This window comes from Ranitomeya variabilis, chromosome 2 (genome assembly GCF_051348905.1).
Source record: "Ranitomeya variabilis isolate aRanVar5 chromosome 2, aRanVar5.hap1, whole genome shotgun sequence".
NCBI classification, from domain to species: domain Eukaryota; kingdom Metazoa; phylum Chordata; class Amphibia; order Anura; family Dendrobatidae; genus Ranitomeya; species Ranitomeya variabilis.
In genome coordinates this window covers 350,847,421-350,919,509 of record NC_135233.1, presented here as the reverse complement: position 1 = coordinate 350,919,509, position 72,089 = coordinate 350,847,421, and the positions used below count along the sequence as shown (strand labels likewise).

General features: G+C 44.5%; 2 protein-coding genes across 3 annotated transcripts in view; one reads left to right on the top strand and one right to left on the bottom strand.

Annotated features, from left to right (window-relative positions):
• SHKBP1 (SH3KBP1 binding protein 1) overlaps positions 1-10,633 on the top strand; it is a 22,278-nt gene extending 11,645 nt beyond the window's left edge. The window contains exons 13-19 of the mRNA XM_077285570.1: positions 127-297; positions 490-645; positions 917-1,013; positions 1,103-1,287; positions 8,162-8,297; positions 8,864-9,547; positions 10,116-10,633. Coding sequence (XP_077141685.1) covers positions 127-297; positions 490-645; positions 917-1,013; positions 1,103-1,287; positions 8,162-8,297; positions 8,864-9,413 — 1,295 coding nt within the window. The 3' untranslated portion in view covers positions 9,414-9,547; positions 10,116-10,633. The remainder of the gene's footprint in view (positions 1-126; positions 298-489; positions 646-916; positions 1,014-1,102; positions 1,288-8,161; positions 8,298-8,863; positions 9,548-10,115) is intronic.
• Positions 10,634-34,491: 23,858 nt separating this feature from the next.
• On the bottom strand, positions 34,492-64,451 carry LOC143805848 (estrogen-related receptor gamma-like). Of its 2 annotated transcripts, XM_077285566.1 has the most exons (7): positions 64,294-64,451; positions 56,705-57,078; positions 45,847-45,963; positions 44,526-44,645; positions 44,283-44,444; positions 41,793-42,062; positions 34,492-35,737 (listed from the first exon to the last, which is right to left on the bottom strand). In XM_077285566.1, the coding sequence occupies exons 1-7, from the start codon at positions 64,359-64,361 to the stop codon at positions 35,493-35,495; spliced, it is 1,356 nt and encodes a 451-aa protein (XP_077141681.1). In that variant the 5' UTR covers positions 64,362-64,451; the 3' UTR covers positions 34,492-35,492. The 2 variants fall into 2 exon arrangements, with proteins under 2 accessions (XP_077141681.1, XP_077141680.1); XM_077285565.1 differs by having other exon boundaries at positions 44,283-44,645.
• Positions 64,452-72,089: the final 7,638 nt, after the last annotated feature.

Sequence of the window (72,089 nt, the reverse complement as noted above, 5' to 3'; positions counted from 1 at the left end):
ATATATATATATATCTATATATATATATATATATATATATATATATATATATATATATACTTTTTTTTTTTTAAATGCCACCGCATGTCTCTTCTGACAGAATACGCACATTACTTTCTTACACAGGTGACAGTGGTAATTGGATTGAGATTGCATATGGCACAAGTTCTGGAGTTGTCAGAGTTATAGTTCAGCACCCAGAGACGGTCGGCTCTGGACCTCAACTCTTTCAGACTTTTACAGTCCACCGTAGCCCAGTTACTAAAATCATGCTATCAGAACGACACCTCATATCAGGTAATTAGTTTAAATTTTTGTGCGTGTATAAATTTGATTAATTTACTCAGAAAATGCATAGCCAGACCGGTTCACGTAATCTGAATCTGGCCATATAGCTCTCTCATTCCTGTCTTTACCTGTGCTGAGTACTTCAGATGTTGACTGTCGTCCTGTTTTGGCTGTAACCTCTGTACTTTTGTCCCCACTCAGTTTGTGCTGATAATAATCACGTGCGCACGTGGACGGTCACTCGCTTCCGTGGTATGATTTCTACCCAGCCTGGATCCACACCATTGGCATCTTTCAAAATCCTTTCTCTAGAAGACATTGATGGACACGCGGGCTGCAGCGCAGGGAATGATATTGGTAATAATTGGAAGAATTGCACTGTGCATAGTCAGAAAGATACTGTAACATTGCTACTATTAACTGTGTTCTTATGGAAAATATTTGATATGTTCGTCAGCATTTATATCCTCTTTTCAAATCTAAGAAATCTATGTTTATGAATTATGGCAATGTTGCTAATCTTAGAAAAATCCAAAGAGTTTTCTGCTTTATCATGACCCAGTGAATGAATTAATTTTTTTTAGCTTTTTTTTTTTTAGTTATTTTATATCACGTTTTGATCTTTCAGGTCCTTTTGGAGAACGAGACGACCAACAGGTTTTCATTCAGCGTGTCGTTCCCGATTCTAACATTGTGTACGTCCGTTTGTCTTCCACTGGAAAGAGGTAATTAATTTCTATAATTCATTGTCCCATTCATTGTCATGTCTATTTTTTCCTTTCTCCCGGGGTTAATCGCACCTTGTCTTCTGTAGGATATGTGAGGTTCGTTCTGTGGATGGTTCCTCTATTACTTCTTTCACAGTTCATGAGTGCGAAGGATCTAGCCGGATAGGCTCCCGCCCCAGGCGCTACCTGTTCACGGGACATGCCAGTGGTTGCCTCCAGATGTGGGATCTTACCACTGCCATGGAGGTGGCGAATAAGGGTGAAAATAGAGGTAGGAGCTTTCTTAAGCATCACACTATCCAGCTTTTTCCGGTCCATTTATTCCATGGTGCTTTACATGTGAAAAGGGGTATACATAAATACAGCAATCAGAAAAAAACGAGTGTCCGAATGGTTCAGGAGGAGAGAGGACCCTGCCCGTGAGGGCTCACAATCTACAAGAAGATCTCTTGAAAGGGAACCTGTCATGCAACTTGTGCTGTCCAAACCATGTGCAGCGTAAACCAGGGCATTGGTTTTACGTATGCAGCCAGGATTGTATTTTTTTTTTTTCTGAAACACTCCGGTAATTCAGATAATTTATAGATCTTTTCCCAGCACCGCTCTATGGGAAAGACCTGTCAGATACGTGGAGTGGTGTTGGCATAATCTGGCCTAGGATGGGCCATCTCTGACTATATTCCCTGGATGGACCCTCTAACTATATTTCTCCTTCGCCTCATTGGGGGACACAGACCGTGGGTGTATGCTGCTGCCACTAGGAGGACACTAAGTGATACAAAGAAAGTGATCTCCTCCCCTGCAGTATACACCCTCCTGCTGGCTCTCAGCTAACTAGTTCTTGCTTAGTGTCTGTAGGAGGCACTTGGGTCTGTTTTCAGACCCCAACATTTTTTATTTTTATTTTCTGTAAATTTTTATTTTTTAATTAACGGAGTGAAGGGGGCGACGGATTCCTTTCTAGGGTCCGCTCTCCCCCGAACCATCAACAGGCAAGCACGGCGAGTATACCTCCCCGTACCTTTCCTGCGACGACTGGGGCACGCCTAATCTACGCTAGGGCGACGGTTCCTATACGTTCCCGATCTCCCCCCTGTAAGATGGCGAGCACATAGAGTATACCTCTTATGTGCATCTCCCGGGTTCCTCCGCAATTAAGCCCTCACCTGTTGGCGTCATGTAGTTCCCACAGTAGCCGTAAGCCCCCTGCGGCAGGCACAGCCGTAAGTCCCCTGCGGCAGGCAGATATGAAGATGGACAGAGACGCTCCATCCCCTGGCCAAGGGAGGATCGATTGAGCTTATTCCCTCGCAATAGAGGCTGCATCTCTGCTCGGTGGTGGTGAGTAGTTTCCTTCCTCACACTGCCTGCGTGGAAGGTGCGGTCCTGGTTCCTGGGAGAGGTGCCGCTGACCGGTACGCCAGCGGCAATCATTCGGCGCTACGTCGCGGCCCTCCGAAGTGCTCCACCGGCAGGCTCCATAAATTTAGTCCCTGGCTTTTTCAGCCGGACTAGGCCGCAGTTGAAATCCCCGCTAACCGCCGGAGCCCCACCCAGCTCACTGCAGGGGCGACGGTGCCTTCACGGTCCCGATCTCCCCACACCAGCAGCAGGCGACCACATGGAGTGTCACCTCCATGTATCCTCTCCTGGAGCCAGGCCTAATGCCGGACAACTGGCCCTGTCCACCCGGGGGCTGAACTCCGTGGATGTACAGAGGCCCCTCTCTATGGCGTCCGAGCAGCCCCCACTGTCCCACCACTGAAAGCGGATTGCACAAGGAGGCGGACGGTTCCTCTCCACCTCCCTAACAAAGGGATGGTGGATTGAGGTTTATCCCTCTATCCCTGCACCGTCCACGCTGCAATACCCGACATCCGCGGCGGCTCCATGCCAGGACGCGCACCGATGGTGAGTGGATCCTTCCAGCAATGGGCTTCTGCAGCGGGATATTCACAGGCAGTCTCAGGCTTCCCTGTGGCCCACCTCCCTGAGGGTAACGCTCCGGCCGGCTACAAAAATTTAGCCCCCGGCTTCGGCCGATGTGTAGGCCGCACCCCGGAAGCGCACTGTGGCGCCCTAAGGCGGCTCTGCCTGTTTTCCTGGCGCTTTTCGCCTGGCACGGAAGCGCTCAATTTTTTCGGCCACTGCAACGCCCCTCACTTCTACGCTGGCGCCAGCTGCAGAAATTTAGGCCCCGGCTTGGGCCTATTCATGGAAGTCTCGAGGCTTCACTCACGTCGTGCCTGTGGCTCCGCCCCCCGAATTGGCGCTTCTCGCTCTCTGCGAGATTTTACCTAAAGGCGCATGACCAGTATTCCCTGGTCTTAAAGGCGCATGACCAGTATTCCCTGGTCTTAAAGGCGCATGACCAGTATTCCCTGGTCTTAAAGGCGCATGACCAGTATTTCCTGGTCTTAAAGGCGCATGACCAGTATTCCCTGGTCTTAAAGGCGCATGACCAGTATTCCCTGGTCTTAAAGGCGCATGACCAGTATTCCCTGGTCTTAAAGGCGCATGACTAGTATTCCCTGGTCTTAAAGGCGCACGACTAGTATTCCCTGGTCTTAAAGGCACACGACTAGTATTCCCTGGTCTTAAAGGCACACGACTAGTATTCCCTGGTTTTAAAGGCACACGACTAGTATTCCCTGGTTTTAAAGGCACACGACTAGTATTCCCTGGTCTTAAAGGCACACGACCAGTATTCCCTGGTCTTAAAGGCACATGACCAATTCGAAGCCGGTCATAAATGAGGAGCCCTCCGCCGCTGAACCCAGTTTATCCCAGTGTAACTAGTTCCCTCAGTGGACTTCATCACTGCCGCAACCCATGGTTTTTCTGACCAAGAAATTGAATCACTCCGTGGCTCGGAGTGCTCGCAGGACCGATATACATGGTCCCTCTCCTACATGGGATCCGTCGGCTAGCAGGGGCCGCGAGTATTCTAGAAACGTACAGGCATCTACAAAACGGAAGTTTTCATTTCATGATCTCTCTCCAAAGGATTTGCTGACAACAAGACTCTGAACACGGATCGGATATTGCCTTGGACCTGGACTTGCCAGAGCTTCAGTAAAGGATGAACTCGCCTATTTATATCATCATCCAATCTCTATACATTGACGAGGACTCCGGTCCTGCTCTAGACTACACAGTGTCCCTCATAAGGAGACTAAACTCCCTCGTAGAGCATTTGCCATCCAGTCCGGATATGCGATTCACTGGACAGAAGCCTCTACGTGGGATGCCATGCCTGGTCTGATTTTTAAGGGCGACAGGCCCTTTAAAGGGCACCGATCTCCCCACACCATCAACAGACGGGCACACGTGTGTCGCCTCCAGTTATCCTCTTCTGCATCCAGGCCTAACGCCAGACAACCTGTCCTGTCCACCCGGAGACCTGAACTCTGTGGATGTACAGAGGCACCCCTTTCGGGCGTCTGAGCACCCCCCTCTGCATCACCACTATTTAAAAGAAGATGCAAGAAGGCAGATGATCCCTCTCCACTTCCCTGTTAAGAGGATGGTGGATCGAGGGTTCCTAATTTTTAACTCTGCACCGTCAAGAGAGCGGCGATGGCAAGAGACTATGACCTGCTGGATGCAGCCGCGCATTCTGCCACTTGGCAGATTAACCGGGTACAATCTCCTGTGGATTACCTACCAGTATCCCTGCCCGATGTGTCATCAATTGAAAATGCCACGGTCTGTCAGATAGCAAATCTGGTTCGTTCCGTTTTGCGGCTTCGGGTCCAGCCCTCTACCCTCCCTAGCCGCTGCATGGATTGCTAGAGCAATGGTCTCCTGGCTGGAGACCTTAACTATATTGATTCACACCAGTAACCCTTTCCTGAAGACAGTACAGCTGGTCAATCAAATCTTTTGAGCGGGAGACTAACAAAGGATCATACGTTCCTATAGCCCTGACCAGCAGTGGAAGGGTTGTCCAGGGCAGTCTAGATCTAAGGCATCTTGGTTCCAAAAAGGGGAACTAGAAGTAGAACCGATCCTGGACCTCAAACTTCTAACAACCTTTCACAAGGTTCTTCTTCTTCGAACGGAGTTCCTCCGCTCAGCCATTACTTCAACAGAAAAAGGTGCAGTTTCTGGCATCCATCGACATTCGGGATGCTTACCCTCTTCAAAAATTCCTTCGCCTTTCCATTGGTGAGCAGCATTTTCAAGTCACGACCTTGTCTTCGGCCTTGCTACCGCACCCAGAGTGTTCGCAAAGCTCATGGTGGCTGTCATGTTCCTCTAGCACCTTAAAGGCGTGGTCGTTCTGCCCTGTTTGGCCGACTGTCTAGCCGCCCTTCCAGGACTACGCTAAGTAGTCTATATCACTTGTGATACCCTCTCACCTAGGCTGGTGGCTAGACTTAGACAACTTCTCATTTCCAGCCCAGCAGATATCCTTTTTGAGGATGATCCGGTACTCTTCCAGAAGGATGGTAATTCTCCCTCCGGACAAGGTCATGGTCCGTCAACACGGAGCTCACGCACTTGATCACTCATCCCCTCATTTCATTCGATTTGCTGGGAGGGTTCTGAGGAAAAATGGTGACGGCAATGGAAGCAATTTCCTTCGCTCCGCTCGTTTTCAGCAAGTCAAACAGACTTTCAGACGATAGTCTCTGAGCTCCTCTTTCATCCAGGGCCTTTCCCCGGTTCAGTGGTTACTAGTAACTATCAATGCTAGTCCTCTTCTGCCGATCATTGCTCTGGAGATCCGAACAGTAGTCCTACAGTAGGTCCACTGCCTTCTGGCTGGTCAACCCATCTGAATTAAATTGGACAATGCCACGCCTGTGCCATACGTTAATCATCTAGCAGGTACCCACGTTCAGGCGCCATGGCCGAGGTACCTCACATTCTCTGATGGGCCGAGATCTATCACTCGGTGATCTCGGCAGTACATATCCCAGGAGTATAACTCTGGGCGGCGAACATATTCAGCCGTCAGGGTTTCGCCTCAAGTGAGTGGGAACTTCACCCGAAATTCTTCCATCAGACCTGCCTTCACTGGAGCTCTCCAGTTGTAGTTCGGATGGCGTCCAGACTGATCGCCTGTGTACTCGAGTTTGTGGCTCGGCCTCGAGATCCAAGACCCATCGTTCTGCATGCTCTGGTTCTTTTGTGGTACCAGTTTCCATAACTCCCCTTCCACTACTTCCGAAAGCTTTTCAGAAGCAGAAAGGGCCCCAGTGATCCTCGGAAATCCGCACTGACCACATCAGTTTTTTTTTTTGCTTGCGGAGCTGGTAGCTTTCTGCCTTTCTGCAAAAAAACAGCAAGTAGAGACTTTCTCGCAGGAAGTTTTCACACATAATTCTTCCCTATCGCATACCGTTAGATCATTGAGACCTTAATGGTCCTAGGAGTATTACAGTAGACTCCTTTTTTGATCCGGACAGACCTTACTATTCGGGAAGGTCGCCCCTTTTTTTTCTGCGATATCCTCATCCTGATGAGTCTTCGGTGCTAACGGGTCCTTTCAGACTTTTTTCCCTTATTTCCTTCAAGGCAAGGTTGTCCTCAGACCATCCCCGTCCCGCCCCTTGTTACCAAGATGGTATTGTATTACCACTGTTATGAGGGCATAGTTCTTCCCTCATCTCTTTTGGCACCAGTCCACAAAATGGAGTGAGTTCCCCATATTCCGGACGAAGCGAGTGCTCTGAGTAGGTACGTCTCGAGGACGGCGTCCTTCCGAAGGTTGGACACTGTATCTTGGGCTTCCTGATGGTAAGAGGAAGGCTTCCTGACGCTTACAGAAAGGGTTTAGCCGTCTTCATCGGCCATTTAGCCTGGTGTATTGCTTTCACCATCCAGGAGTCCTTCCGTGTTACATGTCAGCCTATCTCCCTGTCTATCGTGGGTTCTAGGCACAGGCGTCGACAAGACACGCCTGCAAGCTTGCGGATTCGTCCAGTCCGCATTCATTCTTGAAGCACTATAATTCCCACACTTCCACAGATGGGAGTCTGGGCAGGCGGACTCTGCAGGCCGCGGTGGCGCACTTGTAAGTAGCGGTTACACAGGGCCTGATCTGATGTTTTTCCCCACCCAGGGACTGCTTTGGTACATCCCACGGTCTGTGTCCCCCAATGAGGCGAAGGAGAAAGAGGGATTTTTGTGTACTCACTCACCGTAAAATCCTTTTCTCCGAGCCAATCATTGGGGGACACAGCCCCCACCCTGGTATTAGCTTATGCTTGTTTTTATAATCTGATATGCTATACTCTCATATATAACATGACATGCTGTAAGTTCATATGTTGTTACTGATCTCCTACTGCTTTTACACCGAACTGGTTAGCTGAGAGCCAGCAGGAGGGTGTATACTGCAGGGGAGGAGCTAACTTTCTTTGTATGACTTAGTGTCCTCCTAGTGGCAAGCAGCATAACACCCACGGTCTGTGTCCCCCAATGATTGGGTCGGAGAAAAGGATTTTACGGTGAGTACACAAAAATCCCTCTTTTCTCTCAAGCTCTGGAGCGTGTTTTGGGCAGCATGAATCAAGTGACAGGTTCCCTTTTAATTTTACTATCCTATTGTAGTCTCTGTGGGAACTTTTCAATCACCCCCTATAGCTTTAGAAAATGGTGCCTTTATTATTAGGTCCATGACTTAGCATATTCTACAAATTGATTTGAACCACTAAGGAACCCTGACAAAATGCTGCAGCTATATGAGGTCGCATTGACTTTGGCTATTTCTAGATTATGATCACCTTTTGACTTGGGGAAAAAAATATTTTTACATAAATTCAGATGCAGATCCAAGTGTCATTCTGTTGTGGGAGTGTTTCTCCCAGTTATACAGGCCGGCTGGGATGCTTGTGCTTATTGGGGGAGGCTGCTGTCTTCATCAGCTCAATATCCACACAGCTTCTATCCTGCACCTTTTTCATCTCCATGTGCTTTTTTTTTTTTTTTTTTTTTTTTTAAATTCTGTCCTCACCTAGACTACGGTAGATAACGGACTTGTACACCCTGCCGTAGCAAAGTGGTAGAAATGTTTTAATGACTTCTATAAAGTTGCATTCAGGAAGTAAATTGACTAAAAAAATCTGTGAAGGTCTACGTAGGCTTTAAACTAAGGCGCTCTCTGATCTTTCCCATTTTCTCCTCCCTTACAGCGGATCTGGGGGGTCTTACTCAGGAGGAGCTGCTGGAACAGCTGGAGCAGTGTGACCTGGCTCTGACTCGTACTCCTGAGATGAGCCCAGCGACATCGTTCTCTCACACTGTGAATCCTCGTTCATCCATATCCAGGTACGTACTGTTGGTATAACATAAAAGCTATATGTAAGCTGCACAATGTTATCATCTACACATCCTCTTGTCCTTTGCATTAAATATGTTTAATGTCCCGGGGCCTTGTATGGATCACTGCAAGACATTCTGTAAACCTGCTTAAAAAGTGCAGCTATCGGGAGAAAATTAAATTGTTTCCTCCTGTAAGCCGCCAGCTTTCAGTCATTTTGGTATGCACTGCTTACTGTCTTGTCCGGCGGTTGTAACAATGTCCTGACACTTTGATTGACAGCTGGCTCTGTAGAGCATTTGTGTAGTGCGAGCCGTCAATCAATGTGCGGTGGCGTGCTTGCAGTATAGTGAGCAGTGACTGTAGCCGCTCCCTGTACCACCCTGATAACTGAAAGCTGGAGGTTCCCCAGAGGGAAAAAAGTTACTTTCCCCCGTTAGCCGCACTTTCATTGAGGTGGCCAGGAAGCATTGTAACTTGCAGATTAACCCTTCATCTGCAGGTAAATGACATTTTCCAAGGTGACTGGTTCCCTATAATGTCTTTTTAACCTGTTTATGGTTCTTTCCTGCAGCTTGCAGTCCCAGCTAAGTGACATCCCACGTGATCGTTTCTCAAGGCTCGTGGTGTCCTCCTCACATCGCCCCCAAGCTACAGCTGTTCGCCCCTCTGAAGCTTGGGCTTCTCTGTGCAACTTGCAGCCGCACCTCTCAGGAAGCTTCAATTCATTGCACAAGTCGGACACATTGCCCCGTTCCAACACAAGACCTGGGAAAGTTCAGAACAACCAGCTAAAAGTAGATGTCCAAGGCTCTAATCCACCATCTCCTCATATCAGTGGCAATTTTGTGGAGCGCTGCCAAGAGCTTGCCCGATGCACAGAGTCCCATCAGGCTGACTCCCGTCGATCTAGCATCGACGTGACTGCCAGCAGAGCCAAGCCATCACGGGGCTCCGCATCAGCGAGACGGCCAGCCTCTCCTGCACTCCAGCAGCCGCCACCTCTGTGCATCGCGCCATCGCCATCTCCTCAGTCCTCTGCAGCAGTATTTGATATTCCTACACCGTCACCATCTCCCCCTAAACCCCCACCAAAGCCCAGACTGAATGAGACTTCTTTCTAAGAGTCACAGCGTAAACGTGAAGCCACCATTAACGAGTGAAGATCATGTGCACAACACCATTTGATTTCCTCCTGGACCTATTTAAAGTATTAAGGGGATTGTCCAGTGGCGCTAATTTCTGCACCTGTCACAAGGTATATGCAAAAGGTAATTAGCGTGTGCACTACTGGAATTGGTGCAAAAGGTAGGTTCCCACACCTTATCAAAATAAAGAAAGAACCTTGCACTCAACTATATGCTTGTGTGATTTATTATTAGTAGTACCCAGAAAAACGTTTCGGTCCACCATCAGGACCTTCATCAGTTACGTACTGTTTTGTTAATCAGGCTTGGGAGACAACACTGTCTCAGGGCACACATTAATTGAACCACTTAAATATGCACTGTACCAATAGAATAATACTGTTTGAGACCTGAAGCCGTGTGCCTGTGTCAGACGCGGTGTCCAGCGGTGGACACCGCGTCTGACACAGGCACACGGCTTCAGGTCTCAAACAGTATTATTCTATTGGTACAGTGCATATTTAAGTGGTTCAATTAATGTGTGCCCTGAGACAGTGTTGTCTCCCAAGCCTGATTAACAAAACAGTACGTAACTGATGAAGGTCCTGATGGTGGACCGAAACGTTTTTCTGGGTACTACTAATAATAAATCACACAAGCATATAGTTGAGTGCAAGGTTCTTTCTTTATTTTTACAAGGTATATGCAGACGCGACGTCATCGCCCCTGGACGACCCCTATAAGGGTGTTCATTGCCATTAGTATAGACTGGGAATTCTGTTCCTTTTCCACATTTTCGTTTATTTATTGTGGGACTACCTTTATAAACTTTTATTCTTACGTTATATTCTTTTTTTTTTATTATTATTTTTTTACTAGTAGAAGAAGCAGCAGCAATACGGAATCAAGTCCCAATATTCCACCTTTTGGATTTGTGCCTTATTAGATGAGCCTGAGGGGTATTACTCAATGGTGCCTTTTCCAAGTGCCATTCTGGCTTGTGACTTAGCTGGATCATTGAATTAAGGCGATATTTTACATCCAACCTTTTATACAATCACTGTGAACAACGCGCACAGGGAATCGTCGTACTGTATGTCTGCTGACATCTCGCTATTGGCATAGTTCGGCACATACATAGGGATATTTAATTAGTATTTTTCATTTTCTGGATCAAACCACAGCTTGGTTGCAAGGAATTATAGTTTGGAAATGACTGACTTTTTGTTTGTTTTTTTATGAGGGAGTTTGGATGCAGTTTTTAATGGGGATGTCCAGGATATGTAGTTTTTCTTTTAATTTTTGTTATTTTTTTTTTATACAGAAATGGCACTATTCTTGCTTGTGGGTTTAAGCGAATAATCTAAACTGCAATACCAGATATATCTCACAGATGAGAATAAATAGTGTGTTTTTATAATCCTGGATAACCTATTTTAAGTGTTGGGGGAATGGCTGCTTTACTTTAGAAACCTTTCTTCTAGGTGCCTGGCTTTGCTGCTCAGCCCCATTCACTTTATTTGAGCTGCGCTGTAATATCGGACATAAATTATTTGATAAGTGTGGTGCTGTTTTGGGGAAAAAACACGTTTTTCTAATTCACTGAACTGGAGTTGAGCCAAAATATTCCCAGAACCCTAGCTCAGTGGCCATGTCAGTAGTCTATGGCGGCTGTACCAGAGCACTGCAAACCTTCCTGCAACATGCCCAGTATCTCCTCTGTCTGTCATGCATACATTGTGCCACAATGGTTTACTAATCGGAAAAGGCATTGGGGATCTCTCGTGTAGTAGGAGGTACATGTGGCTCTGGTCCAGCGGCCACAGGTTACCGACATGGCTGCTGAGTCCTCTAAAACTTTTTTTGCTCAACTTTATGAACAACCCTTTACGTTTTACTCTACCTAAAGAGTGTCTCATCCAGTATTTCTATATTTTTGTCCGTTTACCTTGCAACCCTCAAGATAGTGTTTGTCCATCGTCCATGACATAACGTACCCTATGATTTCAAGTAAAAAAGATACACCGTTTATACTCATGTAAGTCGACCAGAGTATAAGCCAAGGAACCTAATTTTGGGAAAACGTATTAACTCGAGTATAAGCCAGTTATTAATTCTCCCCTAATCCCTATTCTGGTATGCATGGTTCCTCATCCCCATCCTTGTATGCATGGGCTCCTTATCTCCATCCTTGTCTGCATGGCTCCTTATTCCCATCCTTGTATGCATGAGAAAATCACAGTGGCTCAGTGGTTAGCTCTGCAGCCTTGCATCGCTGGAGTCCTTTGTTCAAATCCCTCCAAGGACAACATCTGCAAGGAATTTGTATGTTCTCCCCGTGTTTACGTGGGTTTCCTCCCACACTCGAAAGACATACTGATAGGGAATATAGATTGTGAGCCCCATCGGGGACAGCAATGATAATGTGTAGAAAAACTGTAAAGCGCTGCAGAATCTGTTGGCGCCATATAAAGAAATTATTTTATTAAAAGCATAAAAAAAAACAAAAAACATTCTACTTACCTTCCCTGCGCTCCCTCACACCATCTCGTTCCGGCGTCTGCAGCCGGGGATCACATGTCCTCGCTTGTTAAGGTAATGAATATTCGCCTCTCTCCACACCTATGGGAGTGGAGAGGTGAATATTCATTACCTTAATGAGCGGGGACACGTGCTCGCCCGGCCGCAGGTGCTGCTGGCACCGGAATGAGATGCTGCGAGGACGCGCAGGGAAGGTAAGTAAGATGTTTTTGTTTTTTAAAATATATATATATATATATATATATATATATATATATATATATATATATATATATATATACACACACACACACACACACACACACACACACACACACACACACACACACACACACACACACACACACACACACACACACACAGTAACTGCACGCTATAAGAGAAATTAATACTCATTGCCAGTGCAGTGAATATTCATTTATCTTTAGCAGTGGGCACAGGCTTTAGCTGCAGCCATGGGCTCCTGTGACCCGCTGCTCTGCCGCTCCCCCTCCACTGCTGTAAACTGGGGCTATGACTTGTGTATAAGCCGAGGGGGCATTTTCAGCACAAAAAACTTGGCTTATACACGTGCATATACGATAACCAAGTTTAGACTATGAAAAATGTGATTTTTAGACTAATTACACTTCCCTGATGGTCTAGGGCTGTTAGGGGTTCGTATCAGCATTCCTGGTGGTTTAGGTTTGTAAGGGGTTAGTAATATTCCTGATGTTCCTGGGTTGTAAGGGATTGGTATTAGCATTCCTGGTGGTCTAGGGTTGTAAGACGTTAGTATTAGCATCTGTGGTTGTTTAGAATTGTAAGGGGGTTAGGATCTGTGGTGGTCTAGGGTTGTTTGGGTATCAGCATCTCTGGTGGTTTAGAATTGTAAGGGGTTAGTGTTGGCATCCCTGGTGGTCTAGGATTCTATGGGCTTCCTCTTCCATCTCTTTCTCCATTACGTCAGTGACCAGATCTAGTGTTTCATGAATTAGTGAATGTCTTGTACATTACCTGCCCCCTGGTTACTGACACCTCTCCGTCCTCCAGTCTTTCCGGTCTCCCCCGTCTGTCTTCTGTCCTGTACTTCTTCAGTTCTCCTCTTCTAATTGCACTTTTCAGATCTTCTTGCAATATGTACGGTATTTTTTTTTTTCTTTAATGTAAAAGGGACATGAAAGTGTTACAGATGCGTTTGCTACAAGCAATGTGTTTTTAGGTTGTGACCATTTTAAAATGCTGTTACTGATATTTTAGGCATTTGGGTGAGCGACTGAGGAGCTTTAGTCTGGTATTATAAGACGGCTGTATTTTGGAGGATTTTCTGAGTGAATGTGAGGGTGATCCTGTGCAAAAACTGTGAGCGACTTTCTGCAGCGAAAAGAAAAACTTTCCATAACAGGAACACAGATCTCAGACCTAACAAATCTATAAACGGGCAAACTAGACACTTTTAGGGTCTGATGTATCACTTTGCACTTGAACTGTTGCACAATACATATTTGGGCAAAGTTTTGTTTTGTCATTTTTACACCAGCTTTTTGAAAATGGGCTGGAGTTTAGATGCAAAGGTTCGTGGCCAGACAGTCATTGTCTCTCTGGTTGACTGACAGTGACGCTGGAGAAGGCAGCGCTGGGCGCTTATTAGATCTGCGGAGAGCAGAGGCTCGGGAAGAGCTTCCACACCCCAAAAGCACTTCAGCTTCAGTTGCATGTGGTATACAGGTATTCTGCAGAAATGCAAAAATTCACAGCCTGACCTGTATTTTTTCAGAAATTGCTTCTCGAATTTTACATCAATATACTGAACCATTGAAAAAGCAGCAGAAAAAAAGTTGCACATTTGCATGTGTTGGAAAAATTGCATCAGGAGCGACATTTTCTGTCATTTACACAAATGCATTAATAGATCGGCAGGAACCTCTAGACCAAATATCCTGTACATAAAAGAAACAATATCTTTGCCACGCTGAGAAGTGGCATCTGTTCAGGACAATGCATTGCATTAATAAAGCTCAGTGCCATTATTTTTATTACATTTTATATTTTTTTTATTGCTTGATATTTTTGTCACCTGACTTTTTTTTTTTTCTTTCTAAAATATTAATAAAAATAAGCTTCATGTATGTTTTTCTTTGTATAATTTTATTTCTCAATTTTATTTTTAATGACCATGACTTGTTAAATGGGAAGATTGACAAAAAAACACGTCCACAAATGTCCTTCCAGTACTATTGTTGCTGGCCGCTATGGATAGGAACTTGGTGCATATATACATAAAATATATATTAAGTATTTTTTATATACGTATGTTGGTGGATTGTCTGCAGCTCTCTGTGGATACAGCACCTGTTCTATATTGGTGATATTTCCTAGTTTAGAAGGTGCAGGCGCACACAACTCCCAGGACCATGATATTCCCCACGGTGGCAAGAATGGCAATCCACATCCAAACAGTTTCGCAAGTATTTCTACCTCTGTCGGCGGCATCTGCTCTGTGCATTGGTCCAGTGCTGAGCGTGGAAAGCGAAGTCTGGAGAGACAGGTCCCCGTTGTAAGAGGCGTAAAGAAATAACCCACTCATGGCTGAAATCTACAAAGACAGAACGGACAGTCCTTGAGTGGGTTCATAACTGATCGTGTTGTCTATACTAAATGCACCAGTGCCTGATGCCAAGAGTGAAATGTGAGGATTGACCTCGTAGCACAATGGTGGTATTTACCAGGGTAACCTGTGACCTTCCCAAATTGCAGGACCTCATGTTCCCACACACCCCTGACTCCTGGTTATCTCCCAGTGTACCACAGGAATCTGGTATACAAAAGTCATCCATGTGTTGAGTTTGATGACAATTGTAAAGTGTATCTCCCACTAAAAGGGAATCCGGTGATTTCTTGACCTCCCAAACTGTTACCAATACCATACCCTTTCAAGGAGCTGGAGACAGGCTGAGAAATCAAGATGATCATTCCCCAACCCTTCCCAATCTCTTATAATTGTATCCCTAGACAGTCCTTCAATGTGAACTGTAATTTCAATAACTCAATCTTCTCATCACAGGGAGAGCTTGATTTTTTATTTTGTTTTGTTAGTAACTTTTACAACTTCACAATCCTCCCCACAGATTACTAAGGGGTCTCGGCAGTATCCGATTGCCAAAAAGGGATTGGGCAAAACGGGCCACCCATTTCATGTCTCCAGATAGATCAATGACCCAAATTTTGGGGGGTTAAGGTATGAGAATCTCGGCAAAATACGCCACCTAATTGGTTAGGATCTGATTATCCGGACATGGTATATGATGATTTGCTTCCTACCTGCTCATCCACCAGTGAAAAATCCATTGTTATATCGTGTCCTGACGCCAAACAATAAATTCACCTGCTGGTATAAGCAAAGACCAGTCCATCAATCCAGAGAAAGTAATTGTATATCAGCAGTATCGCTCTCCCTGCCCATCCCAGTGTAATCGCAGTCCGTGTGCGCAGGGAACGAGACTTTGATTTGTTAAATCTCTCCAGATGTTCGGGGGCTGATTGTGGTTTGTTTGCCAATAGGATTAGAACGTGTATTTCTGGCCCTCTCCGAATGCCTGATCCTGGCACTGTATCCATGGGCAGAGGATGCTGTGATGAGACACGATGCAAGTCAATTCAATAGATCACTAGGACAAGAACAAATCTAGAAGCTCAGCTATTAAACGCAGGACAGAGGCAGGAAGATACCTGACTATTAAAGGACTTACCTCTTGGGCCCTCAATGGTATATCTGCCCCACAAGGAAAGGGGGCCGCTATCACCTCCAATGCGGCGCACAAAGGGATGGATTATGGACTATAACGTGACAATATACTGGTCCTGCACAGGGGCCCACCTCTGTCTCTGTCCACCCCTCCTTTAGGGGTAAGTTCACACATGACTCCTAAAATTCTGCTGCTGATCCACAACAAATTCTGCATGTGTTACAAGCAGATTTCCTTGCGGATTTCGCTCTGCTTTGCAAAAGGTGAAATCTACGATAAGAATCAAAGTAATGCAAAAGTTGATAAAAATCATAATTCATTAATCTGTCTACTACATCTGGATAAGCAACCATCTCGAGGAAATAATAAAGTGTCGCAAAACGTGTAGAGAATAAAAGGCAAATACTAAAGCCACAAAAAAAGGAGCAAATTACTCCAGGAAAGTGGAGAAATAATGATGAATTGGGACCAATATGAGCATCATCCAAGCTGGTCGCTTGAGAGCATGTAACGTGTTTGTCCACAAGGGGGCACTTTAGAACCATTACTGAGGTCTTATGATATTCTAGGTGGGGTCTAAGGACGCGGACCCCCACTGAGCTGCTTCTAATTATAAGGGTACTGAAATATGTAAAACAAAAATACTCTTTAGGATAAACGTTCACTTTATTATGTGACCTAGTTACGGCCCCGGCCTCAGCTCAGACAGATCTCATTGCTTTATTAAAATATTCCTAATTTTATGGTAAAACTGATTTTACTGTTTGAGTTCTGAACTACTTTTTTCTCTCCTATACAAGAGGTTATAATACTCCATTTCCTATGGTTATCATGTCATTATTTTCTGTGATTTGTCGACTTTTAGGTAACTTTAAAAAAAAAAAGCGCAGTGGGCAGGAGATTTCTATGGAACCGTAAAAATTGGATGGGTGCTATCCACGGTTTTGACAGACAGCACTCGTCCCCATGTTATTCAATGAGGCATGTGTGATTTTTTTTCCTCGCATGTGCATGATTTCCTCTGATTCTCGGATCACACTTGTCCATTTAGGTCTATGGGTCGGTGGAAAATATCGGACTGCACTCTAATGACATCCGAGTGCAGGATGATTTTCATGGACAGACTGAATGGAGAAGGTGGCATAAATATTTTTTTCTCTAATCGGTTTATACTTTGATCACACTCTGATTAGAGATTGATTAGCATGATTAGACCGATTTTCTCAGATGTGGAGAAATCGGCCGTGTGACCTTAGCCCAAGTCCCACTCACTTTGGTGGAACTAGAAGATGCTGTGATTTTGACGCAGAAAATATATGCAGCGTCAAAAACTGACCGAAAACTCATCTTGTGCACACAGCCTTAGTAAATCTTGTTGGCAATGAACTGGGAGTAGCAGGTTAGCAGCAGATCAACAGTATGCAGAGGTGTAATCAACATTCAGATTCATTCATTCTCTCCCGGCCCCAGCGCCACGGCTCCAGCATGGGAACGACTCTTATTATGCACCTCCACTTACACTGCTGTCCACCACTCGCCAGCTCCTGTAACGATTAGCACAAGGTTCTAACGATCTCTACTAATTAACAAACACATCATCTTAATTTGGTGCCTTCGATTCTCTATCAGTTTACGCGTTGATACTTAACTATTTGGTCTCCTCTTTCTAGCTTTGCATTCTTCTGTTCTCATTTTTTTGCATTACCTTGCAATACCTAATGTATTACGTTAGTATCCGGTCTTCCTAAGGCTACTTTCACACATCAGGTTTTCGCCGTCAGGCTCAATATGGCTAATTTTGAAAAAAAATATCCGGCAAAAGATGCAGCCGGATCCGTTTTTTACTCATAGACTTGTATTAGCGCCGGATGACCATACGTTTCTCCCGTTTTTCGCCAGATCCGCCGAAAATATGTTTTCCGGCATTGGGAAAAAAATGTACACAGTAACGTTTTTTGTCTGCGGCAAAAAACTGGACAGCGACAGATCCGGCTCTTCCAGCTTTTTGCTAGAATGGAAGCCTATGGGCGCCGGACCCGGAAAATGACAGATTCCGGCACCAGATTCCGTTTTTTTTAACTGAGCATGTTCCATTTTTTTTAAATCCAATTATCTGGATATGCTAGTCGGATCCGTCTCATCAGTTTTTCACAATCTGCAACGGATCCGTTTTTTCAACATTCGACGAATTGTGCCTGACGGCAAAAACGCGATGTGTGAAAGTAGCCTAAGAGTATAAGGCAGGGATGTCACTATTGGGTGCAGAGGTTGCAATCGCATTCTTATCTCGGATCTGAGTGGTTCCAAAGTGGTTCTGAGTGGTGCCCCAATTGTGCACGATTTCTCCCAGGTATGTTTTACATGGGTTATAAAATGTCGGCTGGGGGGCAGGAGACCAGAGAGATGTGATTGACAGGTCTCTCCTTATGTACAATCGATCACGAGGGGCAGAGAAAAGCTGGCTGTGACAGTTTACCTCTGATGTGTTACCAGTAGTGTTGAGCATTCCGATACCGCAAGTATCGGGTATCGGCCGATATTTGCGGTATCGGAATTCCGATACCGAGTTCCAATACTTTCAGTATATCGGATACCGGAATCGGAAGTTCCCATAATTCACAGAGCCAGAATTCAGCCAATGAGGACTAATTAGAAGTGTGGGCACATCCTGTTCTGCATGGTAGGCATGTAACTACTGGCATGGCTGTGATTGGCTGCTGAAATGATGTCATGATGCACTATAAAAGTTGCCGCCGCCATTTTGGGTTCACTCTGCTGTGTACTCAGTTAGGGACAGGACGCTGTGTTCTGACAGGGCCAGTTTAGAGATAGCGATTTGCTTCATTGTGCTTTACCCAGGCTAATATAGCAACCGCTGTGTGAGAACCTTTTTTTTGCCTTGCAGCGCTGTTCACGGCTGTCTGCAAGGTGTCTGTGAGTGCAGCTCACTCTGTAGTCTGGTTTGCAGCCACCGCTGGTTGTAGTCAGCTCAGGGTGCGTCACTGCCTCATACCGTTCCATTGTCCGTTTTTCTAATAGTGCAGCCTGCTGCACATTTTTTTCAAATTTATCCTATTAGTGGCTTTCCATCCGTATCCTGCTAGATTGTGGAAAAACACTATATAGGATTACATAGAGGAGTTTTTTTTGGCCTTGAAGCGCCGTTTACGGCTGTCTGCATGGTCTCCGTGTGAGTGCAGCTCACTCTGTAGTCTGTTCTGCCGCCACAGCCGGTTGTAGTCAGCTCAGGGTGCGTCACTGCCTCATACTGTTCCATTGTCCGTTTTTCTAATAGTGCAGCCTGCTGCACATTTTTTCAAATTTATCCTATTAGTGGCTTTCCATCTGTATCCTGCTAGATTGTGGAAAAACACTATATAGGATTACATAGAGGAGCTTTTTTGGCCTTGCGGCGCCGTTAACAGCTGTCTGCACGGTCTTTGTGTGAGTGCAGCTCAGTCTGTAGTCTGTTCTGCGGAAAAAACAAACAGTTAATAAAGTTCACCAAACACTCCACCTTAGGCCGGCGTCACACTCAGCGTAAGACAATACGGTCCATTTTTTACGGCCGTAATACGGAGAAATGTTCCCAAAATAGTGGTCCGTATGTCATCCGTAGGCAGGGTGTGTCAGCATATTTTGCGCCTGGCATCCTCCGTATGTAATCCGTATGGCATCCGTACTGCGATATTTTCTCACAGGCTTGCAAAACCGACATCTAATGGATTTATGTGCTCAAATGTTCGGTAAAACATATATATATATATATATATATATATATATATATATATATATATATACTGTATATATGTCGTTGAGACACATATATATATATATATATTCTGTATTTATATTTAATTCAGCGCGATATCTGTGAAAAGCCGGTAATTCAATTGCCGGCTTTTCATTTCTCCTTCACAAAAACCCGACAGGATATGAGACATGGTTTACATACAGTAAACCATGTCATATCCCCCTTTTTTTGCATATTCCACACTACTAATGTTAGTAGTGTGTATGTGCAAAATTTGGGCGCTGTAGCTTGTAAAATAATAAATAATAAAGGGTTAAATCACGGAAAAGATTGGCGTGGGCTCCCGCGCAATTTTCTCCGCCAGAGTGGTAAAGCCAGTGACTGAGGGCAGATATTAATAACCAGGAGAGGGTCCATGGTTATTGGCCCCCCCGTGGCTAAAAACATCTGCCCCCAGCCACCCCAGAAAAGGCACATCTGGAAGATGCGCCTATTCTGGCACTTGGCCTCTCTCTTCCCACTCCTGTGTAGTGGTGGGATATGGGGTAATGAAGGGTTAATGTCACCTTGCTATTGTAAGGTGACATTAAGCCAGATTAATAATGGAGAGGCGTCAATTATGACACCTATCCATTATTAATCCAATTGTTTGAAAGGGTTAAAAAACACACACACACACATTATTAAAAAGTATTTTAATGAAATAAACACACAGGTTGTTTTAGTATTTTATTGTTCTCTCAATCCATCCGGAAGACCCTCGCTTGGCAAAATAATAAACCCACAATATACATACCCTCTGAGGAACTGTCAGGTCCCACGAGGTAATCCATCTGAAGGGGTTAATTATTTTACAGCCAGGAGCAGTGCTAAAGCACTCGCTCGTGTCTGTAATCCCCCGGGTGCTGAAAGGAAAGCTGAGTGATCTTTACTTACATTGAGTTGCGGTGAGGCGCCCTCTGGTGAATGAACTCATATGAACTCGAGCGTGGGAACTTTTCCAAGGCTCCAGTTCATGAGAACATCCACCAGAGGGCGCCTCACCGCAACTCAATGTAAGTAAAGATCACTCAGCTTTCCTTTCAGCACCCGGGGGATTACAGACACGAGCGAGTGCTTTAGCACTGCTCCTGGCTGTAAAATAATTAACCCCTTCAGATGGATTACCTCGTGGGACCTGAGTGTTCCTCAGAGGGTATGTATATTGTGGGTTTATTATTTTGCCAAGCGAGGGTCTTCCGGATGGATTGAGAGAACAATAAAATACTAAAACAACCTGTGTGTTTATTTCATTAAAATACTTTTTAATAATGTGTGTGTTTTTTAACCCTTTCAGACAATTGGATTAATAATGGATAGGTGACATAACTGATGCCTCTCCATTATTAATCTGGCTTAATGTCACCTTACAATAGCAAGGTGGCATTAACCCTTCATTACCCCATATCCCACCGCTACACGGGAGTGGGAAGAGAGTGGCCAAGTGCCAGAATAGGCGCATCTTCCAGATGTGCCTTTTCTGGGGTGGCTGGGGGCAGATGTTTTTAGCCACGGGGGGGCCAATAACCATGGACCCTCTCCTGGCTATTAATATCTGCCCTCAGTCACTGGCTTTACCACTCTGGCGGAGAAAATTGCGCGGGAGCCCACGCCAATTTTTTACGCGATTTAACCCTTTATTTTAGCAGCTACAGCGCCCAAATTTTGCACATACACACTACTAACATTAGTAGTGTGGAATATGCAAAAAAAATGGGGATATGAGATGGTTTACTGTATGTAAACCATGTCTCATATCATGTCGGGTTTGGGCAGGAGAAATGAAAAGCCGGCAATTGAATTACCGGCTTTTCAATAACACCGCTGCGTATTTCTCGCAAGTCACACTGCTGGTCCGTGTGGAATCCGCATTTTTCTCGCCCCCATAGACTTTCATTGGCGTATTATTTGCGCAATACGCTGACAAACGCAGCATGCTGCGATTTTCTATGGCCGTAGAAAGCCGTATAATACTGAACCGTAATATACGGCTGATAGGAGCAGCCCCATTGAGAATAATTGTGCCGTTTGGCGAGTTTTACGGACGTATTTTCTGCGCTCTTACGTCCGTAAAACTCGCTAGTGTGACGCCGGCCTTAGAGTTGTGTAGACCACATTAGCTCATATTAAAGTCTAGTCCACACTTGATAAAATTAGTGTTCCTTATACCTGTTAGCAGCTGTTCAGGACTAAGCACACTAAGCCCTTAGTACTTTTCTGCCTATCTTTATCAGTCTACCAAGATGAAGAAGGCAGGGAGTAAGGCACGTGGGCGTGGAGGTGGAGCAGGGAGAGGACGTGGGGATTCTGTGCCTGCTGCGGGCACCGGTGACTCATCATCATCCCCCAGTTTTAGCAGGGAACAGTCCTTCATGCGCAGCTTTGTTGGAGCTCGCCGTGCCCCGCTGCTGCGGGGCGAATAAATTGAAGCCGTTGTCGGATGGATGGCAGCTAACGCATCGACTTCAAATGGTGCCTCATCCTCTCAGGCACAGAGCACTGAAGAGCACCCATCTGTCTCTTCACCACCTGCCAAATTGCCAAGGCAGTCAGAGAGCCCAGGACAGGAGCCATCTCTACTTCTGTTCTCTGAATCTCTTGGCTTAGAAAGAGGGAGCCAGCCAAGCAGAATTGGAGAAATGGAAGAAGAGGCAGTATGCAGTGACAGCTTTTTCTCTCTGACTCTGAAGAGACGGGTGGGCCAGTGCCTCTGGTCAGCACACCTCAGTACGCATCTGATGATGAGACTCAGGTGCCACTTTCCGGTGCATACTGTGCTGCCGAGACTACCCAGGAGAAGCAGTTGGTGGAAGAGGGTAGTGTAGATGATGAGGTCCTTGACCCATCATGGTGTGAGGTACAGGAAGGTGGTGGGAGCAGCTCTGAGGAAGAGATTCCCCGAACGGCCCAAAGAGGGAGAGGGAGGGGGAAGACTGCGGTGCCTGTAGCCTCTGCTTCGGCACCCGTTAGGAGCATGCCTCTTCCAAAAGCCAAAATGGGCGCTCCCAAGACTTGCAGTGCCTGGTCCTTTTTTGACACAGTTGCAGATGACATTTGCCTTTGTCAAATGCAAGGTGTGTCATCAGAAAGTCAAAAGAGGGAAAAGTGTCAGCAACCTCAATACCACAAATATGTGGAAACAGGTGCGGACCAAGCACGCGGTGGAGTTACAAAAACACACTGAAGACCTAGGCCAAACTACAGCGGCACCTACCACCTCTTCAACTCGTGTTGTTGCCTCTTCCTCCAGCTCACACACAGCTGGTTCGGCTTCCTCACAGGATCGCCATGGAAGAACCTCTGGCACTGTTGTCCAGAGAGCCAGTGTAATTCCACCCACAGCACCACGTTCCCAGTCATCCTCACACTCCCAGCCCAGTCTACAGCCATCGGTAGCACAGGCATGGGAGAAAAGGCAGCCATTCTCGGCAAACCACTCCCGAGCACAGGCTTGAATGCTGGCATTACAAAACTACTGTCCCTTTAAATGCTGTCATTCAGGCTGGTGGAGACTGACACCTTCCGTAACTTGATGGCATTGGCAGTCCCACAATACAACGTGCCCAACCGCTTTTATTTCAGCAGGCAAGCCGTCCCTGCCCTGCAAAAGCATGTGGAGGGAAACATTAAACATGCGCTACTAAACGCCATCAGTAGCAAGGTCCACCTTACCACCGATGCGTGGACCAGTCACCATGGACAGGGACGATACCTTTCCTTCACTGCCCATTGGGTAAATGTTGTGGAGCTGGGTACAGATCGTGAGAGTGGCACTGTACGTGTTCTGCCAACTCCAAGGATTGCAGGAATCCAGTCTGTACACATTGACTCCTCCTCATACTCCAGTTCCTCAGAATCAGCGCTGCAGGAGCCGTCACAGTCCACCTCCACATGGACCCGTGAACGCTTACCTGTTACGACCGATACGAGCACAGCTATGGCCAAACGTCAACAGGCCATATTGAAATTAATTTCTTTGGGGATCGAAGCCACGCAGCGCAGAGCTCTGGAATGCCATCAAGCAGGAGAGCGACGTGTGGTTTGTGCCAGCGAATCTCCAGCCAGGCATGGTAGTGTGTGACAATGGCCGAAATCTGGTGGCAGCTCTGGCCCTGGGCAAACTCACTCACATCCCATGTCTGGCACATGTGCTCAACTTGGTCGTTCAGAGCTTTTTGAGGGACTATCCGGATCTTGATGCACTGCTGCACAAGGTCCGCCTAGAGTGTGCTCACTTGCGTCATTCCAGCATGGCAAGATCGCGCATTGCAGCTCTCCAGCGCCGATTCTGCCTTCCGGAACATCGCATCATATGTGACCTACCCACCAGGTGGAATTCCACGTTACATATGTTGGAGCGGTTGTGTGAGCAGCAGCCAGCAGTAATGGAGTACCAGCTGCATCAGGCGCAAAGAAGTCGCACTCCGCTCCGTTCAGACTTCACAACCACTGAGTGGGCCACTATGAAGGATGTCTGCCAGGTTTTGCGTGCCTTCGATGATTCCACGCGGATGGTGAGTGCAGATGATGCACTAGTCAGCATGACTGTCCCCCTTATCTGCCTGCTTGAGAGAACACTGCAAGCGCTAAAGGATGATGTTGTGGAAGAGGTGGAGGATGAGGAGTCACCAATTCCATCTGCTTCTGAACAGTCAGCTCCACGTGGTTCCTCACAAACGCGTAGGCAGGGGACACTTTGTGAGGAGGAGGATGAGGAGGAGTCAATGGAGGAGGAAGACATCTGTCCAGAGGAGGGAGTAACACAATTCTCCAGTTGTCAGTGTGTAGAGCGAGGGTGGGGTGATGCAGAGCAGGCAGAGATCACGCCTCAAGCATGGGACAGCATTTCTTGGCCAGTTGGCAGTCTGCAGCACATGGTTGATTTCATGCTGCAGTGCCTGAGAAACGACCGCCGCATCGCCCACATTCTCAACACGGCTGATTATAGGGTGTACACCCTCCTAGATCCTCGCTACCGGGACAACTTACAAAGCCACATAACACCGTTGAACCGGGAGCGTAAAATGCGGGAGTACCAAGACACACTGATGAATTCCATCATCTTCTCCAGTCCAACTGAGAGCAGTGCTGCTAGTGCTTTACAAAGCAGCTCAGTGCGTTGAGGCAGTGGAGGAAGCTCTGTACAAAGAGGGAGCAGAAGCAGTGCCTCAGCACAAGGCAAGACCAGTATGGCCCAACTGTGGCACAGTTTTGTGTGCCCGCCACAAATGTCTACACCATCACAGACGGCTCCAGTCAGCAGGAGGCAACGTTTCCGTCAGATGGTGACAGACTACATGTCTTGCCCTCTCAGAGTACTCCCAGACGGCTCTTCCCCCTTCAAGTTTTGGGTCTCTAATAGTGTTGAGCATTCCGATACCGCAAGTATCGGGTATCGGCCGATACTTGCTGGTATCGGAATTCCGATACCGAGATCCGATACTTTTGTTGTATCGGGAATCGGTATCGGGATTAATATCAATGTGTAAAAGAAAGAATTAAAATAAAAAATAGGGATATACTCACCTCTCCGGCGGCCCCTGGACTTTACCACCGTAACCGGGAGCCGTTGTACCTAAGAATGCGCGCTTGAAGGGCCTTAGATGAGGTCACTGCGCTCTGATTGGTCCGTAGCGGTCGCGTGACCGCTACGCGACCAATCACAAAGCAGTGACGTCACCTAAGGTCTTTCAAGCGCTTGAAATACCTTAGAAGACGTCACTGCTTTGTGATTGGTCGCGTCGGAGGGTGAGTATATCCCTATTTTTTATTTTAATTCTTTCTTTTACACATTGATATGGATCCCAGGGCCTGAAGGAGAGTTTCCTCTCCTTCAGACCCTGGGAACCATACAGGATACCGTCCGATACTTGGTGTCCCATTGACTTGTATTGGTATCGGGTATCGGTATCGGATTAGATCCGATACTTTGCCGGTATCGGCCGATACTTTCCGATACCGATACTTTCAAGTATCGGACGGTATCGCTCAACACTAGTCTCTAAGCTGGATACATGGCCAGAGCTTAGCCAGTATGCATTGGAGGTGCTGGCTTGCCCTGCTGCTAGTGTATTATCGGAACGCGTCTTTATTGCCGCAGGTGGTGTACTAACAGACTGTCGCATGCGACTATCCTCCGATAACGTTGACCGGCTTACTTTTCTGAAAATGAACAAGGCCTGGATCTCGCAGGAATTTGCCAGTCCTCTTCCAGATTAAATAATTAGTTGGCTACAGTATCCAGGTCTCCTGTTGTGTTCATGTTTCTACCACCTGAACTGCAATCCCTGGGCTCCAACACCGCCAGTTGCTGCTCAGAAGTGCCATCTGCACAGTCAACACATGACCCAGTGTTCTTGGGTTTCAGTAACGTAAGCTGATCCCCAGCTGTGTATCCGGCAATGTGTCCTGCTACCTCCACGCTGACACTACAACAGAAATTTAAGGGAACCTGTCCCCCCCAGGTGTTTGTTACTGAAAGAGCCACCTTGTGCAGCAGTAATGCTGCAGAAGGAAAAGGTGGCTCTTTTAGTTATGCTGCTTGCACCCGCTGAACTTAACACTTATAAAATGTGTCCCCTCATACCGTTAAACCGTCCCGCAGGTGGGACTTTCCTTCGTAATGAGACGCAACACAGCTGTCATTCCAACCCCCTTGGCGCCGTGTGCCGCCTCCTCAGCGTTGTTTGAATCTGTCCCGTAGCCAGCGCTGTTATGTTAAACCTTGGCCATGCGCAGTTACGGATGCCCGTCTTCTGACATCATTTGTTGTCAGTCCGACTGCGCCTGTGAGGCCGCGCTGCCCGATATCCTGCCTCGCAGTGTCTTCTGATTTATTCACACTGCGGGGCTGGGATTCATGGCCTTGCGCAGTGCATATCTTCACCTCAGGCTCTCACTCATCTCCCTCCTCCTTCTTCAAACTGTGTGCCGTCAGCTGATCCGTAATCGAATGCCACGGCCGTGACGACGCACAGTCTGAAGAAGCCGGAAGGAGATGAGTGAGAGGCGAAGATATGCACTGCGCACGGCCATTAATCCCAGACCCGCAGTGGGATTAAATCAGAAGACACTGCAAGGCGGGATCTCGGGCAGCGCGGCCGCACAGGCGCAGTCAGCCTGACACAAAATTATGTCAGAAGACAGGCAACGCTAACTGCGCATGACCAAGGTTTAACATAACAGCGCAGGCTCCGGGACAGTTTCAAGTAATGCTGAGGAGGCGGCGCACGGTGCCAAGGGTGTAGGAATGACGGCTGTGTTGCGTCTCATTACAAAGGAAAATCCCACCTCCGGGACGGTTTCACGGTATCAGGGGACACATTTTATAAGTGTTTAGTTCTGCGTTTGCAAGGAGCATAAATAAAAGAGCCAACTTTTCTTTGTGCGGCATTACTGCTGCACAAGGTGGCTCTTTCAGTTCCAAACGCCGGGGGGGGTTTAAAGGTTCCCTTTCAACTGCCTCCAAGTAGGTCTCGGCCTACACTCTGCTCCTCCTGCTGTCCCTGGGCTCCAATACCGCCAGTTGCTGCCCAGAAGTGCTGTCTGCACAGTCAACAGTTGCTCCTCTGTTATTGGGTTTCAGTATCGTCAGCTGATCCCCAGCTGTGTGACCGGCAATGTGTTCTGCGACCGCCACGCAGACACTACAACAGATATTAAACTGCCTCGAGTGCAGGCCTCGGCCTACACACTGCTCCTCCTGCTGTCCCTGGGCTCCAATACTCCCAGTTGCTGCCCAGAAGTGCCATTTGCACAGTCAACACTTGCTGCCGTGTTATTGGGTTTCAGTAATGTCAGCTTATCCCCAGCTGTGTATCCGGCAATGTGTCCTGCGACCGCCACGTTGACACTACAACAGATATTAAACTGCCTCGAGTGCAGGCCTCGGCCTACACTCTGCTCCTCCTGCTGTCCCTGGGCTCCAATACCGCCAGTTGCTGCCCAGAAATGCTGTCTGCACAGTCAACAGTTGCTCCTCTGTTATTGGGGTTCAGTAACGTCAGCTAATCCCCTTCTGTGTGTGCGGCAATCACTCAAGTCTGCTCCTCCTGCTGTCCCTGGGCTCCAATACCGCCATTTGCTGCCCGCCAAGTACTGTCTGCCAGAGAAAAACACAAGCTCCAGTGTTAGTGGGGTTCAGTAACACCAGCTGCTCCCCTGCTGTGTGTGCGGCAATTGCTCCTGCTCCCTCCAAACTCACACAACTTCAGAAATTAAACTTGCTCCAATTAGGCTTCGGCCTACACTCTTTTTTTCTGTAATCCCTGGGCTTCAACACCGCCAGTTGCTGCCCGGAAGTGCTGTCTGCACAGAGAAAAACACAAGCTCCAGTGTTAGTGGGGTTCAGTAACGCCAGCTGCTCCCCTGCTGTGTGTGCGGCAATTGCTCCTGCTCCCTCCAAACTCACACAACTTCAGAAATTAAACTTGCTCTAATTAGGCTTCGGCCTACACTTTTTTTTCTGTAATCCCTGGGCTTCAACACCGCCAGTTGCTGCCTGGAAGTGCTGTCTGCACAGAGAAAAACACAAGCTCCAGTGTTAGTGGGGTTCAGTAACGCCAGCTGCTCCCCTGCTGTGTGTGCGGCAATTGCTCTTGCTCCCTCCAAACTCACACAACTTCAGAAATTAAACTTGCTCCAATTAGGCTTCGGCCTACACTCTTTTTTTTCTGTAATCCCTGGGCTTCAACACCGCCAGTTGCTGCCCGGAAGTGCTGTCTGCACAGAGAAAATCACAAGCTCCAGTGTTAGTGGGGTTCAGTAACGCCAGCTGCTCCCCTGCTGTGTGTGTGGCAATCACTCAAGTCTGCTCCTCCTGCTGTCCCTGGGCTCCAACACCACCAGTTGCTGCCCGGAAGTGCCGTTTGCACAGTCAACACTTGCTGCCGTGTTATTGGGTTTCAGTAACGTCAGCTGATCCCCAGCTGTGTGTCCGGCAATGTGTCCGGCAATGTATCCTGCGACCTCCACGCTGACACAACAACAGAAATTAAAGGGAACCTGTCCCCCCCCCAGGCATTTGTAACTAGAAGAGCCAACTTGTGCAGCACTAATGCTGCATTTGGACAAGGTGGCTATTTTCGTTTTTCTCCTTGCACACGCTAAAGTTAACACTTATAAAATGTGTCCCCTCGTACCTTCAAACTGTCCCGGAGGTGGGACTTTCCTTCTTAATGAGACGCAGCACAGCCGTCATTCCTACCCCCTTGGCGCCGTTCGCCGCCTCCTCAGCGTTGTTTGAATCAGTCTGCGCTGTTATGTTCAACCTTGGGCATGCGCAGTTAGCGCTGCCCGTCTTCTGACATCATTTGGTGTCAGGCTGGCTGCGCCTGTGCGGCCGCCCTGCCCGAGATCACGCCCCGCAGTGTCTTATTTATTCACACTGCGGGGCTGGGATTCATGGGCATGCCCAGTGCATATCTTCGCCTCTCACTCATCTCCTTCCGCCTTCTTTAGACTGTGCGGCGTCACGGCCGTGGCATGTGATTAGGGATCAGCTAACGCCGCACACTCTGAAGAAGGCGGAAGGAGATTAGTTAGAGAGGCTAAGATATGCACTGCGCAAGGCCATGAATCCCAGCCCGGAGTGTGAATAAATTAGAAGACACTGCGGGGCCTGATCTCGGGCAGTGCGCCCGCACAGGCGCAGTCAGGCTGACATCAAATGATGTCAGAAGACGGGCAGCGCTAACTGCGCATGGCCAAGGGATAACATAACAGTGCAGACTCCGGTACACAAACAAACAACGCTCAGAAGGCTGCGCCAGGGCCGGCGTTAGGGCCAGGCAGACTAGGCAGCTGCCTGGGGCCCCCACTCCCTTGGGGGCCCCCAGCATCTACAGCAGAAGCTTCACTGATAATAGCATTATCAGTGAAGCTTCCGAGTAGAGACTGGTTAAGGACCTGTAGTGACATCACGATCAGGTGACCTGCCATGTGACCGTGATGTCACCACAGGCCATGTACTCTGGAAATGTTTGTAGCAGTAAAATAGGAGCCTGCAGTGAAGCACAGGAGCAGCGGCCACTGAACCTCCCCCATCAGAGTGATAGAAGTGCTCATTGGCCAGTGCCCTGTCCTCCTGCACGGAGCCTCTGAGGGGAAGGGAGAGAGACCCAGCACCAGTAACAACCTGAGCCGGCAGATAAGTAAAGAGCACCGTCCCACTGTGTGTGCTGCTCCTGGTGACGATGGCTCCTGTCCTGCTGTCAGCAACTCCTGCTCTTGTCGGCAGTCCCAGCAGAGGAGAGGGCAGAAAGGTGTCTGCTGGGAGCAGGAGGAGCTGCATCTGATAGTGTGCATCATCTCATTCCCTCCAGCATAAAGCTGTGTGTGTGTGTGTGTGTGTGTGTGTGTGTGTGTGTGTGTGTGTGTGTGTGTGTGTGTGTGTGTGTGTGTGTGGTGTGTATAGCGTGTGTCATGTGTAGTGTGTGCTTATGTGAATCACATGTATCAAATGAGCATTTGTTGTGCTGCATGTGTGTGCCATGTATGTGTGTGTGTATAAGTGTGTCTTTGCTTGCCGTGTGTGTGTATATATATATATATATATATATATATATATATATATATATATATGTGTGTATGTATGTGTGTATAAATGCGTGCCATGTATGTGTATAAATGCGTGCCATGTATATATGTGTGTGTATAAGTACGTGCCATGTGTGTGTTTATGTGTGTGTAATATATATATATATATGCGCTATGTATGTGTGTATGTATAAGAATGCTATGTATGTGTCTGTGTATAAGTGCATGCCATATATATGTGTGTGTATATAAGTGTGTGCCGTGTATGTGTGTATACGTGCGTGCCATGTACATGTATGAATGTGTGTATAAGCATGTGTCATGTGCGTGTGTGTTTAATTGTGTGTGTGTATATATATATAATTTTTTGCATTATTCTATATAAACATACAATGATAGTGTGTGTGTTCCATGCACATTTTAAAATAATGGTTGAACAGACTAGAGTGTGTATATATATATATATATATAGATAGAGACACACACACACACACACACACACACACACAGCCCTGCTGCTTATAGCATGATACTATATGGGGACAGATTGATCTACTAGTGTTCTGTCCCCATCATTCGATTCGTCCTCAGACGATGTAAAGAGGCCGAGAAACAAGAGCCAAACGACTTCAATGTTGTCAATCGCACGCATCGAACGGTCTGAACTCAACGCATGTAAATGCAACCAAAATGTTTGAGCGTCATGGTGCAATATGTATGTGAGCATTGGGGGCCTCATTTTAAACTTTTGCCTAGGGCCCCACTTTGTCTAAAACCGGCCCTGGGCTGCGCCCGGCGCTAAGGGGGTATGAATGACAGCTGTGCTGCGTCTCATTAAGAAGCAAAGTCCCGCCTCCGGGACGGTTTCACGATATGAGGGGCCTAATTTTCTAAGTGTTTCGTTCAGCGTGTGCAAGGAGCATAATTAAGAGAGCCACCTTTTCCTTGTGCAGCATTACTGCTGCACAAGGTGGCTCTTCTAGTTGCTAATGCCTGGGGGGTTAAAGGTTTCCTTTCAACTTGCTCCAATTAGGCCTCAGCCTACACTCTGCTTCTCCTTTATTCCCTGGGCTCCAACACCGCCAGTTGCTGCTCAGAAGTGTCTTTGGCACGGGTACTCCCTCCTGCCCAGCCCGGTTCCAGCACGCCAGCTGTTTCCGGGTAGTGTCAAGGTCAGTTTGCCTCCGATACATTGTCCTGTCGTGTTGCGGTCGGGTTAGCCGACTCTATGGTGCCTGCAGTTTAGGTGCTTCCTATGTGGACTGCGGGAACTGGCAATCAAGGCTGGTTCTGTAGTGCCAATAGGACAAGCTCCCCCTGTAGGACTGTGGATTTTCTGTAACTACGGCTGGCTCGCGGCCTAGCAACTTTTGTTTTAACTGTGGACCTTTTGCTGCCTATCTGAGTTCCAGCACCATTACCTGGTTCTTAGGAAGACAATCTTGAATAGGTCCCCCTGGTTCCAGTACCGTCAGCTGGTTCAGGGCAGAGCCTCTGGCTTAGGTGCCTCCTTCTGGGTATCCGAGTTCCACCAACATCAGGTGGTCCTTGGTAGTGCTTTCTGGCACGGGTACCTCCTGCTTAGTAACCGGGTTCCAGTAACGTCAGCTAGTCCTCGGTAGTTCCATTGGCTCTTGTACCTTCGGGTAGCCATCCAGGTTCCAGTACCGTCAGCTGGTTCTCGGCCTTTCCTCAGCCTTCTTGTACCTTCTGCTACATTTCCAAGTTCAAGACCCTAAAGACGACGACCCTGAAGACCACCCCTAAGACGACGACCCCAGAGACGACGACCCTGGAGACGACGACCTTGAAGACCACCCCGAAGACGACGACCCCGGAGACGACGACCCTGAAGACCGAGAAGCAGAAGAACAAGAAGCTGCAGAACAAAGAGCAGAAGAACATTAAGCATAAGACTAAAAATCAGAGCAAAAGATATTATCTAAATTATAAGCAGAAGACGACTAAGCAGTGTATGGGGGTGAGTCTGGTCCTCCTCGTGGTGCCCCTGGAAAAAGCCTGCTGCTGCAGGCCAAACTGAACGCGGACAAATCCTGTTGTAACTCAATTGTGACAGGCAGAACGGAAGGTGTAATCTTCAAACTTTTATAGATAACAACGACAGGAATGCCTGTCACAAATAAGAATATGATGAAGAAGTAGAATATGAAGAAGAATAATAGTTTAATAAAAATAATATGAAGAATGTAACAAAAAAGAATAATAGGAAGAAGGTGAAGAAGAAGATGAATAAGGTGAAGAAGAAGTTGATGTAAAAGATGCTGCTGCTGAGGATGATGAAGAAGAAAGTGTCGGACAATTAAAAAAGAAGGTGAAGAGCATGGAATTAGTGAAACATCAATATCTCACAAAATATAAAAAATCTTAACATAGTCAATATTTTTGTAACTCCGTACGTCTTAAAAAAAAAAAAAAAAATTCCTGCTATTCCATTTGATTGGGCTAAACCTCTATGCCTTTAATGTCTCCTCCACGTCCCCCAATACATCCTACATTATTCTTAGTTGTTTTCCTTCATGTAGAATTAATCTACAAGGAAAGAAAGGGTTTATTTTAATTCCGATATTTTGGTCCCATTGACTTGCATTGGTATTGGGTATCGGTATCGGCGATATCCGATATTTTTTGAATATCGGCCGATCCAATCCGATACCGATACTTTTCAATATCGGAAGGTATCGCTCAACACTAGTTATCAGGCAGATTTTGTAAGAAAACCATTGACAGTAGCCCATGTGCGCATTTACAATAGAGGAAGCAGAGATGGCATTTTTGCAATGATTAGTGGTCCAATTCCCTGATGTTGGCATTCCAATGACATTTTGTATTGGGCACCAGTGGAATACTAAAGCTGCCAAAACACTACTAGATCAATGTTGGACAAACTTGATGATTTCAGCATTGTGTTTATAGGGTTTTTCCATCTTCCCCCTACCCCACCCATGGGGAAGGGTCATTTATGCCATATTACTTCCCTCTCCCTATTGAGTACACATGCATGTGTGTGGGGGTTGGAATAAATGGCTGTCAGCTTGCTGCTTTTGGACGTGTATGGAAAGCTTTAGGCCTTGTTGACATGCTGTGTTTTTCTTGTGGGAAAACCACAGTGTTTTACAGTATCATAAAAATGAATGAGATTTCTGAAATCTCATGCACATGCTGTTTTATTGTGCCAGCACTGTGGATTGTGTGCGCCGGTTTCATATATCCATGTTTTACGGTCCCAGTGCTGACTGGCCGTGTGTCTCCTGACCCGGACTCAACAGACTAATGAATGTCTATGAGGTTGTTGAATTCAGCTCAGGAGACCCATGGTTAAGTGTGAACTTGGCCAATGGAACAAGAATGTGTGAAACCCGACTTTAGACTGACGGTGAGTTTTAACATGTTGGCCCTGTCCTATTTCTTACCAATTGTTCACATATTTTTGCTGCCAGTGAGCGAGGCGATGACAACTGCACAAATAGCAAACATTTTAGTTCAATAAACCTTGAGGAAAAAAAAATCTCTGCTTCAATTTGGGCACCATTATTTCTATTTTACACATTTTTCTGTACAGAATGATACAATAAATAAATTTGGGTCGTTTTTGTTTTTTACCTAATGGGGCTAAGCACTTATCGGCAGGTAGTTGCTAACTACCTGCCCTGCGACTATCTCTCCCATCTTTCTGCTGATGGTTCTCTTGCTTCCTGTGACATCACGTCGACAGAGCAATTCCTTCTCTTCCGCTCTACTCTGTTGACGGGCTGTCACTGCTGCCATCAAGCTGATTAACAGTCAGCTCCTCGCAGTTAGGCCAGTCTCACACGTCCAGATAATTCCGGTACCGGAGAAAACGGTACCGCAGTTATCCGTGTCCGTGTGCTCACGTGGCACACGTGCGGCAGCCGTGTGCTGACCATGTGCCGCCTGAGGACCACACGGACCGTGCAGGAGAGACAGTGCTACAGTAAGCGCTGTCCCCAGCGTGTGGTGCTGAAGGCGGCATTCATCACTTCTGCCCTGCTCGGCTGAAAGCAACGCTTGCAGGAGAGAAGGGATGAAAGATCAAGTTTTTTTTTGTTAAAAATAAAGTTTGGGGTCACCTCCCGTGTCCCACCCCTCCCCACCCCCCACGCGCCCGCCCTCTAGCAGAGAACTACTCATCCAACTCCCGCGATGCCTTCTCTCAGCGCCGGCAGCTTGTCATTACCTCCATAGGGGTGGAGCCGCATATTCATCACTGTAATGAGCGGTACCACGTGACCGCTCACACAGAACAAGCTGCCGACGCTGAGAGGAGGCATCGCGGGAGCTGGGTGAGTATTGCTCTGCTAGTGGGCGGGGGGTGGGGAGAGGTGGGACGCGGGAGGTGACCCCAAACTTTATTTTTAAGAAAAAAAAAACTTGATCTTTCATCCCTTCTCTCCTGCTTTAATGCTTTAAGCCGAGTAGGACAGAAGGGATGAATGCCAGCTTCAGCACCACACACAGGGGACCGCGCTTAACTGTAGCGCTGTTTCTCCTGCGGCGGTACGTGCACACAGAGGAGAGTGCACACTGTTCTCCGTGTGCACGTGTGCAGGACGCTTTGCGGACCGTGCTGAAGGAGAAAAACGGACACGTCCCCGTGTTTTGCACATGGACACACGGTCCGTGAAAACACGCAGGCATCTGCATAGACCCATTAATTTGAATGGGTCTACGTGTGTCAGTGTCTGCGATACGTGAGAAAACTGTCACTACACGTACCGGAGCCACTGACGTGTGAAACCGGCCTTAGGCAGCAGGGAATCGGCTGTCAATCAGCATGACATGGACAATGACTCGCTGTTTACAGAACACAGCGGAGGAGAAGGAAATGCTCTGCCGACATGACATCACAGGAAGCAGGAGAAGCGGCTGTGTCTGCTCTGAGTCGGGAGAGATCATCACAGGGCAGAACAAGCAACTACCTACCAATAAGTGCTTAGCCACATAGAGAAAATATAAAAAAGTCCCAGATAACCCCTTTAAATATATTCTAAAAACTGCATTATTGGACACATACAATGGACATTACAAGGGATGAAGACCTAACTAGACACAATGCACATTTTTGTACAGTTGATTATTCTGGTGGCAGTGCCCAAAACCCATTGTTCATGAGAACATTGAAACCTGATAGTGCTAAAATATGTATACTACACATCATATTTTTATACAGATGCAAAGAAATAAGCGTACAGTACGATCTTCAGTCCCTCTAGAAGTTTTTATCCAGACTTGTTCCTTACAGAGTTGCTATGCCCCAGATGGGTATCCTGAAAACAGCAATGATCTCTGGTCAGTATATCATCCAATATGTCTTCCAGGCCTTGAAAATCTCTGACCATAGTCAGTCCAAGTAAATGTTTGCAGATATTGATACTTTTGTGAAGCTGCTATGTGGTGTCCACATATGAAGGGTTCATGTTCTATTGTTGGAAGTCTGAACAATCACATCTTGGCATCCAGCATTTCCAAGAAAAGTTTGTGCATGGGGATCCTCCCTTCCAACCGGATCTGGCAGAAAGTGCGGACAGCTTCATTTGCCGTCTGACGGAGTAGTGGTAAAGTCATGAGAAGTTTGCCAGACCGGTGGGGATCCTCAGAGTGTTGTTCCCTCTCGTAATCCTGTAGGGCCTCGTGAAGACGATCTTGAAGGTGAAGAACAGACTCCACGTTCTCGATACTACTAGAATCTGAAGAAGAAACAAGGATTGGTCAAATGTCAACCCCGAAGAAGAAGAATCACAGATCGCGCTATCAGTAAAAGGGTGTCCAACTCTTCCTGGAGTCCAGGAGGTCTTTCCTATTTCCTGAAGGCTTATGGACTCTCCGGGAGAGTTGGCAAGCATGGGTTAGTCAATGACTCAAAAGAAAGCCCCTTTTAGGTATATGTACAGAGAATGGGGTTCTTACATCTTTTATGTTGGATTCACACGTCTCATGCAGTATATTCCTAGTAAGCAGCCCCTTTTAGGTATATGTACAGAGAAGGGGGTTCTTACATCTTTTGTGTTGGATTCTCACGTCTCATGCAGTATATTCCTTGTAAGCTGTTATTTCAGGCCTTGAGACCTGTGGTTGACCAGGTATTGTGGTCTGACTATGGACCTCATATTCCAGAAGTATGAATCAAGGCATAGGTCAGTTTCACATGTCCGACATTTACAGTCCAAGTATGGACCACTATTTCTAGATCAGCTGAGGGTCTCCTGATACAAACCCAAGATTCATAAGCATATATGAGTCTATTGTATCAGGAGTCCCAGGAAAAAAAGGACAACACACAGATGTGACACACGGATGTGAATGTAGCCTTAGGCAGAGTGAAAAGCCACTGTGTTTCACATGGTTTCTCTCATTTTTGGAAATGCTAACAAGCAACAAGGTAGAAGTGGTCAACCCCCTACTTCACTGGGATTTTCACAACCGGCACCATAGAAATCAATTTATCGCCAGAGCACCTTTCTTTGAGACACACAAAAGAGGGCCAAACATACCAGTTTTTGGTCTACAAGGAGAACATAAGAAAAGTGATTTATAGTTATATTATAGAAGTATTAGAAACTGCCAAACACCAACCTTATGACTTTTTCTTACGAGACATCGGCGTCGTTGGTTAAATGATGTTTACATTGACCCATCCCCCACATTTCATTTCCTATTACTTTTCCATTATTATTTACTTAATCTTTTACATCTACTTTTCTTGTAATAAGTAGGAGGGGATGGCTGATGTAAAGAGCAGCCTATTAGGAATTCACTGATCAATATGGCTGATGGATTATTTCATTATGAGATGATCAGTCTTGTGGTTGTACATGCAGTAATCACTCCTGCGGTAAGACACAATTACAGCAGAAAGGCAGATGGCCACAAACCGCTCCCCAATTTTTTCAATATACCTCATTTTTGTTTTTACCCTTTACAAACATTACACATGATACGTTTAAACCTGATAAGACATTGCTAATACGGACAATGTACATGATTACATAAACTACCCCAGTGACTAGGATTGGTCCAGTGCTGCAGAAATTTGGGGTGCAAGACACATTTTTAGGTGATGTTATCATATCATCTATGAAACGTCAATATATAATGCATAGAGAAGATAGGTCACCACCACTCAATAGTTCCAGGCACTGCCCAAATAAATGTGCAATGCTTCATTTACCCTGTGGGGGCACTGCAGGGAAATGTCACACCTACTACATGAAAGATTATAACTGATTGCAGATGATCCCAGTATCAGAACGTCTGGTGATAATTGGGTAGTGTCAAATTAGATAGGTACAGGCTTTATTGGCAAGGGGAATAGTAACATCCCGTTTTTAATGAATACATGCATTTCCAGGAGCAATAACAGAGGAATGGCACAATAAAAAAATAAACTAGCATTTCTATTTTATGGGGAATGCAAGTATTTACTAAAACAGATGCATCGGGTGAGTTACTTCCCTGAGCCCCAATTTAAAGTTTCCAGTAACTAAAGCCCAATTTTTCCTATAGAATTTTTGGAGCTTTCTGAGCTTTAAGGTCAATTCTTCATACTTCCAAGATATGTTTGTTATAAATTAATGGACTTTTTTTTATTTTCTTTTATTTATTTTTACATATAGATATTGAAAACTTGTGATTTTTCTGCAATTATAATTGCAACTCCTTATTGGCTATGGTTTTGCTGGAGATTGCTGTGTAAAACGTTTGGCTATCTCCAGCAAAACCATAGCCAATAAGTGGAGCTAAGGTGCGCATGCTCATCCGCTGGGCCCCTATTCATCGCGCAAACGTGGCTGTATAGAGCTCATGTCTCAATGCAGCGGAGGTTAACCATGCGCACTTCTGCTCCATTTACTGTCTGTGGCACTGCCAGAGGTAACCAAGGTTCTGTACCACAATCATCTCTGGTAGACTGATAAAAAATAAATGAATGGAGCGGAGGTGCGCATGGTTAATCTCAACTGCATTGAGACATGGGCTTTACCTTGCCCCGTTCGCGTGATCAATAGGGATCCCAGTGTTTGAGCAAGCTCACCTTTGCTCCACTTATTGGCTATGGTTTTGCTGGAGATAACCAAGTCCTTTACACAGCTTCTCCATCAGACAAATAGAGAACAAATAGAGCTAAGGTGTGTATGCTTAACCTCTGCAACTCTCGATTATTGGGATCACTGATGAAGGGAAAGGTTTTCCTGTAAAGCGTAGGATTTTGACTTAGTCCACACACTTTTCCGTTGCAGTGTCCTCACTTTTACCAGGACTCGAGATTTATGCAGTGTCCCAAATGCGCCAATAGTTATTACATTTTTAAAGATCTTAAGAACAAGTGAAAAGTGTTAAGGAGGACAAACACTCCACATAAATTGTTAGTAAAAACGGAGCAATATACAATCCAACTCAAACATGGGGTCCATTGTGTCAGGTAAGGGTCAATGTAATGGGGCACTTAGGCGCCGGTGAGCAGGGCATCTATACATCGGACCGCCTGACAGAATCTATTCCATATCCAGCTCAGATCATTACAGCTATAAACTGAAATCCAAAGTTACAGAAAGAGTCCGTGGCCAAATAAAGCAACTGACACAAATCTAAATTAAGCAAATCCATTTACTGCATGGATCGCTCCAGGCTTCAAAGCATTTGCTTACTCCGCGAGTAGCGAGCCCCCCACCTTTCCTGCCCTCTTTTGTTCTGATCCATCCTACACACAAAACACCTCAGGACATTATTGATTGGTCATGCCAGACTCCAAGAGGCGGCCATCGATAACGCAGCGCTTGTCTATTTGTAAGAGCCTGTGACAACTGTCAGTGGGATCATCTCGTGGCTTGGGTCTCGCAGATCAGGGACGGATTTTATGGAAATAGTAGGAAAAGTCTCAGAATGAATGAGGAGGCCATAGTAGCAGTTAGATAACCTGATGAACCAACCATGGCTGATGATGAAACATCTATTTGTTTTGCACCATTTTTTAATGTTGTAGGGAATCACAGCCCAGACCAGTTATAAAGAGCTGCACCAGAGGAAATATACACTGTGTGGACATGCCTCCTGAGTTCCCCGGCAAGGTCAGCTCAGCTGGATAACAATCTTACCATCAGGTGGTCTGTCTCAGAAACTGGGTTTCTCCCATGTTGACAATCCTTTTAAACAATGAGCAGTGCCACCAAACACTCAAGCTATAGTGGACCGAGGAGAAGTGGCCACTCTGTTGTGGCCAGTGTTGGGCATATAAGTCCATAAAGTAGCCACTGTCTAGATTAGTGTTCCCCAAGATCGGTCCTCAAGAGCCACCAACGGGTCATGTTTTCAGGATTTCCTTAGTAATGCCCAGGTGAGAACTCCATAATCTAGACAGGCAACAATTCCATCACCTGGGCCATACTAAGGAAATCCTAAAAACATGACCTATTGGTGGCTCTTGAGGATTTGAGTTGGGGAACACTGGTCTAGATAGATGCCATCTCATCTGTCCACCATTGAACCCGTTGCTGAAAAAAAGCCATAAGGAGGCAATAAGGACTAATCTGGTTAATTATGGCTTTTCTCAATTCCTGAACCTTCCAATCATCTAAACGGCCTCCTGACAATCCCACCTTCTACCCCAACAGTAGATGTTAGGGGAAAAAAAGATTGGCTTAATGTATTTCAGCAGCCATATGATCGTGCATGCATATGGAGGTGTTGGAAGAGATGTAACATGTATGTCCAAGCTGGGGTAGTATACCTTTGCAAGAATGTGTTTAATTTTGCTTTTATAGAGATGAAAGGACTCCACAGAAAAAAAATGAAGAAAATGGGGTTCACTTCTAGACCTGGTTATCAGCACCATAGTCCTCATCACCTTAGAATGGAGGAATAGGTGATTGTTCATGATCTTAGAGAATTGCTCACTCCCTTGTTTTTGTGGGATCTATGGGGAGGAGGTCCCTTCAGGTGTTCTCATCAAAGATTAAAATGATGGAGGCAGCAAATATAGAGTGGGAACATCCTCTGTATCGTAGCCCCATATCAGGCCACATGGCCAACTTCTATGGTGACATGTTCTGATGGAAGCCGAACGAGTGTCCTGTATGGGTGCTGTTTTCTCTGGAAAGGAGATGCTTTGCCACATCTTATTGTTAAAAATACCGAAATTTCCAAGTACACACTGCACATTTATGCCAAGTGTTATTGGTAGAGATTTTTCATAGGTTGCGCCCATATGGTCTTCGCAGCCTGTTTAGATACACAAGGGTTTGGGTACAATGTGGCCTGTCACTGACAGTGGCGGATTATAATGAGGTCAATCTGGGTGGTAGCCCAGGGCTCAGTGGTGTGGGGGGCCCTGGACTACCACTCAGATTGACTTCGTCCGCCATCAGGGCATTACCGCTCTAACTGGCATTGCGTATGGGGCCTGGTGAGCTGAGGGGACCACATCGGGCCCCGTCTCATCTGCTCACCAGGCCCCTACCGGCACGGTGGCAGTTTAATGCTATTGACGTGCGGGTGCGGGCCCACGCCCGCATGTCAATAGTTAGCAGCCGCCAGCCAATCAGAGGCAGCGCGCATGTCGCCGGCAAGTGCGCGATTCAGCTGCGTGGAGGGAGCTTCGCCGCAGGAGCGTGGCCAGGTAAGAAGAACTCGTTTTTTTTTGTTTTTTTTTATTGAGAGCGGCGATCCGGGGGGCCCAGGGCAGAATGTTGGACACACTGGGGTCAGGGTCTGAATGTTGGACACACTGGGGGCAGAATGCTGGACACACTGGGGGCAGAATGCTGGACACACTGGGGTCAGAATGCTGGACACACTGGGGTCAGAATGCTGGACACACTGGGGTCAGAACGCTGGACACACTGGGGTCAGAACGCTGGACACACTGGGGGCAGAACGCTGGATACACTGGGGGCAGAATGCTGGACACACTGGGGTCAGAATGCTGGACACACTGGGGTCAGAATGCTGGACACACTGGGGTCAGAATGCTGGACACACTGGGGTCAGAATGCTGGACACACTGGGGTCAGAACGCTGGATACACTGGGGGCAGAACGCTGGACACACTGGGGGCAGAATGCTGGAGACACTGGGACAGAATGCTGGAGACACTGGGGGCAGGACTGTAGACAGATGGGGCAGGATTGGAGACAGATGGGCCAGGATTGGAGACAGATGGGGCAGGATTGCAGACATGGGGGTATGATTGGAGACATAGGGGGCAGAATGGAGATACGGGCATGATTGGAGACACAGGGCAGAATGGAGATACGGGGCATGATTGGAGACACGGGGCAGGATGAAAGACATGGGGGCATGATTGGAGACACTGGGGGCAGGATTGGAGACAGATGGAGCAGGGTTGAAGACAGATCGAGCAGGATCATGGGGCAGGATGGGTACGATGGAGACAGATGGGGCAGGATGGGGAGATCATATGGGGCAGAATGGATACTCATGAGGGCAGGATGGGAGAACATATGGCTGAAGCCAGGAATGAGATACACGGGGCCAGGATGGGGGATATTATTACCATAGGGGCTGAAAGTTCCGCACTAAAATGAATATTTCTGGTATGATTTTTATAGGGGCCAAATTCCTTTTTTAAATGTTTAAGTAGCTGAATTTGCAATTTTAAGGGGTGACAGACTCCCTTTGGCTCTGACAGTGTAACACTGCTTCCAAGTGAGTCCTTTGCTTACATTTTCCTAAGCAACCCCTTCATCGTCATGACGCATATATCAGCGCAGACAGATGGGTGATGAATACCTGAGTTAGCGAGAGCCATGGCCTTCAGGGTGACAAATTCTTCCTTGTCCACCTTAGTTTTTCGATATTTCCTGACCAGCTGAAGCAGAACCGAATGGAGGTTTAGAAGTCCTGAACTGCGGCATTGTTCTCTGCCCAACAAGAAGTTCTCTGCCACTGCCAGCTCGTCGTTCATCGGTAGTGAGCGATAGACGATGCCCAGGACCAGGATTTCCATCCACGCGCTCTGCAGTAGTGCCATCTGGTCAACCAACGAGAGGACTGAGAAGCCTAAGGGGGGAGATTAGACATTGTGTTAATTGTATAGGATCAGGAAGAGGATATATTTGGGTAAGGTCAATATTGGCAAAGATAAGACGCCACTTCATGTATCTAGGAGCCTCATTGTACCCTCTCCCCATTGAAATCACAGGCACGCTCGGCAGAACATGTATGTATGTGCGAGAGGGTTTTGGGAGTAATAGCAGTCGGCCAAAGGAGAGTTTGGCTGACAACTATCGAAGGTGTACGGGAGACAATGCAGTAGGAGAAGTCACATGCAGAGCCATAGCTTGCAAGGACTCAACTGATCGCTGGTGGTCTATCCAGTAGGAGTTCCACCAATCCTGAGAAAGGAACTCTGAAATTACCAAGTTAAAGGAGCAAGCGGTGACCGTACATTCATGCCGACACTCTATTAACTGTATATAGGGAAATGGCCGAATACAGCATTTGGCTAGCTCCAGCAGTCCCCTAGACAATGAAAGGCTTTCAGAGACCTGTTCTCAAAGTGGGACAGCTTGTATATATTTGTGGATCCAAATATAAAATCTGAATCCGTGCCCTCTATTTGTCACGTGCCAGTTATGATGCAGCTATCTATTCTTCTATGGCCTTTGTAGTGACCGTTACCTCTGCAACCCCTTTTGACATTGTCCTGGTCATAGCCGATTCCACCTTCTCCAGTAACCTTCACTGTGATCTGGGTGTGTTTTGTGCTGAATATCAGCAGGAACCTCCTGCCCTGTCACGCTCTCCCGTTCCTTTCAATTAGCTCCTCTTTGTGGTGTCAGCCTCCATTACCTGTCTTTTTCACACTATGGCAATACAATTGTTTCTTTATATATTGAGTGCTCTGTTTAATTGGGAAATATTGGAGATTGCTATCACCGGGGGAGGGGGCTCCGCCGTGTCACAATTGGAGAAGGGACCCAGAATACCATTAATTTGGAGATGATAATCTGCGTCCTTCTTGCAGCCACTCGATAGATGCCGGGGTTGATAGCACAGAACCAAACTTGGAGGGGAGTCAGAGGCTGCCATGAAATGGCTTGGTTATCAGATGCTTTTTAAGGCAAAGCATTGTGGATCCAGCCAGGCAAATTATCTGCATCAAATTTTACAGTTTTACTTGGAAAACTGAAATTTTCATAAAAAAAAATATGGTTTACTGCCATTATCTTTTAAAGTGAAGATCCATAATAAAGTATTACATGAGGAATTACATTATTATTAATTCCCCTTTATACATCCATTGTTATATATCCATTTCCCTGTTGGTGGATTTTGCACCAAATACATCGATTTGGGCGCACAATGAAGAATTGGAGCAAATTCAAAGATGCTTATTTTTTCCCCCTTTTGCTTTTTTTTGTGCCTTTTTAGAGTAAAATTTTCAAGATCCTTTCAATAATCTTTAAAATGTTGCACATTATTCTTCAACTTCACTAAATAACACCCAAAATGCTGCACAATAAAAAAAAACATGAATATAACAAATAAATGTAACTTAAAAAAGGCACAAGTAGCAGAATTTTTACTATAGAAAAAAGGCACAAAAGCAATGATAAATTGGTCCCTATAGTTTTCTTTAGATTTATTTGTTTGGGTAATTGTAAGAAACATCACGGATTCTATGCATTTCTTTTTACAAGCTTTTTAAGTGCATTTTTTTTTTAAATTTAGATATTTTTTACTGTTTTTAGCACATTTAACATTTTCCTATTGACTATTGGCGGCAGCGTTCTTCACAAAAAATGCTGGAAAAACACCAGAAAAAAAAATGGAGCAATAACTGCAGCATTTTTTTTAACAAAATTCATCAAAGTGATTATGTCACAATTCAATCTCTTTGACAAGTCTCAAAATGTTTGTGCAATGTGGAGTTGTGCAAGAGTTTTGCCGTTTTCACGCCAGTTTCGTCTAGCTCTGCCAAAATGGGAGGATACGGGGGCACGATGAGAGCTTGCTAATAATATGTGTTATCGGCTGTTACAGTATGGTGTCTACATTGTAGCAAGCAGTTGTGGTGATCTCAACGCCATAAGGTCCCTTACGTGACCTTTAAATGTCACCAAGGGTCTGAAAGATGCACCAGGACACCTACAATAATATATTTTCACAGTTCTGTTATTATTGGTGTCCCACAGAGGATCATGGCTGTCACACTGTGGTGATACTGGCACATTGGGCATCTTTAAATTGTCATTAATAGGTAACCTAACCCTGTACCTGGGACATGTTTGGCCCATCCGATGGTGACCAGCAGCTCGCGGTTGATGAGCTCACACAGGGTGGTCAGGATGCGCAGATCGCCATCTTGAAGGTCAAGATCAGGGCTAGCAAATATCTCCCCGGGTTCCACCAAGACCAAATGAGACACTACTTTGTTTGCTGCCAGGAGACAGGAGAATTTAGAGTAAGTATATGGTTCCTCGGTCCCATCTGATTTTATAATATTTGCCGTAAACCTACATGTCTTCTTTCCTTGGAATGGATGATGAACGGTGAGGTAAGAGCAAGGATCTAGAGTCTCCACTTCCACAGGACGTCTGTACTTCTGTCTACCACCTCGGACACGATCCAGCCTCACACCTAAAACCGGAATTTCATATATGTAATTAAAGACAGATTCATGTATCTTAGTTATATGTGTTGTGTTAAAAAAAAAAACCCAACAATTTCCCTTCAATAAAAAGTCCTTTTTTTACATTTGTTAAAATTTTGTATTCAACCACTATATCGCTGGGCTTTCAAGCTGCATATTGACGTTGAGTAGAACTCGTATGTATATGGTTTGTAAGTTGTGTGAAAATTACTGTGAAAGTGAACCCATGATATATGCTGCGGATATTCTAACCAGATTATGCAGCGTACAGCAGGAGCAAAGTGGGTGAAAATGTACGAAATCTCATCAATACAATGCATTACAAAAAAAGCTTTACATTCCCAGAGTATACATTTTCAGCACATTTTTACCCTTCACAACGCACAAAGTGAAATCTGCTGCAAATCTGCAGCATAACCACAAGTGACACAAGCAGATTTTGCAGCAGACTGGTTGCCATAACCATGTTTGCTCCTGGAAAAGCCAATTCCAATGCCTCACAATCATGACTAGCCTCTCGGGAGTTAGAAATATTACATGGGCAGTTTACAGAAATGGCTAACCACCTGAGAAAAGGGGGGAGCAATATGCAAAATGCTAATTTCACCCCACTTTGGATAATGGGGGGGTCTGTAGGGTCCTCATTTTTGCTTTGTGTACAATACAGCTTGTATGCCAAAATGAGATTTAGGACTAATATTATTACAAAGTCATCTTTAAGGGTTAGTGCATTAAAGGGCTTCTCATATAAATAATATTATCAACATTCTTACACAGAATACATAAAAATGTATGATCGCTGGGGGTCTGACAACTGGCGCCCACACCAATCACTAGAACAGGGGTTCCGATGTCTACTGTGTCAAAGGAGCAGCAGTGTGCATGTGCGACCACTGCTCCATTCACCGTCTATAGGAGCAGTGGTCGCACATGCTCAGTACTGCTCCATTCATACAGGTATCTTTTAGCCTTTCAGTCTCAGGATGGGTGAGCATGTTAGTATCCTGTCACCCAGCAATCATTTACCTCTCAACAGGATGGATGATTATATAAATTGTTTATGGGACATCTTCTTTAAATTATTTACATAATTAAAGCATTTGATTAATTATACAAGAACTAATTGGGATACCATAGAGCATTGTCAGAATGAATTATGGTCAAAAGTGTAAGTTTTCTTGCATGTACCTTCCTTCATCATCCCAACTTTCAGGCACTTGCGGAAGCGGCAGGCTTGACAAGACTTCCTCCGCCTCTTGGTAATTTCACAGTCATTCACGACAGGACAGCTATATTCAATATTACCTGTGGAAAATACAAATGCAATACAGAGGACACATAGAAAACCTCTAAATCACACGAATTAAAATGGTTATCCAAAAAAAACAATCTGCTTTGTGTTCTAGAGACATTGTCAAGTTTCGACTGAGGTCTGGTAATCAAGCTCTGCCTTCGTCACTTAGGGTGGGAGAGGGGGTGATTCGTGAAAGAAATGTATGGCATATCTGAGAGATCTCCCGTATTTGTCCGATAGGTTCTAGACCTGCATCTGTCTCCAGAGCGGTGGTCCCCCAATCCTCTATGATTGGAGGTGGAGAAAGATCTCCCATATTTGTCTGATAGGTTGCAGACCTGCACCTGTCTCCAGAACGGTGGTCCTTCAATCCTCCATGATTGGAGGTGGAGAAAGATCTCCCATATTTGTCCGATAGGTTCTAGACCTGCATCTGTCTCCAGAGCGGTGGTCCCCCAATCTTCTATGATTGGAGGTGGAGAAAGATCTCCCATATTTGTCCGATAGGTTGCAGACCTGCACCTGTCTCCAGAACGGTGGTCCCCCAATCCTCCATGATTGGAGGTGGAGAAAGATCTCCCATATTTGTCCAATAGGATCTAGACCTGCACCTGTCTCCAGAACGGTGGTCCCCCAATAAATGTGCTAGCTTGTGTTTGGAACTCCAGTAGTAAAGAATGGAAAGAAATAATGCATGTGCCGCAACCTTTCCATTCACTGTTGGTGGGACGACAGCCAGAACGGGGGGACGAATCAGGGGCTATATGGCATATCCCGTAGGTATGCTATAAATGACTCTTGTGAGAAACAAACTCTTGAAATTGGGCTAAACTTCAATACCAGACCCAAAGCATGGACAAAAGTGGTGCCATTTCTTGGATGAAGACCCAAGAAGTCAATGCATAGAGCTGGATGCCATATTATCTCAGCTGGTGGAGTAGAGTAGCCCCTATTCAGTACTTTTAAACATGGGATGTATCTTTTATGGATGTTAGTCAATTGCAATTTTTTTTTTCACAATAGATGTTCCTATGTATCTCAGTTTTTGATTTAATTTTCTTTCGGAGACTCCTGAGGCACCATGTCTGTGGGCTCACAAGATCTAGTAATGTTGAGGACAACTCCAGCACATAATGGAGTCTTGATCGCCAGTGCTAAGGAGTTATATATAACTGTCACTTATTACATCCACAGGGGGCTTTTCCGCTGCAGTATTTTTGTTTGGATTTGCTCCATTGCAAAACTGCAGTGAAAATCTGCACCATAATTTGACATCCTGACGATCTCAAATCTGCAGCGCAGGTCATTTTACTCTGCAGATTTTTTGTGCGGTTGAGATTTTGTTAATTCACATTATACTGTAGTACGCTGTAGATTTTCTGCCTGAAGACGTTCCTACAGGATGTACTGGAATCAGTAGCAAAATCTTGGTGGAAATCCTGCAAATTATGAAATTGCCGATGAGATTCACATCACAAATTGACTTTCTGTGGATTCGAAATTCACATTTTCTCAGCAGCAGAGGTGGATGAGATTTTGTGAACATGCTAATAATGAAATTTCAGCCTGGAAAATCCACTAAGTATCTGACCCTTGTGCACATACTCTGAAGAATATGCTGCAATTGGATGTATTGGTTTCAGCTTCTTCTACAAAATCCGCAGTGACAAAACAGTCATGGGTTTGAAAATGGTGCATTGCAAAGAATGAAATCTCCTACGAGATCCACATCATAAATTGACATTCTGCTTATTTTAATATTGTAACGTCGGCTCTTCTTTGCAGCATGTGGATGATTTTTTTTTGTGAATTACACAACAGATTTTCCACCTGAAAATCTGGTCAGAAACGGCACGCATATATACCTAAATAGATGTCACCAGCAAGAAGATGAATGGAGTGCGAATTACCAGTCTTACATGAAAATGAGAACGTATTGATGAATTTAAAGACTTTGGGTTACAGGATGGAGGACGCAAACGGGGGGACGCTCAAATTTGTGATAAAGCTGTCTATACGGACATCTGCAATGGTGACAGCAACAGTAAGACAGATGTAAACATGGCATAACGGCTCATCTCTCCCCTCTCTGATCTTCCCCTCTCGTTCCTTTGGGGTATTTGCAGCTTATTTAATTACAAATGAGAATAAACAGAGAGAAAGTGGAGGAGAGGCAGTGCCCGCTGTATAATGGCAGCGTGTCCCTAGGGGGGCCCCATGTTACGATGTGAGGGGATGCTCTGCCACTCAAAGCTTACACACACTAATGAATATTGACTGCTCTCTTTTGCCTGACAGATTCCTCCTCGGGTCCATGTGTGAGGATGGAGGGGAGACAAACCCTGTGGAAACTTGGCACTGCCTCCCATCAATACTTCAATTAGCCATGGTGGCCTCAATTGCAGTATGGTATTAAGGAGTTAAAGCAGAAATTATTATGAATGAGTGGACAGCGGTCTGGAAAGTGGACATATGTGTTTTCGATTTCTCTAAGAGGCCCCCTTTCCCAGAGCAGTATCACGTAAGACCTGTTATATAAGTCTATACTGAGCCATATTGCAATCAAATAAAAGTATAGAGCAGTGTTCCCCAACTCTGGTCCACAAGAGCCAACAACAGGTCATGTTGTATTCAGGATTTCCTTAGTATTGCACAGGTAATGGAAATCTTGCCTTTCCAGGTAATGCAATGATCACCTGGGTAATACTAAGGAAATCCTGAATACATGACCTGTTGGTGGCTCTGGAGGACCGGAGTTGGGGAACACTGGTATAGAGTGACATATGTGTTATCTACGTCAGGCTGCTGATGTTTTATTTCTGAGAGAGGAACGGCTGTCAAGTAATGGCAGCTCCAAGCTTACTTCTCCTAAACTTATTTCTTCCCCTAAACTTAGCTCTTCCCCTAAACTTACTTCTTCCCCTAAACTTATTTCTTCCCCTAAACTTACTTCTTCTCCAACTTACTTCTTCTCCTAAACTTATTTCTTCTCCTAAACTTATTTCTTCTCCTAAACTTACTTCTTCTCCTAAACTTATTTCTTCTCCAAAACTTACTTCTTCTCCTAAACTTATTTCTTCTCCTAAACTTACTTCTTCCCCTAAACTTACTTCTTCCCCTAAACTTACTTCTTCCCCTAAACTTACTTCTTCTCCTAAACTTATTTCTTCTCCAAAACTTACTACTTCTCCTAAACTTACTTCTTTGTTGTGAACTATACCTTTTGGCTCCCTCTTGTGGTCACTAGTGATTTTGCACTTGGATTGTCTTTTACCAGGTTGGTACTCACCTGCTTCGTTAGACCATGGGTGTTGCTATTTAAACTTCCTGGATTCTCAGTCCAGTGCCTGGCATCGTTGTAATCAGTTCACTTCTGTTTGCTCCTGTCTTCAGGTCCTGGTTCTTTGCAAGATAAGCTAAGTCCTGCTTTCGTACTTTTGATCATTTGCATTGTTCTTATTTTTTGTCCAGCTTGTACAAAATGTGATTCCTGATATCGCTGGAAGCTCTAGGGGGCTGATATTCTCACCCCACACCGTCAGTCGGTTTGGGGGTTCTTGGATATTCAGCGTGGATATTTTGCAGGGTTTTTTGCTGACCATATAAGTCTTCTTACTATATTCTGCTATTAGTCAGTGGGCCTCTCTTTGCTAAATCTAGTTCATTCTTACGTTTGTCTTTTCTTCTTACCTCACCGTTATTATTTGTTGGGGGCTTGTATTACTTTGGGGTCTTTTCTCTGGAGGCAAGAGAGGTCTTATTTTCCCTGATAGGGTTAGTTACTTCTCCGGCTGGCGCGAGACGTCTAGGATCAACGTAGGCACGTTCCCCGGCTGCTGTTAGTGTTTGCGCTAGGATCAGGTATATGGTCAGCCTAGTTACCACTTCCCTAAGAGCGAGTATTTATGTTTTGCAGACTTTGCGGTAATCTCCGAGGTCCCCTGCCATTGGGACCATAACACTTCTTGTCCTAAACTTACTACTTCTCCTAAACTTACTTCTTCTCCTAAAATTATTTCTTCCCCTAAACTTATTTCTTCCCCTAAACTTATTTCTTCCCCTAAACTTACTTCTTCTCCTAAACTTACTTCTTCTCCTAAACTTACTTCTTCTCCTAAACGTACTTCTCTTAAACTTACTTCTTCTCCTAAACTTACTTCTCCTAAACTTGCTTCTTCTCCAAAACGTACTTCTTCAAAACTTACTTCTTCTCCTAAACTTACTTCTTCTCCTAAACTTATTTCTTCCCCTAAACTTATTTCTTCCCCTAAACTTATTTCTTCCCCTAAACTTACTTCTTCTCCTAAACTTACTTCTTCTCCTAAACTTATTTCTTCTCCAAAACTTACTTCTTCTCCTAAACTTATTTCTTCTCCTAAACTTACTTCTTCTCCTAAACTTACTTCTTCTCCTAAACGTACTTCTCTTAAACTTACTTCTTCTCCTAAACTTACTTCTCCTAAACTTGCTTCTTCTCCAAAACTTACTTCTTCAAAACTTACTTCTCCTAAACTTACTTCTTCTCCTAAACTTATTTCTTCTCCAAAACTTACTTCTTCTCCTAAACTTACTTCTTCTCCTAAACTTATTTCTTCTCCTAAACTTATTTCTTCCCCTAAACTTACTTCTTCTCCTAAACTTATTTCTTCTCCTAAACTTATTTCTTCCCCTAAACTTACTTCTTCTCCTAAACTTACTTCTTCTCCTAAACTTACTTCTCCTAAACTTGCTTCTTTTCCTAAACTTACTTCTCCTAAACTTACTTATTCTCCTAAACTTACTTATTCTCCTGGAACTCCAGTATATTGCCATAAATTCAAAACTGGATCATGAAAAGTTGGAGCAAAGATGTACTTATTAGAGAGACGAGAGAGGGTCGATTCCAGGTTGGTCTTATCCCTGTTGCTTGTGGTGAGATGTACCATCCACAGGTGGTAGAAGTTTTGGGAAATGTACACAAAAATTATACTGGGGCGCCAAGTGGTTGAGAGTTGCATGATGGTGTCAAGAAGAAGCTAAAAGGGGACTAATTTTTCTCTTTGATTTGGTGGTTCTTTAATATTAACCTTACACCTATATGGAGAGCCAAATCTATGCTTGGTGAAGCCCCAACCACTTTACCTTCCACCCTACACAACTCACCCTAAAAACTATTCCCATGTGGATTCATAGAAAGCAACTTACCAACATGTGCTACCTACAGGGATTGGGGTAACTTGCGGCTCGTGGAGCTTAATGCAAAATTTCCAACAGGAGCTCCAACTTACATGGGTCTTTAGTAGTGTTGTTTTTCTTCTATGGGCCAAAGGGACATTTTGAGTCCCCTAGACTCTAGTGTACATGCAGCGCCCCAGAGTCCTGGTCGTTGCAGTACTGATGCTCCGCCACTAAGGGGAGTGATGGTACGTCTGATGGCACTGAAGGAGTTCACCTGACCAGGTATCACAGACACACAGTACACTTCACACTCCGGCCACCAGGAGGAGTGGTTCTATCTAGTAGGCCACTCCTCACAGTCTGGTAAAACTGGGGGTTGGACAGGAAGTCAGGGAGAAGAGAGCCCGGAAGAGTAAAAGAGAGGATCTGTCAAGGAGGGGATCCTGATAGCGGGCCTGAAAAGAGAGAGATTGTTACGGAGTCGCGCCTGCACTATCTTGCGGCGGCATCTTAAGAAAGGACACGAGGTGAAGGATACTGTGGAAAAGTGAGAAGAGTGATCACAGCATTTAGGAGAAGGCACCAGAAGGAGTCGTGCCGTGGGACCGAGGCAACATCCTTCTGAGGCGCATAGCCGGTGGCCGGGGCACCGAGAAAGTAAGAGACTTTATGTACAACTTTGAACACGGCAGGACAGCTAATCATAGGTTGGTTGTCTCACCCAAATCGCCTAAGCAGACCAAGGAGGCAATTGTGGGAGAGGGGCGACTCTAGGGTCCCAGAATAGCTCCAGGCCTCCCCTTCATACGGGTGCGTCCTAGCCAGATCATCTGGGGGACAGAGAGGAAGAACATCGAACGCAGACACAGCGGTTGTGAGGACTATCCCGTGGTGCTCAGCAGGGAAGGACTACAACATATAGGCGCTAGGAGGTAGGCACTGATTTCCACCTGCAAGGAGAACTCTGGATGTGCCATCGGACCAGCCGGACTCTCACCGCCCGGTTAACCGTATTCCAGACTGAGGATCCTGAGCCTTCAGTAAAGAGGTAAAGAGACTGCAACCTGGTGTCCTCGTTAATTACTGCGACCGGCACTGCACCACATCATCATCACCACCCACACATCGAACTGTTATTCCTTTATTGGATCCCTCTTAACAGGGTCACAGGCCGGGGTCTAGCCACCGTGACATCGCCAGAGCCAGAAGGGAGACCCGGTACTTAGGACTCGGTGGCCCTGTGGTAGGGGGCGCTCCATACAGATGGGACTTTAATCCCTGCACCCACTATAGTTACACCCCTATTGTATCTATAAACCTAACCCTAAATTAATTTTTCAATACATTCATCCAACCAAGGGTTTTCAATAAGTGACGCAGAGAGTCTTATTGCTCGTATGGACTACAGTGCGACTTACTTTAGAAATAGCATTGGTAAAAAAAAACATTGATTGCAATTTTTTTTTAATAAATATAGTTCTAGAAATTGCATTTCCACTGATCACTGGTCCTAAAATGTCTGAGAAATGGTTCACTTGTTAGCCATCCAAGGTGTGCAGACCCTTTGATCTTGATGACCACGAGGATTTCTCTTGTACTATCTTGGCCTAATAGCGTCACAATATCTTTCTCTCTCATAGAAGAGCCTCGTCACTGCACATAATATTGAGTATTTTTATTTTCATAGGTGCTTGACCGGCCTCAAATCATGTAATTCTCACCCGAATGTGACAATAAGTGATGTATATGCCAGACTTGTAAAACTATATTTTTGTGATCTCTAAGGCTATGTTCTTGAGTTAAAGTAATTTAAAAAAACACATTAGTTTTTCATATAAAAACCGCTTTGAGAAACTCTCCTGTTTGCGGAAGTTTTTGGACAAGTTTTTCTTTCCCTGAAAAGGTTTTGAAGAGTTTTGCAAGAAAGTTTTTCCTGAAGCGTGGCTAGTTTGGAGAGGTATACTTTTCCTAGAAGTGTCTTGCACTCTTTTTTATTTTTCCACCTGTTCTTCAAAACCTCTTCAGGCAAAACAAGAAAAAGCTAAAAAATTCCTCATATAAACAGCAAAGTGGATTTCACATAGACGTAAATTGGAAGAGTTTTCCAAGCGTTTTTGAAGCAGTTTTTGAGCATGAGGATCTGCTCAGAAAAACTCCTAAAAAATCTCAGTGTGAACATATCTTTTACATTTCAAGCTCATTAATAAGGTCCCATGGATAATGAGTCTAATGATAACTATCCAAATAGATCATCTTACAAAAATAATGAAAACACTTCATAGATTTGTTTGTCTGGTCTCCTCGGCTTTCGTTTGCAGAACTCCTTTTTCAGGGCTTTGTCGATGAAAGAGACGATGACACCGGAGCTGTGTAACGCCTTTTCCCTTTCACATATTGAGCCTTCACACACAGATCAATGGAAATTATTCAACCAATTTAAGGCCTTGACTCACGCACAACATATCTCACAGGATCCATAACCTTCCAAGGGCTAAAAGAAATTTACGTGATGACTATACATTGTGCCTTCACCCCATCAGGCTCCTTGCAGCTGACCAGTCATCCCTATGTATTGCTGCTGCCCGGTGACACCAATGGACCCATTAAATTTAGGAAACATGTAATATTTGTAGAATCAGCTTCCTTAATAATGGATCAGACATCTTCACTCATGGCATTATCTGCAGACTTTCATTAGGACCTCCACATGAAAATATCTTCATTTTTCTGAGACTTAATTTCTACATATCGTTGACTCTATTCACACTCGTCATTCAGTGTCACCAGGTTTATTACAGTATGTCCATGAATAACATAGTTTGCATAGTAGCAAAAAATAGAAACCTAAGGATATGTTCACACAATGTCTTTTTCAGGTGGACTGGCCCCGAAACCACCTGAAAAAGCTCAAAATAATGATTCTATGCAAAAACAACTCGTTGTACATATATGTTCAGTCTTCTGAGCATTTTTTAACAGCTTCATGTTACCAAAGTGGTTAAATAAAGTGACCTGTCCAATCTTCAGGCATTTTCCACTTGGAAAATGCCCAAAACAGTACAATAGAAGTCAATGGGAAGGCTCAAAAGGTGCCTGGAAAACGCTCTGCGTCTTTTTGATAGTTTTGGCGTCGGTTTTGCTTCCTTTATTCATTGTTAAATGGAGTTTAAAAAAAAAAGCCACCGGAAAACACCAGTAAAAAGATGCCCCGATTGGCAGCTCCTCAGTGTCCCTCCTCCCTGCTGAGATCTCAAACTGCTCAGTACAAACTGTAGCTGTCAGTCAAGCTGGGTGTGCAGGGACTGAATACACTTGGGCTCTCCCACACTTTAGCTGAACTCATAAAATACACATTTTAATAAAAGGATTATACAGACATTCTGACATGGATTTCAAAGTAAGTGCACCAGCCTCATCAGGTCTAACATACTTACTAACCTAGGTCATTTGGATATATTTTTATTTTCAGGATGTAAAGAAGAATGTTCTTGTTCACTGACAGCAAGCAAATATCTTGAAAATGGTGAATTCAAATATAAAGTATATTAGAAACTTATAGAATATTTTATTATACTAGCGATTAATGGGGATCTGCTGCCAGGCTTCATATATATCTGGTTCATACTGCACCCAATACACTATAGCAGTCCTGTATGTATGAGGAGAAGGGGTTAATGCCAATCTGTCTCATCCCGTGGTGATCGGGGATTACTCTTTACCTGTTTAGTTATGAAGATTAATCAATAAAGATTTAATTATGTTGTTATAACCTCTGGCCTCGTCCATCAGGGAGCTGCCAAATAACATTGTGTCTGTAGAAGTTCAGGGGAGGGCAAAATGGCGCTAGGATCACTCCAGAATTACAGATATAGACAGGCTGCCATGTTACTCAATGCACCATTAATATTCATCACTATTCCCCAAACACTCTCCTCAGTACTGTGCCGGAGGGCTGATACCTGCTGCCGCCATGTGTAATGGAGACTCCAGCCATGTGACGTGTATGATCTGCCTATGTGTCCTAGGACCGGAGTATAATAATGGCAGTGATGAGTATAATGGATCAGTCCTTCCTAGAACCAGAGTATAATAATGGCAGTGCAGTAATGAGTATAATAGATCAGTCCTTCCTAGGACCGAAGTATAATAATGGCAGTGCAGTAATGAGTATAATAGATCAGTCCTTCCTAGAACCAGAGTATAATAATGGCAGTGATGAGTATAATAGATCAGTCCTTCCTAGGACCGAAGTATAATAATGGCAGTGATGAGTATAATAGATCAGTCCTTCCTAGGACCGAAGTATAATAATGGCAGTGATGAGTATAATAGATCAGTCCTTCCTAGGACCGAAGTATAATAATGGCAGTGATGAGTATAATAGATCAGTCCTTCCTAGGACCGGAGTATAATAATGGCAGTGATGAGTATAATAGATCAGTTCTTCCTAGGACCGGAGTATAATAATGGCAGTGATGAGTATAATAGATCAGTCCTTCCTAGGACCGAAGTATAATAATGGCAGTGATGAGTATAATAGATCAGTCCTTCCTAGGACCGGAGTATAATAATGGCAGTGATGAGTATAATAGATCAGTCCTTCCTAGGACCGGAGTATAATAATGGCAGTGATGAGTATAATAGATCAGTCCTTCCTAGGACCGAAGTATAATATTGGCAGTGATGAGTATAATAGATCAGTCCTTACTAGGACCGAAGTATAATATTGGCAGTGATGAGTATAATAGATTAGTCCTTACTAGGACCGAAGTATAATATTGGCAGTGATGAGTATAATAGATCAGTCCTTACTAGGACCGAAGTATAATATTGGCAGTGATGAGTATAATAGATCAGTCCTTCCTAGGGCGGAGTATAATAATGGCAGTGATGAGTATAATAGATCAGTCCTTCCTAGGACCGAAGTATAATAATAGCAGTGATGAGTATAATAGATCAGTCCTTACTAGGACCGAAGTATAATATTGGCAGTGATGAGTATAATAGATCAGTCCTTACTAGGACCGAAGTATAATATTGGCAGTGATAAGTATAATAGATCAGTCCTTCCTAGGACCGGAGTATAATAATGGCAATGATGAGTATAATAGATCAGTCCTTCCTAGAGCGGAGTATAATAATGGCAGTGATGAGTATAATAGATCAGTCCTTCCTAGGACCGAAGTATAATAATGGCAATGATGAGTATAATAGATCAGTCCTTCCTAGGGCGGAGTATAATAATGGCAGTGATGAGTATAATAGATCAGTCCTTCCTAGGACCGGAGTATAATAATGGCAGTGATGAGTATAATAGATCAGTCCTTACTAGGACCGAAGTATAATAATGGCAGTGATGAGTATAATAGATCAGTCCTTACTAGGACCGAAGTATAATATTGGCAGTGATGAGTATAATAGATCAGTCCTTACTAGGACCGAAGTATAATAATGGCAGTGATGAGTATAATAGATCAGTCCTTACTAGGACCGAAGTATAATAATGGCAGTGATGAGTATAATAGATCAGTCCCTCTTAGGTCTGGAATATAATAATGACAGTGATGTGTAAACCTGTAACTCACAGATTCTTACCTTGGATGGTGCGCTTAAAAAATGCTTTGCATGCCTCACAAGATGCCACCCCATAATGAAATCCTGATGCCGTGTCACCACATACCAGGCACAGTCGCTTGGGGACAGACCTCAAAACACATTGCATGGTGGGCTCGTCACTCAGAGATGGAGGGCTATCAACAAAAAGCTTCTCCCCATTATCGGAAAATCCAAGTAAAGCAATGGGAGAATCCAGTCCTTGAGACTGTCCTCCTACAGACAGTCCATAGCTGCTGCTGGTGTCCGACATGCCCCCGGGACTAAAATATCCCCCCGTGTCCATCTGTAGGGTCGGGCTGGTTGGCTCAGCTTTAACCTGAAGGTTCAGATTGTGCGATATCCCACACAGAAACCTGAAAGAGAAAGGATGAGGGTCACCAAGCATCAGCCATGTCTTTTCACCCCGAAATATAGTAAGTATTGGATCTGCATTATTTTTAGAAAAATAATGATTTTTTTTTAAAGGTGGGATCCTATGATCTTCTTTCATCCTGTTGATAAGACAAAGTGAACACATATTAAAACCCATCACACCTAAACCATGTTGTTGCTGGAGAAAAAAGGCAAGGAACCCCCCCAAATGTGATAAAAAGACACCCAGTGTGATAAAATACCACAAAAAAAAGCGTTTTGCTTTTTTTTTTAATTCTATATTTCCCCACTGACGTACAACCAACATCTGTCCACAGTGCTGATTGCTGCAAAAAAGATGGTAAAAAAAATGGCAGGATAAACACCTAAAAATACAGACTTCCTTGGAGTGCTGTATGTGGAACCACCCTAAGGCTATGTTCACACTGAGTCTTTTTACTGAGTTTTTTGGGGGCAGAAATTCCAATTTTTTAGGGCAGATTTGGTAAGTTTCTGCTCTAAAAAATCATAAAAAACCCTCAGTGTAAACCCACCCTTAGGTGAATGTTTTTTTTTTTAGACCGACAAATCGTAGATGGTTCCCAAAAGAAATCCATGAGGACAAGTAACCCAATTCATCATTTGTACTTTTTTTTAAGTCATTTTTTTTGTCTTGTGATATTTGCTAAGGTTTTTGCGCCAAATTCACCAACAGGTGCAAGCGGTTCATGAATTTTGCGTACATTTGAAAATGGTCTCTATCGCTTCTTTAGTATTCTTTTAGTGTAAAAAAAATACAACGTTTCGCAAAATATGGCAAAAAAAAAAAGTGCTAAAAATTCTGGCAAACATAAAATCTCTTCAGATTTGGACTAGGAGTGGATTTGCACAACATTTTTGCAACTTTTCAGAGTCTCAATTGATTATTCAGGCAACAACCCCCAAACCACACCGATAATACTGAACATTAAAAAACTAATAAAACAGGCGAATAAATAAAAAAGTGATTTAAAAAAAAGGGCAAATGAAAAGATGAACATGACAAAAAAAAACAAAACATAAAAAGCGCACAAAACTAGACAAAAAACAGGAGCAAAAGCAATGATGACTCTGCCCCATGGTTTTAGATCAGACCCTCTTTTACAATGATTTTTTATGATGTTTTTAAAAGGTATTTTGAAGCTTTTTTCCCCCCACTAGGTTTTTTTTTGCAGCTTTTTCAATTGAAGAGTGTCAACTTAGGAGTGGATTCTGGGCATAACACCAGCCTTGATGAGTCGGGGCCTAATGTTTACTATGGGGCCTGTAGAGACGGGGCAAGAGACAGAGATTCTCATGCTGCGCCCCCTTAGACATAAAACAGTGAGGAAAATTTACCCAAACGGTCTAAAACAAGAGCAATCTTTGTTGCCCATAGCAACCAATCGCAGCCCAGCTTTCATTTCGCCAGAGCTGTTTTAGAAATGGAAGCTGTGCTGTGATTGGTTGCAATGAGACAGGTTTTGTTTTGGAAAGTTTTGATAAATGAGACTCAGTTTTGCCTGGAATACTACTGTAAGGATTATCTCTTTAAAACATTACTGAGTGTTCATAGTGATTGTCCGACATAAAGAAGCCATATGATAAATGATGAATATATGGGCCTTTATTGTTTGGCTGAATAGGTTTCAACAGAAGTCTCAACAAATGCAACTTTATCAGTATTCTCGAATGCTTTGTGTGAACAGGGATGTGCAGGGTGGAATCATCTCATCTATCCTCTCCATTAATTACATTATATCTAGTCCTCCACCGTATGTAGATAAGAAATGAAAGGAAACTTGGGCCGTAGGGTATGGCGGACCCCATACAACCTCATGATTGTATGTGGTCAGCAGACCCCATTCCAATGGGACTTGACACAGAGGAGGTGGAAATGATAATGATAGCAGGGAAGGAGTCAGACCCCATTATAAGAGCTGACATGAAAGGAGAACCTGTTTCTCGCCTTCTTCCCTTGACATCTCGATCAATACCACTCAATGGCCTTTGAAAGAGATGCTTAACATAGATTCTGTCCATTTGACTGTCAGCCCCCCTGGAGAATGTTTGGAGGTAGGAACAGGAACATCACAGCCCTTATTTTGTTTATATGATCGGCCGCACATCATTCCTTCTCAGCTACGATCAAATCAGTACTAGGACTGATCGGCGGGACCCCCGGACCACCGCCCACAGATACCTTAATATTATATCCTTCATCATCAGACAGAAATTCTTTGGCCACGGGGCTCATTACATTTTTGTATGCTGCCAACACAGTGTGCAGTGGTGGGCGCTATATTTTTCAATGGGTGTATATTCTTTGGGAGGTGCGGTGTGTACTGCTAGACATGTCCGACAGCTGGTAATAAATCTGCCCAAGTCAAGAGAAGAGGACACACAAGGACCAAATTGGGTCTCCTGTAGGAGGAAATGTTTTGACACCTAGAGATTAAAGGGGTTGTCTGGTTATTATGCTTTGCTTATAGAGAGTCATTATATTCCGCAGGGCTTTACGGACATTATCATTGCTGTCCCCAATGGGGCTCACAATCTAAATTCCTTATTGGTATGTTTGGTAAAGATAAGTGATCACCTAATCACTGGATAGGTGGGGTCCAACAACTAGGATCCACACCGATCAGCAGAATGGGGCACTTTTATCCCCATTAGAATTGAACATCAGTGCGCATGTCGGACCACCGCTCCAATTATTGTGTACGGGACTGCTGAGCATAACGCTCGGCTTTTTCGGCAGTCCCATAGCGAAGGAATGGAGTGGTGGTCAAGAATATGTTCTGACGCTCAATTCTAATAGGGATAAAAGTGCCTCGATAGGGGTCCCTAACCTATATCAACGGAATCATCTCACAGTCTGATGTGTATGGGGACCACCTGACAAATGTCGTTTTGAGGATAAAAGGATCCGGCCTGTTGAATAACGGATCATTTTGTTCACCATCAAGACAAGCTGCTGACAGAAGAATCTAGCAGAAGCTCCCTCACAACACATGGATGCTCAGCTGAACACCCCTGTGTATGGGGGAGTTGGGAGAGATAGCTGTCAGTCAAACGATCGTTCCACAAATAACTATCTATTGTATATGGGGGGATTAAACCTTCCCCCTCCAGCTGGCAGTATTCACAAAGAGTAACCATAGCCCCCTTTACGGAGCCATGTTTTGACACCTAGGACATGACTGGTGTTTGCTGGCTTGGTGTCACATGACTTCCGATTCTCATTTCCTAGCGTCCATGGTTCTTTTCTGTAGACAGGAGTCCTGCACCTAATACCAAATACAATAGATGGGAGGGGTAACAGATTTGGGACCCTCTCCTCGCACCTGAATGGGTTTTCTAGAATTAAATGGCAGCCAGAAACTCTTCTTTTTTTTTTTTGGACTCCTGCCGGAGTAAGCTTTTAGTTGTCTGAGTGAAAAGCAATTAGAACTGTACTAATGAGGGGCAAGAAACCCAAAGCAGCAGTCTAAAGATGGATGTGTTTTTATTTTCAAGATAACTCTGGTTTGGCTAAAATATCCCGGGGCAAGTCTTGTTAAAGGGGCTGACATTGACTTCTAGGGTCGCTACCACCTATAGGTGTCACTAGAGAGCCAGCTTGCTTCCTCTTGGAGGAGAGCTCATCTGCATATCATTTTCCCAGGGAGCATTGCTTGGTCCATCATTCTTTCTACTCCACCTGGGGGTCTGCCCAAGGAAAAACAGTAGCCCCCTATGAGAATTATCTCACTCCTCTAATATTCTGTTGACCACTCTGGATACGTCCATTATAAAACCAAGTCTCAAATCAATATTTGAAACTCCTGATTTCCCAGTCAATATTTTGAAGGGAATGTTTACATTCTGAAAGTAAAAAGCCATTTTGTAAAATGAATCAATATTCGTAAAATGGGTTGTCTGTCTATGGGGACTTTTTTTTTTTTTTTTTTTAATGGTAACATGTATTTTGGGCAAAAATTATTTTTACAGTTTGGTTTCATAAAATTTTTTTGCACCATTTGGCTTTTATAGCCTCCACGTTCCACACTCCAATGCTGACTGCAAAATGAGCTAACTGAGAATCTATCAGTGAGCTTGTTCTGATGGTTTAACAGGAGAGTTTGTGACTCTTATCTGTTTTTTTCTTAGCCGAGCTTTGAAATACAAGAAGCAGAATAAATAGTCCTGACTTTTACTATGGGGGATGTTTAGTGGAATGCATCAGATCATTGCTTAACCAGCAATTCCACCATATACTCTCCATAACTCTTATTATTGCCAGCAATTAGGAACAGTGTGAAGGAGCTGAGAATCTATTGACCCCTCTACCATGGGAAATCACATTCACTAAACAGCAGCCAGGAGCATCTACATGAGCTCCAGACTACAGACAGACAGAAGTAAGGCCATCGATTGATTGGAGCAGACTCGCCCTGACAGAGGATGAGTCCTCCTTTTTCTGCCCCTTTTCCTGCTGATGGTGTCTTGACATCTCACCCCCACTGTAATGTTTTCCTAGTGAGCTTGTGATGGGCTTGTGCTATATACCCAGCAGCTGATCAGAAGAAGCAGAGCTGCAGTGTAAAGCATGGACAGAGCAGGACTCTGAGCCTCTGAAACAGCGAACAACACAGGTAAACACTGGTGGCCCCAGACAGAAGAGGGCCCCAGACAGAAGAGGGCCCCAGACAGAAGAGGTCCCCAGACAGAAGAGGGCCCCAGAACAAAATGTGCAGTCCAATAGTTCATCATAATGCACGATACCTCCTGCTGTTAAGGTATAAATGGGCCCCCTTACCTCTTGGACCCCTGAGCGGCTGCACAGGTTGCACCAATGATATATCCGCCCATGCAGGTAAAGTCACTGGGACATCAACATTATCATAATAAGTTTCTAAAAGTTCCTAAAATCCTAAAAGGAGTCACATTGTTACCACTATCTGACTGTTAGGCAGTTCTATAATATGTTCCCAGAACGGCAGATTTTTGCATGTGACCTGGAAGCAGAACGGCGCACAATTGTTTTTCCCTCTAAATCCCCCATATACAATAATGGGTAAAACGGACCACCCTTTCCTGACTTGTCCTCCGCTTTGCAGAGAGGGGAAAGGAGGCACAAGTCCTCCATTCTCCTGATATGTGGGTGTTACAGATAAAGACCACCAGTGACAGGTGATTTTTACAACTAGGTAATAACTGTGAAAACGTAAGAAATGACAGAATTCTCAAGCCAGGCTTCTATTAGTTATTACATGGATAGATAGATAGATAGATAGATAGATAGATAGATAGATAGATAGATAATAGATAGATAGATAGATATAGAGATATAGAGATAGATAATAGATAGATATAGAGATAGATAGATGATAATAGATAGATGATAATAGATAGATGATAGATAATACAGTAGATAGATAAATAATAGATAAATAGATATATAGATAGATAGATATAGAGATAGATAATAGATGATAGATAGATAGATAATAGGCAGACAGACAGAGAGACAGCCCACATCTCGCTATCACATCCTCCCGATGTGGTTCCTGTGTTCTCACTGTATGTGATCAATCAGGAATAGTGGATTTTGTAATTAACGAGATAATCCTAATATTAATGTCCCCGGCCTCCATCTGACCCATATGATGAGGGGTGCGGGGTATGAATTCCTTGGTATATCTACAGGTGACCGGCTTTCTATGACATTTCTGTGACCACCTTGCTGCGGCATGTGAGTGGATTTCTGCCCAAACGGGATCCTCACACAAACTTCCCATATATCCGATACATTATATCCCTCATCTAAAGCCACAAGCACCAGGGATGGATCCCGGAGCCCGGGCCCTTAGATATTAGTTTTCTGCAGATCTCTAGAGAGAGCAACATGTGCCATTCATATTGCTCACCGATGGGAGATTGGGGATCCACTTACCCCTTTATTGCCCTGCATACAAATCTAATAAAGATAGATGTTCCCTTTAATAGAAAGCACCCAGAAGTGACCAACATGTTCAGCCTGTGCGTCCATAGCATACATTACTCATCCATACCCGGTTATATATGGGGCAATGTTCATCCCCCTACAGTCAGGATATTAAACGTCACCTGCTACCTCTGTGACCATAATAAAGTATAAGGTACAGGCTACGAACTTGTCACAGGACAAGTTTCCTAATTTATATTGGGGGGAGCATTATTCCATATAGTCTCAGCTGCTGCAGAACCTCTTGATGAATAATGGGGGTGAAAAACTAACACTTCTAATGCATAATACACTTAAAGTGGTTTGCCAATCTCGGACGTTGATTGCATAGCCACAAGATATGATATAAAGGTCTGATAACCTATGGGAGCTCTGGCTGTCACCAGCGGGAATGGAAAGGAGAGGAACTCTTCACTCACATTCTCTTCCATGATGGGAGCCCCCTTTAACACTTTCATGACATCAGTCAGACATCAGAGAATTGCAATCACCTCTTGTTCCGATTTCTGAAATTAATGGGAGGTATGGAAACCTCTTTTCTTGGGGGATCAATGATGAACCCCAATAATTGCATTTTCTTGACATGTTTGATTGACAAGTCAAACAATTATGTAGTGGAAAACCCTTTAAAAGAGGATGTGTGCATATATTTGGGACTAAAATATGAAATTGGGTTTGATTATACATTTTTGCCTTCTGTAGCCTCTTTGTTGCACTGTGTATTACAGGTTGCACAATGAGTCAACAGAAAATCTACCAGTGAGCTCGTTCTGGGGGAGTTTGCAACTATTTTATCTGCCATTTTCTAGGCCGATTTATGATCACAGGCCGCATCAAAGTTGAATGTGCATTAAAGCAAGGAGCATATAAAAGCAAAACGGTGCAATATTTGTAACTGCAAAAATGATTTTTAGCACCAAATACATGCATTTAAGTAAAAAAAATATATATATTTTTTTTCCCGTAAGTGGTCAACCCCATTTGGAACATATAAGTTTGATATGGATGTAGCAGAGCTCAGTTTGTAACTTGATCCTACGAAGGTGGGGAAGCCCAGGACCGCATATATGGCAAATTGGGGTCTTATAAAATTGTCCCTAGTGTCCGTCATCATAAAACGTGATGATCTTTGACCCCCAGTTTGGTAAACCCCATTCTAAGAGTTAATGGTAAAAGTGCCCAGCGGAGGTGGCGACATACGGATACTTACGGAGGTGACGGATGCTCGTCCTGTTGGCTCGCTGGCATATCGAGCCAAGATAATTCTAGGTAATCCATGTGCAGGGAAGACGTAGGATTCTTTCTGGATAGAGAAGACCCCAAGCTGTGAAGTGTCTCCAGCACTGAGATGTGGGAGAGCCGGACCACTCACACCCCCCTCCTCCATCCTCTCTATGGATTTGCTTAGAGAAAGCGCTGTAAGGGGGGAGATGGGACACATAATTGCAGACACACACCGGGGGTCTACGGGGAAATATTAACTGGCATAATAGTAATAATAATCATCACAGGGTATAAATTAGCTGCATCCCCCTCCTCCCCCATCTGCATGCAGGATGAATTATTTTTATTGCGGTCCAATGAGACAGACACATGGGTGTGAGAATAAAAAAAAAAAAAAAATCGGACCTCACACAGAACATCCAATTTTTAAGGATAGATTTCTATTATAAACCTTGGAAACTGTATGTGATTGTATGCATGGTTTAAGACAGTTGTATGAAAAAGGATCGTACACAAATGTCACACAGATGTAAAAAAACAAACACAGACGGCACATGGATGAAAAGGAGAAAAGAAACACTGTCAGTGTTCTGGATAAAACTTGGAATATTTTTTCATACACTCTTCTGCAAGTGTACACCTATTTTGTTGCCTGTGGTTTGTTAAACATAAGAACCAAAAATAATAGAGGTCTATGGTAAAAAAAAAAAGACAAAAAGTGTGAGAAAAGCAGCTTTAAAAAGTATAAATAAAAAAGCAACAGTGCAATGAACAAACGAAACATAACATATAGATAGACACAAAGATAGATGGTGCATGAAATAGATATAGATAGATAGATAATATATGATAGATAGATAGATAGATAGATAGATAGATAGATAGATAGATAGGTAACATATACTAGATAGATAATAGATATAGATAATAGATGATAGATAATTGATATAGATGATAGAAAGTAAGATGATAGATAGATAATAGAGAGATAGATAATAGATAGATAATTGATAGATACACATGTGGTCAAAATTGTTGGTACCCTTCGTTTAATGACAGAAAATCCCACAATGGTCACAGAAATAACTTGAATCTGACAAAACTAATAATAAAAGATCTATGAAAATGAACAAATGAAAGTCAGACATTGCTTTTCAGCCATGCTTAAACAGAATTAAAAAAATAAAAATAAAACTCATGAAATAGGCCTGGACAGAAATGATGGTACTCCTGAAAATAATGTGACAAAAGGGACATGGTAAATCACGGTGTGTCCACTAACTATCATCACAGGTGTCTACAATCTTGGAATCAGTGAGTGGCCTGTATATAGGGCTACAGATACTCACTGTGCTGTTTGGTGACATGGTGTGTATCACACTCAACATGGACCAGAGGAAGCGAAGGAAAAGAATTGTCTCAGGAGATTAGAAAGAAAATTATAGACAAACATGTTAAAGGTAAAAGTTATAAGACCATCTCCAAGCAGCGTGATGTTCCTATGACTACAGTTGCACATATTATTCAGAAATGTAAGCTCCATGGGACTGTAGACAACCTCCCTGGATGTGGCCGCAGGAGGAAAACTGATGAAAAAACAAAGAGACAGATAATACGAATAGTAACAAAAGAGCCCAGAAAAACTTCTACACAGATTAAAGGTGAACTTCAAGCTCAAGGAACATCAGTGTTAGATCACACCATCCGTCGTCGTATGAGCCAAAGTGGACTTCATGGGAGGCGACCAAGGAAGACACCATTATTGAATAAAAATCATAAAAAGCCAGACTGGAATTTGCCAAATTACATGTTGACAAGCCACAAAGCTTCTGGGAGAATGTCCTATGGACAGATGAGACAAAAATGGAACGTTTGGGCAAGGCACATCAGCTCTATGTTCACGGAAAAATGAAGAATATCAAGAAAAGAACACTGTCCCTACTGTGAAACATGGAGGAGGCTCTGTTATATTCTGAGGCTGCTTTGCTGCTATGCAGGGTACAATGAAATCTCAAGACTATCAAGAGATTATAGAGAGAAATGTGCTGCCCAGTGTCAGAAAGCTTACTCTCAGTCGCAGGTCATGGGTCTTGCAACAGGATAATGACCCAAAACACACAGGTAAAAACACCCTGGAATGGCTAAGAGGAAAACATTGGACTATTCTGAAGTAACCTTCTATGAGCCCTGACCTAAATCCTATTGAACATCTTTGGAAAGAGCAGAAATATGCCGTCTGGAAAAGGCAACCTTCTGACACGAGACAACTGGAGCAGTTCGCTCTTGAGGAGTGGACAAAATACCTGTCGAGAGGTGAAGAAGTCTCATTGACAGTTACAGGAATCATTTGATTGCAGTGATTGCCTCAAAAGGTTGTGCAACAAAATATTAAGTTAAAGCTACCATCATTTCTGTCCAGGCCTATTTCATGAGTTTTATTTATTTTTTTTAATTATGTGGAAGTATGGCTGAAAAGCAATGTCTGACTTTCATTTGTTCATTTTCATAGATCTTTTATTTATTATTGCTTTTGTCAGATTCAAGCTATTTCTGTGACCATTGTGGGTTTTTCTGTCATTAAACGAAGGGTATCAACAGTTTTGACCACGTGTGTAGATAGATAAATGATAGATAGAAGAAAAATAAGTAAACAGGTGCAAGATGCTGTGATTGCAGCACTATATGAGAGTACAGAAGGGCAGGTAAGCTCCATAGTGCAGATCACATCTACAATGGGGTACAGCTCTTCATCACAGAGGGGCACACACGTTTTATATGTATAGGCAATATGGCAGTAACGCAGATCCATAATTATTATTTATTTATGATGCTTTGCTTATATAGCGCCATCATATTCCCCAGCGCTTTACAGACATCATCACAGTCCCCAATGGGGCTCACAATCTCCATCTCCAGTATACCATATTTATTATTACACATACCTTCGCACACGGCTGACATTGCTTGTCTGAAGATAGATTAGATAAACATTTGCACTTCTGCATTATAGATCTGTATTATAATTTTTTTTACATTTTTGTAATATATACCGCATGTGTGTACATAGATTTATCTGGATCATTAGTAGGTGGGTAATTAATCATTTAGAATTGGCCAATAATTATGGTAATCCCGAACCTTACATTGCAGGGCAGCAAATCCACCTCACCTGTATCTCACCCCCGTGGCACTAAGGGAGCACAGCCGGCTTACTCCAGCAGATTAGGGTCACTCACAATGATCAGGGTTTATCTCCAGGTCATAGCCCTATAGGTCGGCTGCTGGATCTTCTACCAATCCGGGGACAGCTACTTCCTGCCCCAAAGCAGGTTTACCCATTATCAACATTTAGCAACTAATCCACGGGATAGAGGTCTGATTCTTGGGGGTCCCACTGATCACTAGAACAGATGATTCCTGGGGATCCCACTGATCACTAGAACAGATAAGTGTCTGATTCCTGGGAGTCCCACTGATCACTGGAACAATCCCTAACCTGATGTATGCTCCATGGCCGACTCTTTTGAAAAGATCTGATTGAAATGAGAAAATAAACTTTTTCCCCACAGAAACAGCGCCCCTCCTGTCCAATGGCTACATCTGGTAATGCAGTTTGCAACACCCCAGGGAACCGGTTGTTGCAGTGATGTTGCCTTCCTTTCGGGGAGGGTGATGTCATGCTTGGAGGCGAGGGAGATTCTTTCTATCAGGTAAGGCACTCACATTCAACACATCTGAATTTAGGCCAGGAGGGGGAGCTCAGGACCCGGATTCAGGGGAGCTTCCTTACACTTTATGTATCCTGGTCTGGAGGAGGAGCCAGTCAGTCTCAGCGAGTCTGAGAGAGCAGACGTAGGGGCCGAGCAGCCACGAGGGAACTGCTACCCTTGGAAAGAGTGAGAATCCGAAGAACTGTTGAATAGTGGAGGAGCTTAGAGGGAAGAAGCACAGAGGAGGAAGAGGCTCAGCAGGGGAACAGCGGAAGGACACCCTGGGAGCTGGAGCGCAGGAACCGGGTACCGGGAGCCAGAGGTTGTGTTGTTCTCCAGGATGCGCGGCAGAACCGGAGTGCATAGGACTGTATGTCAATTGCCTGCATCAAGTCTGAGGTGAAGCAGTAACCTTAGAGCCCGGGTCATGATAGAGACCCTATAAGCAGGCTCGCACTGCCTATTGTACAAACATCTGTCTTAGGACAGGAGAGAGGGGACTTTGCAACTAAGCTTCAAACGGCAGGGACCTCGCCAACTAAAGTAGCGCAAGTAGGAAAGGCTTACGGACCTCACCTGGGAGAGGGATCTCCTATTGCCTCCAAGCCGGCCGGACTACGGCTACCCTGCACTTGGTACCCTGGACTGAGGACTGCTATCATTAGTAAACCAGGTAAAGACTGCAAACCTGTGTCTTCATTCTTTCCTATACCATCCACATCATCGGTGCCCTACACCTGGGAAGTCCTGGGACCCAGCTTCACCTGTGGGAAGCGTCACCATCTAGCCACCCTACCATCACCCCAGAGGACCGCTTTAAGCGGTGTCGGTCCCCACTGACCTAACACCACAGGTGGCGTCACGAACAAAAGACTTTATAATTCCCTTTAAAAGACCTTTCCCCTTTAATTGGGCACCCAGGGCCACGGACTGGTTCGCAGCCACCGTGACATTCCCTTTAAGACCGGAACTGGTACCGAGTATCCCGCTGCCCAGGCGGGGCGTTCCACAGTTTAGGGGAGCAAATCAGAAGTTAGAGCAGTGGCCAAAGTCTGATCATCAGATTTCTTTTGGTTACATAGTTAACAGTATTTTTGCAGTACTAATACCAGGATCCATGTTAGTTGTCACCTTTGATTATTTTTTCTGTAATTTGTCATTTTTTACGGATCGCAGACGCTGAGCAAATGACAACTAGTCATCAGTTTCTGAGCAGCTAATTAAGGGACGGTCAATATGACAACACTTCCTCCTGTCACTCTGGCAGAAATGGTTGTCAAAGTCTGAAGTGAGCTATTCTTCCCAACATGCCCCATCCTTCTCTCTGCCCCATCCCGTCTATCAGTCGCCTAGTTTACTGATCCTGTATGGGTCAGCCACCTCCTTCCATGGAACCGGTCACCTCTGAAAACCCCTAGCCAATCAGGGGAGCAGAGCTGCAGGAGAGAGGGTGGAGCAACCGCCTGAACCAATGATGAGACAGTGGGTGTGTCTCAGACAACCGCAGGCCCCCTGTATGCACTGCAGCTGCCTTGTAGTCACCGATCTGAGCTAACATTTAGGCAAGCAGCAAAATTCTTGAGGCAAATAAATAGCAGACATTAATCCGCTATAGGTATTGACATACATATAATTTCTCAGTTCTTGATTGGGAAGTCACTTTAAACAAAAAAAATAAAATAAAACAAAATCTAACCGCCTGAAGCTGCCACAAGATGGCGCTCACTGCATACACTGCTTCTATTAAGGCCAGTGAGAGCAATATAGACTTACCGTGAGCTTCTTCTTATGGCCTGCAGACTTTTTCAGGATACCAGGCTGCTCTGTTAGAAGTTTGGCAAAGTCCACAATGTTAGAAGAGGAGACATGTATGTGCTAATGGCCAAAGGCCAACATATAGTGCACCCCCTTCTGGTGAGACTATATAACTACATGTACACTCACCGGCCACTTTATTAGGTACACCATGCTAGTAACGGGTTGGACCCCTTTTGCCTTCAGAACTGCCTCAATTCTTCGTGGCATAGATTCAACAAGGTGCTGGAAGCATTCCTCAGAGATTTTGGTCCATATTGACATGATGGCATCACACAGTTGCCGCAGATTTGTCGGCTGCACATCCCAAAGATGCTCCATACAAGGCAGGATGGATCCATGCTTTCATGTTGTTTACGCCAAATTCTGACCCTACCATCCGAATGTCGCAGCAGAAATCGAGACTCATCAGACCAAGCAACGTTTTTCCAATCTTCTACTGTCCAATTTCGATGAGCTTGTACAAATTGTAGCCTCAGTTTCCTGTTCTTAGCTGAAAGGAGTGGTACCCGGTGTGGTCTTCTGCTGCTGTAGCCCATCTGCCTCAAAGTTCGACGCACTGTGCGTTCAGAGATGCTCTTAGGCCTACCTTGGTTGTAACGGGTGGCGATTTGAGTCACTGTTGCCTTTCTATCAGCTCGAACCAGTCTGCCCATTCTCCTCTGACCTCTGGCATCAACAAGGCATTTCCGCCCACAGAACTGCCGCTCACTGGATTTTTTTTCTTTTTCGGACCATTCTCTGTAAACCCTAGAGATGGTTGTGCGTGAAAATCCCAGTAGATCAGCAGTTTCTGAAATACTCAGACCAGCCCTTCTGGCACCAACAACCATGCCACGTTCAAAGGCACTCAAATCACCTTTCTTCCCCATACTGATGCTCGGTTTGAACTGCAGGAGATTGTCTTGATCATGTCTACATGCCTAAATGCACTGAGTTGCCGCCATGTGATTGGCTGATTAGAAATTAAGTGTTAACAAGAAGTTGGACAGGTGTACCTAATAAAGTGGCCGGTGAGTGTATATTGCAAGGTCAGTTTTACAGATCTGTACTTTATTTATGTAAAATAGGTCACTGCATGTGGAAAATACATTTTAAAAGCATAAAAAAATATCCTGGATGAATCCAGACAGGTTTATGAGACTAAAAAATTCAGATAAATATTCTCGTACTTTTATTTTTCAGATTAATTAATTTAATACTGTAACAAGGTACAGGACACCCCAAAATATGGTAAAATATCTAATAGACGGCGTCTGCTGAACGTGCCATTGGCTAGTCATTGTAAGGGGCAACAGAACAAAATGCCTGCAACAACTCTGCCCTCTTGTGGCCAAAATAATAATTGCGGGAAAAGTTGTAAAAATTACATAAAAAAAATAAAAAAAAATATCACCAATAAATAAACGTTCATCAAATATACATTTATTTTATGTCAGTGTGGTCTGATATATAGCACAAGCACAAAGGTGCCAGGGTGTAATGGGAATTGTAGTTTTGTAACAACTGGACAGCCATAAAGTAAAAATCACTTCTATACAGAATCTCCTAAGATCATTTACCCCATCGACTACCAAAATTGTAGCGAAAAAACTAATTATCCAGGATTGGAAAAACATGGCTGCTTTCTTTCAGAAACAGCACTGCACCGGACCATGCGTGGTAGCTCGATTCAAAGGGGATTGCAATACCGGACACAACCCATAATCAGGGGTGGCGCTGTTTTTAAAAGAAAACAGCCATGTTTGTTTAAAGTAATAAAATGCTATTGGTATGAAAAGGAAATACATTTAATCCTGGTATTTGAGTGTCAGAAAATTAAAAATGTTTAAAAAAAAAAAAAAAAAAAGTAGATTTGATATTTTCTGAAAAGATGGAAAAATTACCCCAAACAAATATGCCATAAAACAATAAAAACAAAAAATATACAATATATACATTTTTAAAAACTGATAAAAATATTAAATTTTAAAATAAGAATCTTAAAATTTCCTAAAGGCCATTAAAAATACAGTAAAATAAATAAAATACACATAAAAAATAATAAAATAAAAATACATTTTATTTTTTTCATTTTAGGATGCAGGGTTATAACTTACTACTGGATAGTAAAACCAACAATCAATATTCTAAATATTCACAGACATAAAATAGTAAAAAAAATAAAGAAAAAAGTGTCAAAAGTAGAATAAAAAAGTGATAGTTTCTTATCTATTATTATAGTAGAAAATATTTAACTAAAAATAACATTGGTCTC

What these genes read in the sequence shown, in the direction of transcription:
- LOC143805848 (XM_077285565.1), bottom strand. Translation starts at nt 64,361, where the DNA reads ATGGATTACCTAGAATTATCTTGGCTCGATATGCCAGCGAGCCAACAG. An exon ending in AGTTGGGATGATGAAGGAAG is followed by an intron (nt 44,646 to 45,846) that starts GTACATGCAAGA and finishes TTCCGGTTTTAG; the next exon opens with GTGTGAGGCTGGATCGTGTC. An exon ending in CATGGCTCTCGCTAACTCAG is followed by an intron (nt 35,738 to 41,792) that starts GTATTCATCACC and finishes TTTCTTCTTCAG; the next exon opens with ATTCTAGTAGTATCGAGAAC.